Source organism: Diadema antillarum, unplaced genomic scaffold, assembly GCF_040938485.1.
Source record: "Diadema antillarum isolate AM-2024a unplaced genomic scaffold, OU_Dant_1.0 seq00000142_RagTag, whole genome shotgun sequence".
Classification (NCBI taxonomy): Eukaryota; Metazoa; Echinodermata; class Echinoidea; order Diadematoida; family Diadematidae; genus Diadema; species Diadema antillarum.
The window spans coordinates 501,944-574,032 of record NW_027271218.1 but is presented as its reverse complement, the minus strand read 5'-3'; the positions used below and the strand labels follow the sequence as shown (position 1 = coordinate 574,032).

Below are 72,089 nucleotides of genomic sequence, written 5' to 3'. Positions count from 1 at the left end.
GCGTGTACTCGTCAGCGACAATAGCAAGTGCACCTGTGTCCGATAAAACGAAAAAGGGTATGCGTTAAGTATGGTAGTATTGTGTCGTGAATTCCGCGATGGTCCAACAAACGCAAAAATGCGGTTTCTTGATATATCAAAATCAGTGACCCAAACCAACAAAGTTAAAATTGTGCAATTCTCGCACCCCTCATACGCCTTACCTCGCCAAGAATTATTGGGATTTCAGACTCACGATAGTGGCTAAGTTTAGGTCTGTTAACTCGACCCTCTACCGGTAGTGGCGAGCTAACAGACCTATTAAAACTTAGCCACTATCGTGAGTCTGAACTCCCAATAACTCTCGGCGAGGTATAAGGCGTGTGAGGGGCGCGAGACGATGAAATAGTGGATTTGCTTGAAAAGAACAGTGGCTTTATGTAAATAACTACATTCAAATTTGTCGTAGACCTCCTACAAACCTCTAATAATGCACTCCAGATTATCCAAGAAAAAAGCAAAATGAATGTCGCGCTTTTTTACGTAAGGGTCGTTGATGGCCGTTTTGATATGAATATATATATATATATATATATATATATATATATATATATATATATAATGACCGTAAATAAAGTTGATGCAGCTCGAACAAATCAATTATTGATTTTTGAAAGAAAAAAAATACAAGCGCCCTTGAATGCCTGTGAGGAGAATGATATTGAAAACGGGAAAAGTATGTACATATGAAACACATGAATTCATTTTTAAAGATATTTAGCGATGCCGTACTGAAGGAGTTGACAGTTAACACAACTCTAGCCTAAACATCGTCTAGAATCATTTTGATAAAAAGGGTTGGAATGGGTATGCCACGATTCATTGGGGAAACTTTGATATCTGCTTTAGGTTAAGAATTGAAATAATATTACTTTAAGCCCCTGTTTTACTATGCCGCTCTCATCACGATTTGATAATTTTCTCAGATCGGGAAGGATCGGGGAAGGCGTGAGCCGATCTGGACACAGTGCGATTTACAACGCTCGAATACCGCATGCTGTATACGGTTTAACCACGCTGTCAGTGCGATATTGCCAATGTCAATTATCCGATCTATTCACGCTGTATTTACGCTCAGAACAATTGACACGTTCTTATCTAGCTGTTCCCCCGTCCAGAGAGCTGAACAGTGCCCGATGTACCCCGATGTACCCCGATTAGGCTGCCGAGCCTCAGTCAGTCAACTTATTAGCATGCAGAAGCAAAGAGGGGACCTCAGAGAGACTCCTCAACTCAAGGTTCTCCAGCAGCAATTCAATAGGGAGCTTCAGATTTGCGGCGCGGACGTTTGAGATGACGCTTGAGCTGGACTTTCTCCTCTTCCCTGCGTCGTGTTGATTAGATCACGCCGAGACGCAACCACAGAACTATCATAGGAATATAATTATATATAGTTCTGTGGACGCAAAAAATAAATGGCGCCCCCATATGATCGGTGCATGAACGTAGCTGTCTACGTCGTGAATTGTGCGTATGGCCAGAAGTAGAGCGACTTTGATACGCGATTCTGTGCATGCTCAGATTAAAGTTTTCATTGTTACCTAATATTTAGTTAATTGCACTCAGTATTTAATTTGCGATCAGAGCTTCCATCATTATATTGCACTCAGCCACAACAACAGTCGTGTCGCCTTACACTTGGTGGGTTAAAATGGAATGTATTGTATTGATACAAGGTCATCCCTATTCATAGGTCGTGAACATTATCATTTCATAAGTTCATTGTTATGATTACTGATCATCGCGTGTAAATAGTCATTCCAGTCAGATTAGTATCGGCTATTTACACGCGATGAAATTACCGTCATATAATTATGTACATAATTGTACATCAATGAAAACCGCTTTTAACAAGCATTCGCTACGCTATAGCTATATACAAACCTTCAGGGGCAGTGAAATAAGCTGGCGGTGTACTGCCCAACGTTGTTGGTGTGGTGTTAACTTCGGGTGAAGTCGGAACGCTGGGTGTGGAACTTATCGACGTTGTGAGCTGTGGAGAAGGTGAAGTCGTATCCATAGCAACGCCCAGCATAGTCGGCTGCTTGTCGGCTGACGTCATCACAGTTGTTGATTGAGTTGTAGTAGGTCCATTAGTTGCTTCTGATGTCTTTATTGTTTGATGTTCAGACGTAGGTTTAGGCGAATGGCTGCCCTCTGTAGCTATGAGTTGTAGGGATTTGAGGGGGTGGTTATTATTATGCAAGCGACATAAAATCGGGAGATAAAGATGTCAGAAAATAATGTGTATCAAAATCAATCTCATATCCATGGATATAAGCTTACCCTGCCCAATTAGACAGTGTACTGCTGTATAAGATTATTCTTTCATGATATTATCTCTTCAGTTTAGGTAGTAATGTGATTGTCAATTGTAGATTTTTTTATCAAATCAATTCAGTTCTGGGTAGTATTTGAAATCTCGTTTAGAGCCTATACATGCATAAGGTGTTTCAACGTTGGACAAATCGTAGGCAAGCTTTCAGGCTGATAGGCACCGGGTTTTTCATAGAGATATGCATGAAATATTAATAACCCCCCCCCCCCCCCCGCAGCCTGGTCAATAGACTGCGATAAAAAGGTCTAGCCTAGTAGTAGACTGAAGTGTATAGTAGTGTGGACAGTATAGCATGGGATGACAATAAGAGTAATGACGAGAGTAGTGTTCTATAATACGGTGCATTCTGTTTTATCAAACCGACTACATGAACATTCAGAATTAATGTCGTTTTCTTCTTCTAAAAAATAAAAAAAAAAATCTTTCTTGCCCTTCAGACTCATTGGTGGTTTATTGACCTATATATTTTCTTATGTCAAATTACGGAAGTAATACTGTATAATTCCTGTCACGATTTCAGTATCGATACTGACATAAAGATGTTACGATATTTTTATCTTATGGTATATAATTATTGTTTATTTTGCTACGCTTGCATGACAGGCGTTTGTGGGCAAGGACGTGTGCACGGGTGCACGTCACCAGTTCGACACCCACGAATCATACAGCCCATGAGTTATACAGCCCAAGAGTCATACAGCCCATGAGTTCGACACTAAAGCAAAAAAGGCCCATGAAAACGACACAGTAAGCCCCGTTTTGTACTGTCGAACTCGTTGGCTAATAATCATTAACAAATACCTACGGTTGAACTCATGGCGGTATGACTCACGGACCTTTTCTTTTTCAATGTCGCGCTCGTGTGCTGTATGACTCGTGGATGTCAGTCTCGTCGAATGACCCCGTGTGCACACCTTGTCTTTAAGCTGTTTTGGTCATTTTGTTTAGATCTTTTCTATTTGATAATGAATATGACTCTATTGCCAGTTGCAAAATACAAGAAATAAAAGAGTCACTACTGATGCATAGATCATCGCATGGAGTCTGTGAGAGCGAAGTGAGCCAGAAATATTCACTGATCATTTAGGCTGTGTACATCGTGTGTATGCGTGTGTGTGTGCGTGTGTGTGCGTGTGTGTATGTGTGATGGTGATGCGATTGTAGCCTTTTTTAAGTGCAATGGCGCTACTTAAAAAATGAAAAAAAAAATCCATTCAAAAATTACATTGTTGCCAGAGACTTCTTGAAGCTTGAAGTAACACCTTGCGCGTTCATTTGATTTGAATAAATGATCATAATAACAGCGATTATAGATAGTAATTTATAGCAATAGTAATACACTAGTATAAAAGTAATAATAACAGTTATAACAATGCTCGGACATTTAATGATTGATAAAAATAATAAATTAGCAATACTAATGCTAAAAATTCTTTTTTCCACGCCAGTAATGGAATAAACTGGTTTGTACATTTCAGTTCAGACCAAGTTTAGAAAAATACAAAACATTACTCCCTATAAACTCTTAAGGGGGATAAAACAATGTAAAGACGTGGGAGACATACACACACACACACACACACACAACAAAATGAATGCAAAACAATATAGAGAAAAGTATTTCACAGTCAGCAAAATAAATTATGTGCATGGAACAGATTGGCTACATGCTGTAGTCAGTTTGAAATTCCGTAATTTGCTTTCTTAATACATTGTAACATGTTAAAGCCCAGTCACACAGCGCTTTACGGATTAATCACGGCCAAAACCCGTCAAAAAGTGCTCTCCCGTGAAGCAGACGATGTTTTCGCGTTGATGTCGAGTTTAAGACGAGCTATGGTCGATTTATAGACGTGGTAGGACGCGGGGAAAAATCGGAACGGCGTCGGACGCGGCAAAAAGTTTTGAACTGCTCAAAATTTTAGCCCGCGGACAACCATGGGCGGCACACGTGGTAAAAACGTGCAACACAAGTGAAACACACGTGATAATCCGTGTTCCGGCAGTGATAAAAAACTTGGGCAGACGCGGTAAGACGCGAAAGTTTAGCGGTCTGTCACGGGCTGACGGGCAGAGCACGGTCATCGGACGCGTGTTACGCGTTGGTATCACGGGAAATGGCGTGTGTTTAGCGGCTTATCACTGACAAATGGATTTTTCCGTAGCCTTACACCTGGCTGGACCAGGTTAGCCGTGCTTAGGCAGTGCTTTAGCAGTGGAACAGTCGCCGACGGCCATAATTATATACCCCGTACAAAGCACGGCCAAACCAAAATTGACCAAAAATTACCACTTACGACCACGTCCACCAGATTTTTATAACTTTTTGTACGTGATTTAGACATGGAGTGCTGTGTGACCGGGACTTTATTTGAATATATCAGTTTACTAAAGCATACAACAAAAGTCTTATACATTGTATGCAAGTCTTATATTAACAAGGGGAAGCAAAGAAAAAAAAAAACTTGTTTTAGGCTTGCCTAGATATACATTTCAATAATTGACCATTTCAACAATGTATTCAAATTCTATGCATGCTTTCTTCAAAAAGGTTAAGCTTAACAACCACACAACTAGCCGGAGGCTTGCTTTACCTACCAACAAGTAAGTGAATGCCTTCCTAAGGATTCATAAGTGGAGGGAACAGGTGAATGGCATGGTGGTTAATAGGCTGTATGAAAAGAGACATTGCAATGCATCACTGAAACGGTTTATTTTATGCATAATACTATGCATGACGTTGCCATCAATCATGTTGGGCAAGGCATTGGTGAGTTGTCGGGTGAGTAGGGAGTTTTCGCTACACGAGGGGAAGACCGAGAATACTAAGCGGAAGCAATCAGCTGTAACAGCCCCCGTACTCTGACTCCAGTCCCCATATCTCAGCAGTTTCGCTTTCCTGTATAGGACGGAGGCGTGGGGATAAGATCGCTGATTGGCTGGCTGGTTAGCTGGCTCCAACATCGGGACCGAACGATATTTTGGCGAGTACCGTACTCGTTTTCCCAATAACGGGACGCTTCTCGGATTTGATCATGCGCAGAAGCAAATTTTGCACACGGCACGCTCAACTCCCGGCCGCGTCGTGCTTGCGAAAACTCCCTATTAGGGGGAGGGTTAGCATGGAATATGATAACCTAAGTATTCTGATGCATGGTCAATACAAGTATGATCTGACATATTTATAGGGTCAACGCACCTCCGTTATACCGCGGACGACACACGACGCTCCGACGGATTCCGGAGATCCCGAACGGGAATATCATCTCTTCCCGCGGGAAAAGTTCGATCACGTTCCCATTATGTCGAATTGGGCGGCAGATTTTATCCGTGTCTCGCATGCAATTCCCCACGTTAAAATTGGCAGCTGGTGATGGTACTAGGAGAATTTTTCCAGCAACAGCTAGAATGAAATTGAATCCATGAGCGTTTTTTTTTTTTTTTTAATTTAAACTGTCCATACGTGGTTTATAGGACATTATCTAAATCTGAAAAATATTTCACCATATACAACTACAAGATGAGAAATTTTGTGAAAGCGGAGTGATACCTGACTTAGCGGTATTCTTTTATAGGTTTTATTCACCTTGGACATTGTCAGATTTTTATCTCGACCCAGGTGAAAATGGTGTGATTATCAATTCGTGGAGAGTCACAAGCAGTGAAGAACATGAATTCATACGATTACAACTTATCCATACAAAAAGGACTTCTTAATCTCCGGTGAACAGAATTACAAAAAGGGTATGGATGGGGTGCGTGCGTAGATTTTTTCACGATATATACATTGTTATTAACACGTAATTATTAACACATGAAAACATTATGATAAGTTCACCTTGTTAAACACGGTATACTGTCAAAATCTATGCGTACAACCAATGGCATCATACGCAAACACCATTTTGTTTTGTTCACCGCACCAGATTTACTCATTATTGGCAATTAGGCCATCACATCGTTAATAATACGTCTCTGGTTGAAGGCAAAACCAGAATATTTACGCAACTATTCGAAATGACTTTAGAAAATAGCATAAAATGCAATCAAACACAACAATGCAACAAGTAATATATTATGAAATCAGAAGATTCTGTTTCATACATCAGCAGTAGTCTACATCGGCCACACGCATCAGATTTACTCATTATCGGCAATGAAGCCATCACGTCATTTTATGTGATTTAGCCTACGCGATCATTATCAAGATAAGATGCATGTCATCCCGTAAGATCTCGCCCTCACCATTTTAGAATAAATATGACAGTGCATCACAAAACAAACAAGAAGTCGCAGCCCTTGATTTTACGGGAGGACTCAAAATAAAGGTGAAATGGTTCAACTGAGTCAATGTTGAGGTTTATCATATTTTCTGAAAGAGCTATCCTTCTTCTACATTATTCTTTAGTTTGGGATCATGATATGAATGGGAAAGTGTATTTTCAGCAGTTTTCTACAACCCTTTGGGGGGAGAGCAGAATGATCAGGTGTAGGCCCCTTTTCACTTCAAGTCTAATGACTTTTGAATGGATAACGCTACTGCTTTGAAAATGGGCATTTATCATGAACAAAATGGGTTAATAAAGCATGCAAATTTCAATTTAATCTAATAATTCGTTCAGTGCTATTGCTCCGGTGGTTTACATCATGTGTTTTTGTCCCTTTCATCACACAGCTAGCACGGCTAGTTTGGAATAGAATTCGTAAAGCTTTAATAAACAGCCTTAACTGTGTTATGTAATATTATTTTCTGTATATAAAACTTAAACTGACGACGTAAGATAGTAATGCATTTTGTCCAACAATGCTGTTCATTTTAACCCAAACACGTCTTAACCATTCATATCGACTAGTGAAGAAGACGTGTGTGTGTGTGTGTGTGTGTCGAATATGTGGTTTGAATAAATAGTACTGTTGGACTAAAATGCATTACAACCCTACTTCGTCATCTTTTCTATACTGGTATCAACACGCGGACTACAAATATCATATGCATATTATATTCATTTATACATAATGATTATTATCTACATTATAATCATATTATGAAATGCGTTGTGGTAATTCAAAACTTCATACATTCATACGCACCACTGCTAACAAAGAATATAAGGACAACCCGGAGGACGACGGTCGCCAAGACGGCTGTGCGGGTGCGCTGGTCCTGGTGAAAACGGATGAGGGCAAATCAAAATTTGATTTAATAGAGAATTTTTTCGGGACCTATAGGTAGGTTTAAGACGAATACTCAATTAGGCAACTGATCGACGATTTTACAAAGATGTATAGGCTCAAAACACAGGAAAAGAATAGGGAGTCAAAGTTTAACTCACCCTTTGCCTCTGCACTGCCATGGTTCAATTTTCTCCGGTGTCCTTTTTATTTGCTAAACGTATACTGGAGGCGCGGAAGGGAGAGAAAACGGGCGTTCACACTGATCGTGACTATACTGATCAGAGCATGCATCCCATCACCGACAGAATAACCGTGTCGTCTAACCGCAGCTTGTGAAAATCACTGGTTACAGTTCAGAGGTGCCGAATATACCAGGGGCGGTGCTAACACTCAAATCAAGTCGATTATCTCCCAAATAAACTGTGCTAAAATTGCAATCAATAATTCATCTTTTAAAAGAGGAAAAATAGCGTGAAATGCAATGACATTCTTCGCCAATGATGTGCACTTCAGTCCGCGGCTATTTACTTTGGTTAGTTGACGTCCATTCTATGCTATAGTATGATAATTTTCTTGAGTTTAAATTCGCATGAGTTGAGCCTTAAAATCAGTTCATAGTGTTCTCGTATTGGTGCGCACGGAAATGGTCGTCAGTAGCATTTAATGTAATTAGTTTGATTCAAGAACTCTGCAATCTGATCGAAATCTGACACAGATAATCACTGATCTTCCTGTCTGCTAGCTCTCATTTGTTGTGATGGCTTTGATATGATTCCATTCCAGCCATCTCAATCTACTGGCACGAGTGAGCAAACAGTGCTGTTAGATGTTAATCGTGTTTGAAGATGATCGGTAAGTGGTAACTCGAGGGATCTGTTGCACTCCGTTTTAAAATGTTGATTGCGGTACAAAGATTAAAAATCGTAACAAAATATACTTTGCAGCGCCCCATGGCAAACAGCGCGCATGCGCAGCACTCCAGCTGAAAGAGACCGGTGTAGTTTTCCTTGCATCAAGTGATATTTTCCTTAACTCCTTCGACACGGCATAATTCCTTCATTGTATGTATAGGTGTCTTTTGTGCACTGTAAAAAATGCGACATGCGACATGTTTATGAACTAAACACAGTGTTAAAAATTTAAACACTTTGTTTAACATCTAAACACCCGGTGTGTATAGCACGTGTAAAGTATTGAGAGTTAAAGTGTTTAGCTTGGAGTGTTTAGTTGGAGTGTTTATTCTGGTCACGTTATGTTAATCTCAATATGTCCATATATATATGGAGAAGTGTTGGAAATGGTGTGTAAATTGCAATTTCTAGTTTCCTTTTATCACGAGAAAGTGGAAACTGTTACGACATCAAGATGCACTATGAAATAATTCATGTTTTAGGCCTTTCATGGAAATGCCTAATCAATAAGGAAAAAGGATAACCTAAAAATATGTAATACAACTGTAATACATTTATATTTTGGTTTCGCATGTACAGTCCTATATTTTAACTGCTAGAAAAAAATGGGAGTTGCCTTTGTTAATGATTTCGTTCATGGTTTAAGGCATTACCCAAATGTTTGTTGGATAGGCCTAAACACTTCTACTGTCAGGATAAACAGACGCGTTTACATTTGGAACGCCTCGTAAACACGTTCTAAACACCGCACATGTTTAACATAAACACTTATTTATACTCGTACTCTACAAGTCAGCAGCGCATATGGCATGACGGTCGCGGCCACAACGCACGCAGTGGTGCCCTGTGCGTGCGCTTCTAGCGCCCACTCGTGCTATGCATGATTATGACCATAATCAATGCACAATTGGCGGGAAAGGAGATGTGCGCGCGCGTACGTACCTGTACGGATGGATCTGTCTGATTGGCTGGCTGGTGCTGCGATTGCATGCCCCAGCAGCGTGATGTGCGTAGGCCTACAGTACGTGCGCATTCGTTCTAGGCTTGGTCGTCCACACACTGCACTTACGACTCGATCGACTGCACTGACTGCATGCACTGCATACGGAGCGGATCTAGCTAAGATGGCGTCGAAGGGATAAAGTTCTAGCCTGGCCGGCCTGCATGAAAGCGGTGAGTCTGCTAAGTCTGCTAAGTCGGTGAATAACAAGATTTATTGCAAAATCGCCCTCGTTTAGTGTAAAACTCTTGTAGGCGTGGAAATAAGCTACGCCCTTAAAGATTTTGCTCGTTTGTTTTAGTTTTCTATTTCTAAATCTAACGACTAAGTTACGTTAGGACGGGGAACGCTCTAACTGTAACGTGTTTCGTGTTGTTAACGTACAATATCTAACGTTAGGCCTACACTCTGCAAATTACCGGTACCGTAGTTATGGGTAAACTCGGCCTAGCGGGTAAACTCACTGTATCTTTAATTTTACGAAGTTATGAAGTATCTTTCATGTGAATGACGATGGGAAGTGACTATATTTTGAGTGAAATTCAGTTTTATTCCCTGTAAATTCTTCACTCAACAGGTGGTGAAAATTGAATGTAAAGCCCATTAGGATGTCTTGGAAGGGGATGGCGATGGCACCAAAGTGGGTGACGATGATGTCCTGATGTGTACTGTATAAATACTGCAAGACATTACCTCTGCTGGCAGAGAACGAGGCATGGTGTAGTCAGCAGAGTAAATCGACTGGGGATAGTACATCACTGTATACTGCCCATGTGGAAAGTGGAAATCAAGTAAGTACTCAAAATTGCAGAGCCAAATCAGTGAATATTATGTACTTAAAGGGCATGTAAATGAGTTTCTATAAAATGCAGATTTTAGATGCTTTATGTTCTTCTGTTTGTGTGTGTGTGTGTGTGTGTGTGTTTGGTTTTTTTTTTTTTGGGGGGGGGGGGGGGATTACCTACTCCCGACTCCCGAATTCAATCCATTAGCTAAAATAAACATGGAAATGTATTTATTGCAAATATTGTTGAAAGTGTAAGTTACAGATGTGAAAATCTTCACCCAAGAGACAAAGGATACAGTATGGTCGTAACTCTGCTTGATAATGATGATGAATAAGAAAGAAGAAACAACAACAACAAAAAGACTTGAATTATTTCCAGAAAATTCAGCAAAGTAAGTAAAAACTGACGCAAGACACTATGTGCTAATGTGATGAATGGATTCTGTCATTCCTTTTAATTTGAACTTGCTTATGGATTCAGTCAACTTCTTTGCTATCCATTCATTTTCAGAATCTATGGGAGCAGTTAAGTCCATTGTATTGCAAAGCCAACTGATTTGTTTTCCTTGTGTAATCATTTCTTTTTACCAGCACCAGTACGTCATGGAAGTATTGATCAGGGATCACGCCAAACCTGTCTGGATTAGAATGAAAGATGCATGCGCTTACTTCTATACAACCTGTCTAAAAGTGCAAACATCTGAGGATTACAAGGACATCGCAAGATATACTGATATACAGTATATCTATAGGCATACATGCCATATGAAGGAAATGAACCATGGATAATGATTTTGAGTGTTAATAATCTTTTTCCCGCTAGCCATGTGATGTCTCACATCGTCATAATGCACTACAGACCTATTAGGAGGCATCCCACCTGTTAGAGCAACCTTTCTATTGTTTTTTATTTTCTTCACTGACAGTGTGCATCTAAACCTGTATACTAGAATAAAGTAAATCATATGGAGGTTGATAGGGTTTTGTATGCGCTGGGGCTTCAGTTCTCCGTGTGCCTGTATGCGTGTATTACATAATGACGAACCTCTAAAGAAATATGAAGGTAGGGGGCCTATATAATTCGAAGAGGAATTCAAAGCTTATTTGATGAAAATTGGTTTTGAAATGGCAGGGATATCCAAAACAAAGCGATTCTATTGTCCTCTGTGCTTACGATAATGGTCACCTGTATTCTTATTGCTCATAGATATGTGTAATTGTCTTTTTTTAACAGCTGGTACGTAAAATTGTAATGTTATCTATTATGTAAAGACACTTGCTCGAAATCGTTTTGCACTACTAAGAAAAACAGTTTTATTCACTTCATTTTATTCATCAACCAATATCCTTGTAATTCACTGTTAAGATATTACTCAAGAACTTTGTTCGATTGGCTTTCTGTTATATTCTTGTGCAAAAAGGAATATAGAAATCAAAACAAATCAAATCAAAATATCAGCCATTTCATTTTTTTCCCTCAGGTGCTTCAAATACAATCAGCAGATATTGGACGCAAATAAGAGGCCAGTAGTTGCATTTGCTTGGAATTCTTTGCAATTTTCTTGTAGACCTGATAGGAAATGCAGCATTCGGTAGTTAATATTTTCTTTCTGAGATATTCTTGAAATCGGTCACATGGAGAGAGGTATCAGAAATGTAGTACAACATGCATGGAGAATAGGGAGGAGTCTTGCAACATCTACATTCCCTGATCAGTACCAATACGACCATAGTGTTGTGCATGGTATAATTTGCCGTGAGCCTAATTTGGTTCGGGTACACCCCAAAGCACTTTGTCAATAATTGATGCAATCTTCAAGGTCGGCATCGATTTGTTCACAGACTGCAGTTATGTTCCTGGAGGTGTTACATACATGTCAAGCTTCCGAAGCATTGAGTTGCAATTCATAATCAACAAGTTTATTCGTTTGATTTACAATACTAAGAATTAGTTCTGAATACAGTAGAAAGACGGCAATTCTTGAAAGTAGGCTAAGAATTACATGTGACTGAAAAGTAATTGTTAAATGCAATATTTTTTTTTCTCCAAAATGAGTTATGTGTCATTTCCTGCAAATACAAACTCTACTGTGTGTATAGGAGAGAATTCCATTTACGTCTTCTAGTACAGGCCATTGACTCCCAGGTATCTTGCATTTAACTCAGTATGGTGTCGTATAGCAATGACATGGCAATATTTAAAGGGGAAATTCAGTCCAAATACAAGTTAGTCTGATAAGAAAGAATAAAATATTAAGAGTTCATTGGTAAAATTTTGATCGAAATCGGATGTAAAATAAGGAAGTTATGACATTTTGAAGTTTCGCTAATTTTTGAGGAAACAGTTCTTGAATGGTTGATATGAATATGCAAATGGCAACGTGGGCATATCATTCCCTCACAACTTACTTAATTTCAAGTTTTTCATTCAAACGCAATTATTCCCGAGGCTCAAGTCCTGATATATCTAACTGATCACTTTTCTGAAGTTATTCAACCTGCAATACCATAATGTTTCACATTTCATTAACATAAACATTGAATTTCATCATTTTTTTTTGGGGGGGGGGTACACGATCAATGGAAAATTGTGAGGTTATGGCATGGTCAACTCACTCATTTGCATATTCATATCCACTTTTAACTGCTTTGCAGAAATTAGCAAATCTTCACAATTTGATAACTTCCTTATTTTTCATCCGATTTCATTCAAATTTTTACTGTTAAACTGGTAAGGTTTTACTCTTTTTTATCAGACTTATTTATTGGACTCGATTTCCCCTTTAAAGGATTTTAACTTATTATTCATCAGATATTGCCCAAGCTTTGACTGATGTTTTGATAACTTGCATTTAGAGAATTGCCTTTAACTCTTGTAGCCAAAATGTTTGTGAAAGCTAACCCAGGTCTTCCCTGGTATTATGCGATGTAAGTGTGCTGATGATTTGGTACATACTGGGTAAATTCTATATAATGTTTTGCGTTTATCTTATTCCATGCAAAAAAGTAGAAACAATCCACTTTACATTAATAAATACATGGGAATTAACATGCATGATGATATGTCTCATTTAAACACGTAGAAATTAGCATGTATGAATGTATGATGTGTAAACATGTCTCATATAAACACGTGGAAATTACCATGTATGATGTGTAAACATGTCTCATATAAACACTCAGCATGTATAAGGTGTAAACATGTATCATATAAACACTGAGAAATTGCGATGTTTAATATGTAAACATGTCACATGTTTAGTGTATGCAATTTTGTGATCGATCTAAAAATCAGACATGTGTTCTGAGAATAAACACTAAAATGGCAAATAAACATGTCGCAGTGTTTTTAATCTGTCACAGCGAATAAACATGTCGCAGTGTTTACATCTTAAACAGTGCGTCATGTTTATTTTTTGGTTCAGTGTTTAGATCTTAAACATTGTGGGTGATTATGTGACTGTGCGGTGTTTAGTATTTAAACACTGTGAGTGATTACGGTGTAAACGTTTGGTGTTTAGGCTATAAACACAGCAGGTGTTTAGTTTTTAAACATCAGAACCGTTTAAAACATAAACATGTGTGTGTGATAAACACCTAGGGTGTGCTGAAAATAAACACAGCATGTGTTTAGTTCATAAACATGTTTAATATATAAACACGTCGCAGTGTTTTTAAACTGTCACAGAAAAGTGTTTAGTTAGGTGTTTAGAAACTAAACAAATTTTTTACAGTGTGAGCAGCTGGGGCAAATGACAAATTTTAGGGTACAAGCAAATGTGCTCTCATATAACTTTTTTTTTATCCTCGACAGAGGTACTTTATTCATTCATTTCAAAAGCTTTACATCAAGCGATTTGCTTTTTTTTAAACAATGAATGAGCACATACTCAAAAAGTACAGATTCTTCCAAGTAACCAAGTAAATAAATAAATCGTCTTACCGTTCTTCAGAAAAAAGCTATTCGATTGTGTACAAACTCTCGTTATCTTGCTCACACTCCTCCCCTTTTCAAAGACGTAGGTTGTTTATCCCTCAAAGATAGGATCTTTTATAGAACGAGTATTTTTATGTTTAAATATGTACATTCGATATTGCCGTGTATTTTTGATGATTATTTTAAAACGCATTCTATGAGTCATAATTTTAATACACGTTATAAACAAAACTCTGTTTTACCATTATGTCGATCTAAGATGAAATATAGGAACTCAGTGCAATATAAAGAAGCAAAAATATGGAATTCATTAGAATGTAATCTTAAGTGCATTATGAGTTTAAATCATTTTAAGTTGAAAATGAAACAATATCTTTTTGAATCTTATGATTAATTACGTTTTTATCAAGGTAATGGAACATTATATATTCATGACGTTCTGTTTTGTGTTGTATTTATGTATGTTCTGTTTGTTTTTATGTGTATTTTTGTCTATTATTGAGTATCTAGTGATTATGTAACATTTTGTATTTTGTATTTTCATGCCAATCTGTATTTTAATGTACTTCTGTATCAGGGAATCACAATCTTCAAGCCATTGGCTTTTTCGTGATCTTCCTTGCCATCTGATTATTGTACAAATATTGGCTGTATTGCTTTTATGAAATCAATAAATTGAAATTGAAAAAAAAATTTCATCATGTTTGTTACAATCTCAGAAACATTATCTAACAATCATTTCTAAAACTAATCCATATTTTCAAGCTATTATATGAATGCCCTTGAAATAAATGCATCGTGTATTGTTTATAAATTGCATACTGCGCATATATCAATATCCTATTTATATTTGTTACATTTGGACTCTTTGATTCCACTCCAATAATCAATAATTTCTCGTTTAATAAAATTGTTTCTCTAAAAGTGAACTGAATAAAATCAGTAATCTTTTTCCAAAACATAGATACTTTGGGACACCTCCAGAAGAATATGACTAAAGGTTCCTGTTTCAGAGCAAAATATACACAAATTGTCACTTACAATTTTCCATTTGAAAAGATCATATCTATAAGGTAGAATACAATGTAGTGTCTTGAAGTAGCATTGCTTAACTTTGTTGTTCCTTATAGTTTTCGAAATTGTTGTTTCAAAACAGTATTCCAATCAAAATCAGTACTCAAATCAAATCTATCTTTCCAATATAGCAGTATAGTTAGATCACTTTTCTTACTCTCACATTTTTATTTATTTATTTCCATTCACAGGGTGGATAGCCCTTTCAGCACAAGACTGATTTTCAAAGGGGTCCACGTAAAAATACAATGATTTACAGGGTAAAACAATAAATACAAATTACATAAATAACTGTATACAACAAACAAACAAGAATAAAAATAACAATACTCAACATGAAAAGTACAAGTATTCCTATTCACTTTAAAAGCATGGAAAATGTGCCTAGATGAATTGAATTTTCTGCCAGAGTATGCAAACAATCATTCGTGATATGAATATTAATCAATGTATGTATAATAACAACAAAAAAATATGTATATCTAAAACGCAGCCTCAAAACATATCATATCTTCTTATATTCCGTTTAAAAATACAGATTGTATCACTCGAACGAATATCATACGGTAGACTTTTAAACAATATTGCACTAGAATATAAAAAACTGTTCCGTTTAAAATTTGTATTTGGTTTTGGCAAAGATATTTTACATAAAGTATTACGGAGAGAATATTGCGAAGTTTGCATGCATATTCGATTGGCAAGGTATTCAGGAGCAGTATGATGGATACATTTAAACAGGAGGATAAGATTCATTTTTTTTTTCCATCTCCTTTGAAGAGGTTCAATTCCTGACTGATTGTATAATTCATCACTTCGTGCAAACATATCAGCATTTAGAATAATTCTCAAAGCTCTTTTCTGTAAAATAAAAAGTATATTCAGATGTGACTTATTAGCACTGGTCCATACAGAAGAACAATAATCAAAATGAGATTGAATAATTGTGTGATACAACATTTTTATAATAAAACATAACAAACTATGAAATTGTTTCGACGTTGTTCTAGATAATCTGATATAATCATTGTCCTTTGTTGCATATAAATCAATATCGTAATCTTTGTGCGCGTTTTCACCTTGATCTACTTCTAATATACGTTCCACCCATATCTTTGGAATTGCCTTTTTAAGTTTTGAATACTGAAAGTCCACTAATAAATTGTCACAATTGAGAGCATAAAAAATTGACTCGCGAGATTTAAAACATCCATTTTCAACTATATCATTAACTTTTTATGTGCCACGTTCGCACGTCCGGCTCAGTCGACGGCGTGCCAACTTCGCATATTCTGCTCAACAAACAAAGCCGCCAAAACCGATCGATAAATCGCTAATCACTACTAATCCCGCGGCACAATGGAAGCGTTTTTCGTGCTTTTTGTTCCTCTCTCATATACGGCTTGCATTCTATGTGGTGATTGACTGTCAAGGGGTGTTCCCAACTAGATTTGTTCGTACATTCTAAGTTTCTGTCACGGTTTTATGTGCAAAAGTCATGCCTTTACAGTAATGTAGCAACTGGTCATTCGGAAGAGAAATTTTAAATAGATTCGTCATACAATCTATATCGAAACAAAGTTTGCATTCCTCTTTAACTTTGCCTACTATGCCCATCCTAACAGAAATTTGTAGAGGTTATACAATTAAAAAAAAACCCAGAATATTTTGTCAAAGCATGACTACCTTCGTGCCTCGGAATAACGTGGCACACAGGGGTTTTCCACCATAGCACATAAAGAGTTAAGTGTCAAGATACCTTTCTTGTGCCATTCTTCAAAAAACAAAATTTTTCCATTAAAACATATAACGTTTCGTAACGACGCGGCAGTTTATCATACTCTCTACTTAATTTGTCATATTTTGTTTCATAGGCCTATCATAATTATGATCACTCTGTTCAAAAAATTCGCCCTGTTGTATTGTTTACCAGTGCTATTGTCGACATCAGAGTTGTCTTGATCGTTGTAAGTTGCAGTTATTATGAAATTATAATCATCATCAAAACATAGGCCTACCTGTGCGTTTTTGTGTGTATTTATCACCATCAAATTTGATGGTGTTTTCCACTGAAAATTTCCACGGCTGTTGCGTTATCGAAGAGCTGGAAAGATAATCTGTATAAGGGAGTGGCCCCATGAGCTAGACACCCATAAGTCATACATCCCTATAGAGCTCGTAACTAGGCAAAAATGGACCAACGACTCGACAGGCAAATAAGGCCCATGAGATCGTCGCTATGAACAAATGAGTCTCTCCATGCAGTTAGACAGTAGTCAAATGAGGCCCATAAGCTTGACACTAGGAAATGAGACAGGCACTGCGCTTATTTTGGCTCGTTGATATTACTTATTGGGCCCTTTTTGCCTATTGTTAACCTAGTGGGCCTTGTTTACTTAGCGTTGAGCTAGTGCACATGGGCTTCGTTTGCTAATGTCGAGCTCATGCATCGGCTTCATTTACCTTGAGTCGAGCCGGTGGACCGTAAAGCTCTATAGGGCTCACACCTGTAAAAAGAACGGAATGTCCCAGACCCCTTCACAAATTCGTACCAAAGATACCAAAATAAATGAAGAAAAATATTAATTAAAAATCACTAATGCAATTGGCATAAAACTGAATAGCTACAGATGTTGAGTATGAATTCCTCTACAAACTGCGTTTTGCTTTGAAGATAAAAGCTTTTTTCATGAGATTTGAAGGGACTATATTTCATTGGGTGCGTGTACGGAAAATACGTGATTTTTTTAGTGAAAAGAACTCGTAGTATGGCTTTGCGGACCCTTGGACAGAGTTTGAGCCGAAGAACCTGCCTTGTAAATTTGATGGATGACAGGGTATAGCTCACTTATCCAGGTTAGTGAAGATCTCCAAGCTATTTCACAGAATTTTTTGAAATTCGAATTTTAACACACGTCTCTATGGGGAATTATTTACCCTATGAGCCCCATGCGGTATACAGTATACTGGCCTATACATATTTCTTTACTTGATGTCGAGCTCATGGTCCCTGTTCCCTTAAGCCCAATTTCACGAAGGTGGAACAATAATATTGAAACCATGGTTTAAACCATGACCAATTTGTATGGAGCGCCGAGTGTCGCATGGCCTATTTCGTTAAGAAATCAGTCATTTCGTAACAACATTTCATCGACGAAATAACTCATTTCGCACTTAGGTCATGCGACACTTGGCGCTCCATATAAATTGTCCATGGTTTAAACCATGGTTTCAATGGTACCACCTTTGTGAATTCGGACCCTAAGGTTTTGCTCGTGGACCGTATCACTCGTGGGCAGTATGACTCGTGGGCTGTAGAACTCGTAGGCTGTATGACTCGTGGGCCGTATAAGTCGTAGGCTGTATGACTCGAGCTCGTGACGCGCACTCATCTTTAAGTTGCTGAAATCTGGCTTTGAAAAGTTTTGTTTCAGAAGATCCCACAATCTCCATCCCTTTCAAATTGTATCGCCCTCCTCGAGTGGAAATGTGCATGTTGTTATATTTTTCCATCGAAAAGGCCAGAGTTTTCAGAGGTTTGCATAAACCTGAGTTACTTAATTAATGCGTTACATCCTCACCGTTGTTGGATTTAAAAACATGGTGGATGAAAAAAAAAGTGAACATAAATGATTGTAGACAATTAATGGACGCTTCGCAGAGTGGATCTATGTGTCACTCTTTTATGGCGTTTTCGTTAAGCAAATAGCAATCGCCCATGAAAAGTAAATTTCATTAACGGCTATTGATATAAGTCGTAGAGAGAATATCCGGATCGCTCGCTAGCGATGTTTAAAAATACCAGTCCAAACATGTCACTCTGTCCATGGTTGTGAGTTACCTTGAAGCGTTGTTCAATAACGGAGTGTTATCTATACGTCAAATATCGAAGGGGCTCTATACATCGGCCTGTGATATCAATTCATTACGCTAATGATTGTACGAAGATTGAAAAGCATCCAAGGTTATGGCAGAGCGATAGAAAAAAAAACCTCTTTTACACTCTTTCGAAATCATATCCAATTAACCCTGAAAATACCTTTTTTAAGGGTATAACCTCAGCATATGCTCAAAGGACGAAAGGTCTCTATACACAAACAAAAATCAACGCCCTTCATCTTCCACCTCTTCTTTAAAAAAAAAAAATGAAATGAATAATTTTTGCACTTTATTATGTACCGTGTTACCTGAACATAAATTCATGGGGCACTGTGGTGTAGTGAATAACTCTTGGAGGTCCCGAGTTTGAACCCCGTCAAGTGTCTAGGTCCTAATTAGACAAGACGATTTATTACCCACCATGTCCCCCTCGACTCAGGTGCATTAATGGACAAGTGATAATGAACACTGGGGTAACAATAATGACGGGGCCCTTTGGTAAATCATCCGGTGCAAAAAAAAAAAAAAAACAAAGAAATTACCCTAGTGAAGATCATGGTATATTCCTTTAAAGTGGATACACCTTCCTCTTTTCTTCTCTTCCCCACTTTTAAAGTGTAACTACACAAGTCACCATTGACCAACTTAGATTTAATCTTAGAGTAGAGAAGATAAAGGGATCGTTTTCAAAATATTAATCAAAAACTTCCAAACGTTTTACAAAACACTGAATATGATTAGTACCCTCTTTCTTTTTAATTGAAACAGGAAAAAAGAGATGCACCCCAGCCAGAGAATCATTTTAGATATTATAAATAGAATATTATGTTTTTTTAATCTTTTTATTGAAAAGGAAGTTGTTCACCACTTATAGGTTATTAGCTAAAAATGTGATTTTCATATCAGTTTTGTTCGTACAAACCTATGGGACAGTTGCGAGGGGTCATTCCACAAAACCGACACCCACGAAGTCATATTATAGACCACGAGTTCGACATTGAAAGAAGGTCCATGAATCATACAGCCCACCAGTCTTACAGCCCATGAGTTTGACACTATGCATAATAAAAGGCCCATAGTTCGAAAATAGGTTTAAACAACCCAGGAGCTCAACATTGCAACACGGGGCTTAATGTGTCCGTCTAGTGGGCCTTGACTGCTTAGTGTCGAACTCAGGGGATGTATGACTCGTGGGCTGTATGACTCGTGGGCTGTATAATTCGTATAGGGGACGAACTCATGACTTGCACCGAGTTAAATGTCACCATCATCATCATTTCTAAAACATGGCATACATGGACACAGAAATGGTTATAAAACTTCAAAATTTCATTAATTTCGTATTTTGTCCCTTTCCGATGAATCTACTATCATTTATATTTATATCAGTATGTGTGTCTGATATTACTTGATGTAGTCTACTGAGTTCAAAATGAACTTGGTGCGGAAATGCACATTCAGGAAATGTTCTAAAAGAGTTAAAGTATACGTAAAGATAGGACCAATGACTGAATCGGGAGAAAACCACGGATTTGGCAAGCTTACTTCGGGTTAGATTCTATAGAATTAAGGCTCGAACTCACGTTTGCAAGTTCTATGAAAGCAGGTAACATTTTAAATAATTAGCCACGATGGTGATGAATGCCGGCTCAAAGATGTCGTCCTGGTAACATGGCAATGACATGCCTTGCGTCACAGTCCTTGCTTGTTTTGTCAGTCAACTTCATGAGCACTCTGAAAGCAATAATGCGTTATTATAGTGACCCTCAACCAAGTATTGTGTATCATGGCTATCACCTCAAAACAGGCCATTCATGACGCGAGATATTGTTCCCCTGATACAAAGGGGATGTGGTCACGTGACGAGGAAGAGTTCTGTTGAGGTTCCAAGTTATAAACATTGACTCTTGAAGGACCAGTGAGGCATTAGGCCGCCGGAACCTCCTTGGTAGGTACCCCTTTCAGACATGTCAATACCATTCGAAACTCCTTCAATATTGGTCTGCCTTACCATACATTCGTTTTGTTAGCTCTGTGGAGTTTGCTATCCCATATAGATATAAGTTCGTATATTTTAAACAAAACAATGGTTTCATTTATTGAAAAAGAGGTTGTTCACCACTTTAATATTAGGTTATCAAAAAAAAAATGTGATTTGTATATTGATTGATTGAATGACTGATTGATTAATTGATTTCAACCGGTGTTGCATCATCATGTAAAATGGGTATTTTAGAGGCTTTCTTAAAGGACAAGTTCACCTTCTAGACATGAAGATTTAGTGAATACAGCAATATGAGTAGAACACATCAGTGAGAGTTTGAGGAAAATCGGACATTCCGTTCAAAAGTTATGAATTTCTGAAGTTTCTGCACAGTCACTGCTTGATGAAAAGACTACTACAGCCTTGGATGTCACATGTTTACAACGATATAAAGAAAATAAAAATAAAAGTCACATTTTCCCTTTTCTCGCATAGTAAAAGAACGCCTGACTTGCCTCCTTCAGGAGGCAGGGGGGATGATATTACCCTTAACATAGGCCAGTGACAGGTTGAGGAAATGTGAACTTTTTTTTTCCAAAAAAAATTGTGAAATTCTTCATTTTTTCATTATATCGTTGTACGCATGTGACATCATACACTGTACTACAGTCTTCTCATCCAGCAGTGACTGCGCAAATGCTTAACAAATTCATGACTTTTGAACATATTGTACGATTTTCCAAAACTTTCACTGATGTATTCTGCTTATCTTGCTGCATTCACTCATTCCTGTGTTTATGAAGGTGGACTTATCCTTTCAAGAGCGACCTACGCTTGGAGTCTCTTATAGATTGCTGCTATGTGTCTGTGCAGAAGCCATTACTGTAGTACCTTGTCCAAGGCAAGAAATGTCAAGAGTGTTCCAATGTGGTATCGGAGAGTAAGGCAAAATTTGTCATTACTCATAATGAAATGTCTGAATATATCTATATGGATTCCGCAAGTATTTGATATTTAAATGGGAGAATGTTATGGGAGCTTGACAAATTTTTACAGGTTAAGATGACAAATATTCCCGGTTCCCGAAATTTCTCGATTTCAAAGGTCATTGCCAAGCTAACTTTATTTATTTATTTATTTATTTATTTATTTATTTATTTATTTATTTCAATATTCTTTGAGCAGGATAGCCCTTTCAGTTGATTAAATGTTCTACCAAGGGGCCCTGCTCATATTATGTACAGATAAAGATGTCATGAACATCAAAACAGAGTGCAAACAATAAAGTAGTGTACAATGTAAGAGTGTGATTTGTATGTCCCTTGTCGGTGATGTAGCGTGGTACATTCATACACTCACAACTCTTACGACGTAACTCGCGACGAAATACCAAGCACATACTTTGATATGCAGTTTAGACAAGTGCACATTTATTGGTAACTATAACGTATCAAGCGTAGAATAACAACAAATGTATATGCACGCAGGCTCCCTAATTTCGCTTGGTAGCCATATAGCTTCCCATGACAATGGTCATGGGTATGGCTGGGGAGTATCGCCCTTGGGGACTTGTCCCCAAGAGGGGAGAATCCAGAAATTAATGACCCCTCTAACCATGTGAGGGTAACATAATTATAAGAGATGAGGCTTTGATGTATACCCCCGTCATACTAATTCGGAATCAGCACGAATCAAGCAGAACTAGCCGGAATTAAGGATTTTCAAAATTCGCGCCACATTCGGGAGAAAAATTCAAATTCTATCAGGTTGGTAGGGAATGTTGTTCGAATACTTGGAATGCACTGCGAACCCTTTTTGAATCATTCCTGCACATTCCGAATGAATTAGCTCTCGAATGCTGCTAGAATGTATTTGGAACAGGGCCGGCGCAGTGTTTTCAAAAGTGTGGGGGCCCACTTCCGGGTTTCATGAGCTAACAAGCGAAAAAAAAAAGGTCCTCAGCTCATCTCTCCCCGTTCCCGTCCACTTCCGGGTTTCTTCAGCTGACAAGCAAAAAGAAAAAAAAAAGGTCCTCAGCTCATCTCTCCCCGTCTACTTCCGGGTTTCTTCAGCTAACAAGCAAAAAAATAAAAAAATAAAAGGGTCCTCAGCTCATTCTCTTCAATCCCATTTTAGTGCCACTTACGTACTTCCGGTTTGAAAAAAGTGTGGGGCCCCAAAGTGATAACACCTTATGTATTCCTTTGTACGGTGCACAAAAAGTGTGGGGGCCCGAGCCCCCACGGCCCCCACGGCTGCGCCGCCCCTGTGGAACGCTGTTGGAATATTCAGAATGCTGTTAGAATGCGGTCAGAATTTTTAGAAAGCACTTCGAATGCCGTACGAGTGCGGTTCGATTGCTGCTCGAAGCCTGATGGTCGGAAAGCGCCTCGAATGCAGTACAAACTCACTTCGAATGCGGTCAGAAAGTTCCCGGAATGGCTACCAAAACTTAATTTACTTTGAATGTTCACGAATTCAAACAGAATGCAGCCCGAAAAATTAGAATACACTTATAGAATGTACTTAGAATGCAACATGAATGTCCCGTGTGTGTCAAGAATGCCGCCGGAATGGTCTCCAATAGCGTATAAAATGGTGATTTTCACCAGTCTCAACCCGATCATCCTTCGACCATGTTGCTTTGCTACAGATTGCTGTCCTCCAGCAAGACCTCCTTGAAAGAGAGTGTCTAGGACACTTGCCCACTGGGCAATTACCCCAGACCCTTCCCGCGACCCTAACCCTACTCTTAATCCTGAACCTAATCCTAACCCTATTTAAACCCAAATTCTAACTTCAAGCCTAACCCAAACTCTAATCTTTGCTGTAACCTTTTCACCAACCAGTATTTAACTAGAGATAATTGTATGAGTATTTGAGCATTTGAGATATTTTGGCAGAATTGGACAAAGGACTGACTGTGGGAACTGTAAAGATACAGGAGTCTGAATTACTTGGGGAACAAAAGAAAGGATTAGGTATTAAGTTCATTGCGGATTACTGGAGGAATGAGTATATTGTAATAGTGGGCTTTTACATGGGGAGTTTGCTTGGGAGTTTGATGACATTGTTGATGAAATGATATAAGAACTATTAAACTGTGGAAATTGTAAACAGGGTTTGGAGCGGGCTGTATCTCTAAATGAATTAATGGGTAAGGTCCTATTTTCCATCTTGCAGTAGCTTACACTACAAATCAACCATTAATACACCAACACAAAAATACAAACAAACTCAAACACTATCACTATTACAGCTTGATAGGGCAATCAGAAAAGTATTGCTACTCTCCTACCCCTTTGCAATAGTTATTATTCAATATCTTCAGATTTTTGACTTCACTATCAGGTCATCATACAAAAAAAGAAACATAACATAATATGAACTTTAATAATCATATACACGTGTATAACACAAAATATCACAAACGCACCAATCTCAGTTGATTTTCATACATTTTCTATATCATGTATCTATAAATACAGTAAATAGATGAATATATTCATATATACCTCTATTCATGCATTCATATATAACCGTTCTTTCTCTCCCTCTGTCCCTCTTTATTAAATTGGGTTTCGCTTTCGTTTTTGATTGTGATTGTGTTGTTGTTTTTTGTTTTTTGTTTTTGTTTTTGTTTGTTTTTTGGTGGGGAGGGGGGTTGTCCTGCAAAAGAATATCAACAGATCAATGCCCACAACTGAATTGGACCCTCTGCATTCCACTGCAAATCTTATAACGCAGAAAGATCAGAAAAAAATGGTCAAACAAAATCTGTACAATATCTGACGGAACTATTAAAAAAAAAGGATATGACAGAGAGATTTTTTAATTAATTATCTAGAACATTCTAACAATTTACGAATCAATACTAAATTTTTTCACTCAGAAAGACATACAGAGGAATAGGGAGGCAACATTAAACAAGATGAGGAACAGCAAGGGATAAAGAAAGGAAAGTAGTGAAACAGCAACAGCAATCTGAGTGAGGGAGTGGGGGGGGGGGGGGTGGGCAAGCAGTGAGCCCTAACCTGGGCCCCGTTTCATAAAACTTGTTAATAGTGACAAGTTGTGTAGTTGTGACAAGCTATACTGAAATCCTTGCATCTGATTGGCCGAGAGCAAATTTGTCATAGAAATGTGGCAGTTGTCATTGATAACAAGTTTTATGAAACGGGCCCCTGGTGTACCAAGAAGAGGCAACAAAATGAAAATAAGAGTCAATCAACAAATTCAAGTTATCACTGATATCGAAGTGTAACAATTAAAGGACAAGTTCACCTTCATAGACATGTGGGTTGAGTGAATGCAGCAATATTAGTAGAACACATCAATGAGAGTTTGAGGAAAATCGGACAATCCGTTCAAAAGTTATGATTTTTTAAGTTTCTGCTGGATGAGAAGACTACTATAGCTTGTGATGTCATATGAGTACAACTATATAAAGAAAGTATGAAGAAAATTCAAGATATTCTCACTTTTCTCACATAATAAAAGAACACTCGACTTCTCTCTTTCAGAAGTCACGGGGAATAATATTACCCCTCACATGAGTCAGTAACAAGGCGAAGAAATGTGCACTTTATTCAAAAAGTCAAGTTTTGTGAAATTCCCTTTTTATTTTCCTTATATCGTTGTACGCATGTGACATCATATACTGTAGTAGTCTTCTCCTCCAGCAGTGATTGCACAGATATTACAAAAATTCATAACTTTTGAACGGATTGTCGGATTTTCCCCAAACTATCACTGAGGTGTTCTACTAATATTGTTACCTTCACTAAATCCACATGTATATGAAGGTGAACTTGCCCTTTAAGATGATATTGATAATAGATATGGTCAAGGTAATGATAATAATTATGAAAAGGGGAAAAACAAAAAATAATTGACTGTTTGCACAATCGTCATTGATTAATGTTTATTACGTACTTTTAATGTTGTAACTCCATGTTGTAACATTACAATGGAGCATCTTCCAGTAGTCAACGTCGTCTCATGAAGATGACCCCGTACACTCTTAAAACATCTGAGTCAGAACTGACTCGGAACTGCGTCCATTGAGGTCACACACCGTTCCGGGTCAGAAATGACAAGGAATGGTTTCAGATATAACCCATTCAGAGTCATGAATTGGGTCAGAGTGACCCCATTCGGGGTCTTCATGACCAAATTCCAAGTCATTTCTGACCCGGAACGGTGTGTGACCCCAACGGACCCAGTTCCGGGCCAGTTCTGACTCGGGTTTTTTTTAGAGTGTACATCAGTAATTATTTCCTCAGATCATTACTTGCAATGTTTTCCATGCTCGAGTTCCTTCAATCACAACATTCATCTATTCTTTACTTTATTATTAATATTTTAACAATACCATTTTAAGTGATGTTGTTGTTGATACCAACCACAACTGTTTATAGACGAAAGCAAAAAGCCATTGATACTGTTTGCCAAGCATTAATCGTATATTCGACAGAGAAAATGAATCGCAAAGTCAGTTGTATCAAGAACATTGAAGAAAAAAGATTAATTCGTATATTGGGAAGAAGTATTTTCAAGAAACCTAGCACAGGTAAAAAGAAAACACACTAAAGCAATCTAATTTTAAGATGTTGAATTATCTTTTGCCGGTTTAACGAAAACTAATTGTTTGGTAACAGACAGTGACAAGCAGATAATAATATGTAATGTTTGTGATTATATATAGGGAAGACATCCAACATACTTTCCTGTATTGTAAGATGAACATACATATACTTTTTTTTGTTCAGTAGGTATAAGTAAACTGTGTTTGTGAAGTTTATTTAGCAGTTAGAGATTGATGTTCATTAAAGTTTGAAAAAATATAGGAATATGGATGATTTGTTAAATTTGGCATTTGTAGTAATATTGTTCATTCTGAGGAACAAAACAGGAAAGGACAAAAGAAACATACATGTAAATATTAATTTATGGTGTGTTCATTGCGGGAAACCAAAAGTCGCTTGTATATTGATAACATGTTTGACTCCGTATAGACAATAATTCTGATTTGAGATAAATGTTGTAACATTTTACTTTCAAATAAATGCTTATAAAAGCAAAAGAAAAAATACACAGAATGTATAATGATAAGGCAAACACTTTGTTTAAATTGTAACAGTGTATTGAAATGGAATACAAAATCAAAACTGAACTCATCTGTACTAGAAAGATGCTTAAAGCGTTTCGTGGTTTTATACACGAACGTTAAGAACAGTTAATGTAAAGAAACTGGCGACAGATTCTTCATCAGGTATGAAGACAGGATTTAACTTGCCTGCATTATAATCTGTAGGCCTATGTGCATATTCCGCTTAATACTACAAACAGCATAAAATTCTTTTTTTTCATTCACACTAGACACATTTTTTTCTCTCCTTTTTCGACTAATATTGACACGATAAATATTATTGTTTAACTTAAAGATAGCTCCGCTTAGGGCTGAACAGTGGAGTTCTTTCTTTCAAATATCTACACTGCGATCACCGGTACAATAATGCCCCCCCCCCCCCCCCCCCAAAAAAAAAAAAAAGTGTTGTTACCGTTCGAACATATATATATATATATATTCATCTTTAACCCACAACAGCATTACTGCATCAGACAAATGTCAGATAACATACATTCACTGGAGAATCGATGTCGATAAGTTAATTGTTAAACCAGGTTTCCAGTCTAAAAGAAATCTGAGCTGTGTAGTGTCATTGCTGACAGTGTCTCTATAGCATTGCAATGAGACCTACTGCAGGATGCATATAAAAAGAGGGTTTCAAAAGTGATAAACTATACCTACATAACCCCCTTCAAAAACAAAAACAAATCTGATCAAAAAAAAAAAACGGATACTGTTAATGAGATATTTCTTTTATAACACTTTTGAAAGTGACAATAAGTTCGGTTATTTTGATATTAAGTCTCCGGCCACCAATAACAAATGCAATTTCTCTTTGTCTCCCTCTACTTTATTATTTTTGGGGGTAATTACTGGAGTAATTACCTCCAAATCTTGTTTTCATTTCCATTATTATCATTATGCATATCATACACGTAAATGCATAATCGTATATTATACATATTATATAATATGAAGAGGTCGCTTCCAAAAGGCGCTAAATCCAACATTATCAATGGATTTAACGCTTTTTGGTTGAAACTCTTCATGATATATATAATGATATATAATGACACATATATATATATATATATGTATGTATATACATAATAATCAGAAGAAGCCATGCATGGATTATACACAGGTGAACTTGCAAGCTATCAGTATTGCAATGGGAATTTTATTTCTGAAATATGTGAGGCTCCCATGTCATCATCATTGTTCGGTGTAATTTGTTTAAGGTTTTTCAAAGTATTGTTTCGCTGCTCAAGGACCACAATAAATTCCACAAATCTACACATGGAGCTGTCGATTTATGTACTATAATAGATGTGAAATTATGAAAATCGTCTGGAATGCCCCTTTAATGTCAAGGGCACGATGAGAACGCGCTATCGGATGGTATTCAATTCTCCGATTCAGTCTTTGTCACGTAATGAAGCGCCACTGGATTCCGCGGACCATCAAACGCCATTAACTCAAAGGAAGGAGCGAGGACACCATGAAGACCGCCCTCAAACGTCATCACACCAATGAAATTCCCCAGAAGCCAGTAAAAGGAACCAGCGAAAAACTGCACGCTCGACAGCTTCGTGACTTCATCCGGGTACGTGAGAGACGTGGAGATGTCTTGCTTCTCCCAGGAGGTGCCAATGTCACGTAATGCGAATACATTACCGGAGTGCGAGTAGAACACCAACAATTTCTCTAAAAGATTTAAAGCAAAAAATGCAAATACCAAAAACAAACAATGAAACAAACAAACAAAAAAGGTGCATAAAATAAAGTGCTTGGAGGTAGGGGCAATTGATGATAAGACATCATTATCATGAAATGTATTGTAAACCATTAGTCGAAAGCATGGAGAAGCGGGGAAATACAAAGTGATAACCGCACTAGCCAATTCAATGTATAGCAAATATTATCTTCCATATGCCTGTTATAAAAGGTAGTACAAGACCCGTTGTTTTAACGTCGATTTATTTTGTCTTTGTATTTCTTGCTTCTGTTTGTAATTGTTTCTTTTTTTTATTTTGACAGGTTGAATAAGTAAATGTCTGATAGGTATACAGTGTCTGGCCACATACATGTATTATGTATTCAGCAGCGCGTCCATCTTTTTTTAAGCTTTACAGCCTGCGGTACTAGGGTAATAATTCCTATCGCAATGACCACGGATACTTTACTAGATTATCAAAATATAAAGAATTATATTGCCAAACGAGTTATCTCTGTTCTTATTTGCTGTGAAAACTGACGAAAACAAAGAAAATAAGAAAATACGGGATATTATTCTTCATAAATTCAACAATACTCCCAACTACATATATAGCAAGTCAGTTAAAGGCCTATCTGATTTTGTTCTATCTGATGACGGACTTCGTTTAAAATGTTTCAAAATGGCGTTCTGCCAACAAAATCTTCATAGATCTTAAGTTTTGAAGGCAGCATCAATGTTTCAATCACCTGTAGGGTCAATACTTATTCCTTCCAGGAGACCAGAAGTTCCAGAAGTCAAAAGTTCGACGTCTTCGTCACCATCAAGTCTCCTTCGCTCCACCCCTCCAGACTTCGTCCAGTACAAGTACCTGGTCAAAATGGAAGGGGGAAAATTTTGCAACGTTATATATCCCCCTTAAAATGTAATAACAACAGTAAATGTAATATCAATTGATTTGAATTGAATTGAATTGAATTGAATTGAATTGAATTGAATTGAATTGAATTGAAATGAAATGAAATGAAATGAAATGAAATGAAATGAATTGAATTGAATTACATAAACTGCACTGGTCTTACACTCGAGACACAGTGAACGGTTCCAGCTGTTTATTTTCATATTTCACTTCAGATCTCTACACGTACTTAACAAACAAGAAACAAAAATAAAATCAAGCAATCAAGCAATTAGCAAAATAAAACTAATACAGTTCAAAGTTGGTCATGACAAGAAAGTGTGTCTGCATAAAGAACATAAAATAAAATTTTCTATAACATGTGAAATACGAAGGAACCGTAAAATCAAAGCGCGTGTTCCAGTTGTAAATTTTAAATCCCTTAACACCCCTGAACACAATAACTTCTGACCTTTAAACTAAATGTAATAACTTATAACTCCTAAAATAGAATTTAGTGAGACAATAATTATTCTAAGATTGATAACTTTTGACCCTAAATGTACTATCGAAACTAATGTGAAAATTATGTCATGGGTCTTCACACTACAAAGCATTCTGTGTCTTTTATATTTTGCTCTTCATATACATGAATATCAACATTGATCAAAGAGCGTGCGACAATCAGAGGTTTTAAAGAAAAAAAGAAAAACGGAGGTCGAGTAGAGAGATAGAGCAGAGTACTGTATACCTTTCTATCGGATCCAATGTGAGAGCAAGCGGATTGTGTGACACGGACGCAAAAGTGGACTCTTGAGGCGTTTCGTCGAGTTGTATGGATGCAATGAAGTGGTTGGCGTTGTACGAGTAAAAGAGCGAGTTACTCTCTTCGTCCAAGGCGATCCCGTAGGGTTCTGACGAGGAAATAAATGATTTGGTAGAGAGACCAGTCAACAGAAGTCTTCCAAAGTTCCATCGTGGATACATTTAGTATGAGCTCCCTCGTGGAGATATTCATTATGAGCTTCCACGTGGAGACACCATATTGCATATCTAAAAATGCTTGATTTTTAATAGATTTACTGTGGTCTGATTGTATGTCAGTATTGTCTTGGACAAACTATTGGGTCTCAGTTTCTTCCTCTTTTCTTTTCCCATCCAAGAAAAAGAAAAAAACTCTTTCAGTCTTAACATTGATCCTCGATGTTTATACTACATGTACCATTGGAAAGATCCTTTATATTACCACGTTCATAACGTATACTTTCATATTACAAAATATTGTTAGTAATGTAATATTTTGTTGCTATGAATATAACAATATCTAAGTTGGACACTTGGAAAATATTCCGTGTGTCATCTCGCTAAATGAACATCAGAACGAAAAGACAAACTGAGAAATGATAACATGAATGGTTTACGTCGACTTGATACTTTTAGTAGAAGAAGGATCATCATTGGGTTCTTTACAATGTAAAAAAGGACAACTTACGTTTGTCTCTACAGTCGAAAATCATCTCTGCGCTGTCAAAATTTTCAATATCAGCTCTCCAAATGCTGTAACTTGGGGAATGGGTTGTCCAGTAGACCTTCTGTCCATTGTTGTCAAACGTCAAATCATATGGACAGTCTGCCAGTAGAATTTCACTGACAGAAGAATCTATCTTTAAGATCCTGTTCTCATTACACACCGCAACCAAAGCCAGAACACCTTTGTAAAACAAGAGAAGGGAATGAATGGATTTTTCATTACAATAACTGTACGGCAACATTCATCTAATCGACTTCAAATATTGTCTTTTCAGTGAGGAGCTGCCAGATGTCTGAGTCATTCACAGAAATTCACCGCTTCGAATGCAAAGAAGGTCCTTGATCAGCTTAAATCTGACACGAGTGTACATGTCGTCATCGGCCATTCACACAAGGCAATTTAAAGAAAAGTGTACAAAATATGCCATCAGAAGAACACGAAATCAGAGCTTCCAAGTGTCTTTCTTGGGTTAACATATCCAAATAACAACATAAAACATTCTGCGAATAGAATTTTAGGTCAACAGGGGTTTAATTTTAAGAACTTTCAGTTTGCCCCTGAAGAAAAGTCACATGACAAAATGGGGTTGAAAGCTCTTCCTCCTTAGTTTGACTCTTCGTCTAATGGTTTGTGTTTTACTGGATAGAGCTAAAATGTTATATTTTAAGACCCTGAAGTAGCATTTTAAAAAATTCATCATATTGGGCATTATCAATGCGAAAATCTGGTTGTAATTTTTTGGGGGACATACTGCAGTAAGCCGCCCAAAAAATTACAACCAAATTTTCGAATTGATAACACCTACGCTAGATAATGTGATCAACCTGTCTACGTGCCACTTCGGGGTCTTAAAATATAACATCTTACTCTATTTTGCAGAAATCCCAATTCGATTTGGTTAAGCGGTCACAGAGAAATGTGGATTGTTGTAAAGCATGTCATGAATCGAATTCTTCCGAGTTTAGCATTTCGATGATCTTGTGTGTGAATAATAGACAGAACTTGGACAGAAGAGATTCCCGACATCCTCTACAAAATTCCGTATTTCTCTTTGACCACTGAAGCAAATTGAGTGGGGTTTTCTGCAAGATGTGGGCAATGAGTTATAGTTTCATACCCTAAATTTGTATTTAGATTGATTCACTATTTTTAAAGATATCATTGCGGAGGGCCCCGTTGTATTTTTTTTTGGGGACGTACTGTACTGTGTGATATAATAATAATGAGTAATAGTGCATATTATATTGCATAACAAACAGCGCATGATGTCCCTATGCGCTCAAAAAGTGGAAAGATATTCAAAATTACGCAATTCCAAATTCAATGATGGTACCGAGTGTCCTGTTTGCTTACACTGTAAACATTTTTTTTTTGATGCGTTTTTAAAGTAGACTTGAATCTATGATCACTATCAGTGACTTGTCTTAGATTCTGGGATAAAACATGAAGTAGTGGCGTAATAAGAAGGGTTCGTTCTCCGTAAGATATGATTCTTCTGTTCGGAATAACAATGTATGATATGTATAACAATGTATTTTATGTATAAAAATGACAATGTATGTTGTATAAAATAAAACCAAGATTTTAACCTTCAGGAGGGGAGTAGAGTGTTCCTGTTGTAGCTGCTCTTGACTCTGTTGTAGCTGATGAACTCGTCGACGGCAACACACCACTTGTAGGGTCTGTTGTGTACGTTGTTGCCGAGTTCGACGGTTGCAGTGATGTCACAGAGTTGGTAGAGATGCTGGTGGCATGTTGCATTGCCTGTTGCTGTGGTGTTGTTTGCAGTGTTGTCGGGCTTGTTTGCGATGTTGATGTGTCTCGTTGTTTCTGTGAATTTACAGTCGTTTCTGACAGTGCCAAGGTTTGTGGTTGGTGTCTTGCATCAGGTGATGTGTGTATGAAAGATTGCAGTGTGGTCTCTAGTTGTGAATGGTCTGTCATGTCCCGTATTTTTGCTGTTGTGTTTATGGCAGCCGTTGTCACCTCTCCTTCAATCAAGCTTTGATTCGATATGGCTTCAGACGAATCGTCAATTCCTGTTAACGCTGCGTAGTAACAAGATGATCAGTATAGGCATATGTTGAGGCGCACAAAGTATGCTTCGTTGGTTTTGCCGTTTTCTCAACAGTAGTCATCATACAACATCTATGACTATGACTGATTTGTTCTGTTAAACTCTTATCAAAAGTTGTGTTCATGCAAATCTTTAGATGTGTGACGCGAACGCTAAGACGATGCAGCATCCGGGTTGGACAATGGAAACAGCTGTCTTGCGCATGTGCGGAAGACCATTTTTGACTTGATTAGCGTCGTTTAGCGTTTGCATCGCAGATCTATGAGCTCGCTAGTAAATAAGCTATACCCATAGAGATATATATTAATACATCTCTATGGCTATACCCAACTACTCCCTCTAAAGAGACGGAGGAAAAAAACATTGGTATTGCTTAGTTTTTGGCTACAATTATTTGAAGCAATTCTAAAGGATACAAACTATTTCTATTGGTTTCTTGTAAAAAAAAAAATAAGCAAACATACACATACAAACACACACACACACACACACACATTATCGTGAACAGGTCAATGGGAGATTTGTGGAGTTATACATGTATAACATGACATTTCATGTATTATAAAATGTCTCCTCCACTTTGCACAGTTTGTGTCGTTCAGACTACCCATCACGGTTGCATGAAAACACGTGAACAAAAATTCCTCACAGTTTGTACTTCCAGTTCTTGTTAAACCTCGATCTTATTTCATTCTAATTGCACTCAATACAATGAATCCAACCGGTACATACCGATGGACTTTAAAATATAGTTATATGTGAAAGAAAAGAGGAGAGTTTAGTGCACCATATGCAACACTCTTGGAACGAATACTGTGGTACAATACATGCTCTCTCGTTACAACGAACGTGGTTATATCAAAATTCTGGTTACAACTAAGTACACACATTAATGTCCCAACGTTTTCGGTTATTTATCTTTCGGCTGTAAAGGGTTTCTCATATAAAGAAACACTGATGCCAAGGACTTCGTTTAAACGGTAGTAGACTGTATATGAATATAAAGGAAAAGGTCGTTAATCATTCCATGCAGGTAGTAGTACAGTATTATAGGCTTGAATCATGCATATCATGACATATTGTGTCAGCACACTTTCACATGATCGTTCTTCATGTGTTTATGACCAAGATTTATGGACAGGAAAATGAGGACCTGAATATAAGAACGACCCAAGTCCAATTTTTGGCCAAATTTAGTTTGACATGGAAAATTGTAGCTTATGCATGGACTCATCTTGTGTGTATAAATGAAAAATCCTAATTACCCCCGGAAGTGCCTGAAATAAATGAGTTAAATCTTATATGAATGTAAACATGAAGGACTTGGGTCGTTCTTACATTCATATTATAGCGCCCTCTCTCGTCCTTCTCCCATCTCTATAGCAGAATATCATGTACATGAATCAAAGAACGACCCAAGTCCATCACACAAAATGGCCTCTCCACAATTAATGTAAATGTTAATTGTCATAATAATATATGTTCTAAATTGTATATTCAATGTTGCTTCCCCATCACAGTTAAATAGAATATTATTGGACAAATAAAAAAAAATATGAAGTTTTTTTAAGTTTACTCGAAATGGTCATCCATGGACTTGGGTCGTTCTTATATTCATATACTCAAATGTACGTTTATTTGAAAATTAGCAGCACTTGCAGTAAATCCAGAAATACCCATGGTATTAAAATCTCCTCATCACCTTTGTCACTATGAAAGTTCAGCACTATATATAAGAACACAAACAACTTTCTCGCTTGATATAACCTTCCAAATTTACTCACGTACCATCAGGGAGGTTCCTTGGACGGCAGAAGAAGTTTCTCCAGTGATGGCGGACTGGGAGGTCAAAGGGCAGCGCTCTTTCTTGAGGGAAAAGCTCGAGCACCAACCCGTTGGGGAGTCGGATCGGGCGACAAGAAAACTTGAGACTGATGGCGGTCTCTTGGATCTCTTGTGGCGCCATCTTCCCGGTCACTTTACTAATAATAACTTTGACATTTTAAATGATTGGAGAAAAGGACGATTATGAGAGTGCGTAAGTCGAGCACTGTGACAGCTGCATTTTCAATTCAATATCGACTAGATAAAGATGTCACGTTTTAATCAAGTAAACAAGAGTGCGTGTCGACTTGAGAAGGGGTAAACCTTTGATGGAAGCATTAAAATGAAATGCACGAATACGCAGGAAACACATTTGAAAACTGGGTGCACTTTTTAGCGGTAGGCTCTATATTTGTGGAATCATGTCACTTCAAGGAGCCAATATTCAATTGCATTATCTTCTCCATCAGGTCTACTGTCATTCTGTACCTCTTTCAGCGAAGTGATGAGCTATGGTGAGTGATTATCATTGGATTTTGCATATTTTTATCTGACTGCATAATTCTGTTTACCATAGAATATCGCATGTAATTGCATTGCATAATAGTGAGTGTATATATGTGGGTGGTGTGGGATTCAGTGTGTGTGGTGGTGTGTGTCATAAAACTTGGTTTAAGGTATTGTTTACCGCTGAGAGCCATGATTTTAAAATTTTTCAAGTTATCATATTTGATGCATATTTGCAGGTCAGCTGTCTCACAAAACATCCCATAACATCAAAATATTCGCAAAAAAAAACAGCTGAAATATAAGGAGATATCTCTGTTTTGTCAATAAAATATAACTGTAGACTGTTTATTCTAGAAATTATTTTATTCAAAATACTGTTCACATTTTGTATATCTACCAATACTTAACATTTATTACACTGATTAACATTTTTACTTTAGTCGTTTCTATCCCTAGCCCACATTTTAGAACGTTGATTTTGAAGCACTAAAGCTGGGTTTTTGTTTCATCTGCAATGGTAAATGATGTCTTTAATCCTATAAAGCAAAAGCTATTTTGACCCCCTCCAGGCCTAAAAGGGGGGGGGGCACATTGTGCCTCCCTATATAACTTCTTTATTGTAACACCGGCGTATCTGGCACATGGGTAAAGCAACTCATGCTCTACATAACCCAATATTACAATTTCTCAAGATCACCTATATTGAGGGCACTATTTTACCAAAATATAAAGAAATACATAGGAAATATGCTATGTCATGTTTTTATTCAAATTTCTTTATCCAAGTATATATGTATGTATATATATATATATATATATATATATATATATATATACACATATGTATATCATTTTCATCTGTGCCACTAAGGAAACCTAAGTCAACCTTCACTTTTTTATGGTTGAAATTTCTCAAGCTCAACATGTAGTGGCGCTATTCATTATAATTAAAAGACATTTATGAGACCTATGATGTATTGCTTAGGTAGGTACATAATATTGGCATCACATTTCATATTTCCATAATATTGAAATTGTGAGTTTGCAGATTGATAATACATAATTATGTATGATAAGTAAAATGTGAAAGTGTGAAAATGACACAATATAGAATTGTAGTCTTTGAATAATTGTATATATTCGATTATTCCTATAACTATTTCTATTTTCTTGATACCTTTTTTGTCATATAAAGGAAATGAAAGATCATTTAAGGGTAATTCACAACCACAAATAATTCACATTTTGGTCCTTCAGCAAATTACAGTCAAGAAAATCCCCATTTATTGTCAACTAAAATTGGGACCAAAAAAATCTGACGAACATGGTTGTCAGTTTATGGTTGCCATGGTAACCAGCAATATCGCACATAACTATTGAATTATATCAAAATGTTGGCAATAAGATTTTAGGAAAAGTCACCAAATTTGGTTGAAATCGGGTAAAGGGTGTAGGAGTGACAAACAAAAATATATGGGGGGCACAATGTGCCCCCCCCCCCCATGGGCTTTATAGGGTTGAGACAAGGAATATCACTGCTTCGTTAATATCTTGCTATTAATAGCGATAATTCCCTAAGATACTATACGAACTAAATTTCTTTGTAAAACACACGAGTTCCCTTGGAGATTGTAATGGCGCATTTTGATCATCATTATTTTGACATTTTGATTATCTGCAACGTGCCCTATAGCTTCAGTTAAAGGGATAGTACAGTATTGGTGGAGATGAGAATTGGCTTTTAAATTTTTGCGAGATACCAAGAAAACACTTATGATATAGCACAGAGCATACCATTTTAAAAGGAATTCAAAGTTTATTTGATGAAAATCGGGTTTGGAATAACTGAAACATCCAAAAACAAAGTAAAACAAAGCGATCGTTACAAAGTGTGGGTCCCACACTTTATTAAAATCGCTCTTTTTGGGGGATCTCTCAGCCATTTCAAAACCAATTTTTATCAAATAAACGTTGAATTCCTCATAGAATTACATGCTCTTTCATATTTCATGAGATTTTTTATTATCTCATCTAAAAATGCTAGAAACCTGAAATAAGGTCTCAACCAGAACTGTACGACCCTTTAAACGGTGTTTGACGTCTCAATTACTCACTCGTTATGACAACGACAAAAACTGCCAAAAGAGAGGACATGTTTGGACCATCAGCAATGATAAACTTTGTTGAATTATTGCCAAATCCTGAAAATGAAAGGGAGAAACAAATTAAACACATTTTCCTGCATAAACTAGTGTTAAACGATGCATTTTCCTGTATAAACAAATGTAAAGTGTAATATCAGCTGCACAGCGAATTAGTTACATTTTAGTCTAGTTCAAAACAACTGCACAAAACCTTTAGGTCATAGTATTGACTTGTGTGTCTCTTGACTTTGATAAGGCTGATCTTGAAGTGATGGGGCGGAAGGTAGCCGACTGTACCGTATGTCCCTCCCCCACCCCCACCCCCCCCCCCAAAAAAAAAATACAACGGGACCCTCCGTAACGATACCCTTAAAGATAATGAATCAATTCAAATACAATTTTAGATTATTAAACCATAACTTATTATCCGCATCTTACAGAAAACCCCATGCAAATTGCTTCAGTGGTCAAAGAGAAAAAAGCATCTTTCAGAGCACGTCAGGAATCCCTTCCCTCCAAGTTCTGTCCACTGTGTTCACACGTCACATACCATGCAGTTCCACATTATTTTAAGAGCATCCAAGTGCTTAACTTGGAAGAAACAGACCCATGACATGCTTTACAACAATCCACAATTCTCTGAGACTACTTACAAATTGAATGAGGTTCTATTCAAAATATAAGTAAGATTTGATTTTTATTCATTTTAGCCCATGAAATAGCATTCAGGCAGTCACAATTTATTGAAAGTTGTCCATGCGGATATCCGATTGTAATTTTCTTCGACGTATTGCATGTATCCACTATCTATTTGATTTTATTATGTTACTCACTTGTACTTGTTCGATTCCCCTTCACATCCTGTTTTCGCCTTCTGCTCTCGGTCTTCCCATTCTCAATTCTACCTTCCGAACTGCCCAACATTAAAAACCACATTCACAAATATATAGATATACCACCGGGAAAAGTATTCAGTCAATACTGAATCCAATATTGGAGTCAGCGAGAGGGATAACAAACACCCTCCACGCAATCAGTATGACTTTGAGCCTGTAATGCTTTTTCAAAAGCCCTCTTGGCAGTTGCGAGAATACCGGGATTGTTTCACTGATTTTCACCCTGATACCGGTCGTCATCGTTGCCAGGCAACCATAACTATGTTCTTCATCAGAAAGGCATGAAGCTTCAATCAAGCATTGAATTAACGGGTATCATTCTCTTTCGGCTCTAATAAGTCCTTGCTTTTCACTTTCCGTCAGCCTCTTTTGTCATGATTTCATTTCATAGGCCTAAATGTTTAATGATATCCGTCGACAGTTCTCTTTGACACGATTACAATCATTTCCTTGCATGGTGAGGCTTGATATGGGGTCTAGTTACACCGTCGTTTTTTGTTTTCTTATTTCTCTCTCTCTCTCTCTCTCTCTCTCTCTCTCTCTCTCTCTTGTTAAAATAATAGCCTTCACTGTAGGCGTGTGTTTTCAAAGTATTAGGTGAGCCGCGTGCAAATGCCATGTATTATTTATTCATGCATCGCGCCATAGTTGACGTTTTTGTTGGCTACATGAGGTGAAAACAAAAGCATATAGCTCATAAAGTTGCAATTAGCGCCTTGGATAAGCATTCTCGTGATGCACGCTTTCATCGCCTTCGCAAGAGTTGTTAATGCAAGCGTTTGACTCAGTCTTACAGTAGGCGGTGATGGCCCTGAAACGAATGTACGTGTTCATTAAGATCCCAAGCTTGTGCGTAACAAGGGAAACGTGTTCCATTGTAACATTTCTTTTTGAAAGATGTGGGCCTGTAGACCTACACATTAATTATGCACAAATGCCTCATATGAATGTTGACATGGTTAAGACTGGAACCTTCGCAATCTAAAAGATGTTGGCCTGCAGCTTGAATTTTAGTTTTGCCTTCATCATTTGTTAGCACTGAAGAAAGTTATTGTTTTTGCAACTGTCAAGAAATATATTAGGCCACACTGAACTTTTATCAGAAGAAAAAAAAAAGAAAAAAAAGTCGCATGCTCCCCCCCCCTCCCCCATTTACGGAATTCTTTCGATCCGCCCCTGATTTTACCGTTAGCATTGTGCAAGGTTAGGCCCTACTTCAATTAACTCGTACTCTCGCTGTCTCGTGAAGAAAATAGCTATGCGATGTGTCATCTATTTTTGAACAGATCATTAGCATCCAGAAACGTGCAGTTTAGAAATGTTAGTAAGAAGTCCCCCCACCCCACATGTTTTTGCCCTCACAAACGCATCAAAATTCTTTCGAAATAGATATTCAAATAGGTGATTTATTTTTGTATAACATTGGCGTGTAACTTATGCAAAATTCTCCACAGACAATCTCTCTGGTGAATTCTATTCCATTCTTATCTAACCCGATCAAAGTCATTCTTTTCACTCGCCACTAATAACAACATTCAGTGGCAGAATCATAATCACGTACAACGGACCTAAACCCTAGAATGACCTCCGTTATGAAGTAATTATTTGCCCCTTTTCATGTTTCTTTTTAAGCGGATTAAATCTTTATTGTTGAAGGGATTGTGTAGTTATGGTTGAGATGGTGATTTAGGTTTTAAGTTTTTGCGAATTAATTAGGTGTGTGATGTAATATTAACGAGCATACAATTCTAAGATGAATTTAAAGTTTTGATGAAAATTGGTTTTGAAATGGCTGAAATATCAACAACAAAAAAACAGTAAAAGTGTTCCTAATACATAAAAGGTGGGTCCTGCCTTTAATCAGAACATCTCTGTTTTTAGATATCTCAGCCACTACAAAAACCAATTTTCATCAAATAAACTTTTAATTTCTCGTTGAATTGTTTACTTTTATTTCATATCTGTTGTTTCTAATTATCTTGCTAAAAGTTAAAACCTAAATCCTCATCTCAACCAAAACGATCCCAGCTATAGATTGAGAATATTTGACGTGTTTATTCAATTTCTTTAACCCTTGATTAAAAGATGCTTACTATGGCAAAGTTTACATGGCATTTTTTCCTTACCTTTTGCCATTTGTACTACAACAGTCCGTTGTGTTCAATGTGTATTTTTACCGTTTTAGAAAACTATCACTTGCAAAGATATAGTCATCTTTATACACAATATCATTTTCATTAAATGTCATTTATTTCATTTTAAAAATGTAATTCCTAATAAGTATTTGAAGTTAATCCAAAATTAATACATTAGCGAAAAAAAAGTTTCAACTCAAATTTAATACTTAGTAAATGGTGTAACCTTTGCGATACTAATGCCAAATCAAATTACACACAGTTATAAGTCATGCATGGACTTAAAAACCAATGATATATTGGTACTGTCGTTCGTTTATAATAGCCTTGTGTTAATTATATGAAGGGTTTGTTTGCAAAAACCGATAAGTCCATATTTGCCAAATGGAGATATTTGCGATTAAAGGTCAAGAAAAATAAAGAGAATAATAAGAAAATTTTTGCTTCTTTTGACCATAACTTCAAAAGTGTGCCTTTATAATAGTGACCAATATATAATTTAAAAGGTAATATTTTGTACTTTATGACAGAGACCGTACTTCAAAATCTTCAAAAATGGACTTATCGGTTTTTGCAAACAAACTCTTCATATATTCATGCATACTAATAGGCCTACCTTTTTTATTGTATTTTCATGGTTATATGATTTTTAGTGGTATGTGTTGCACTTAATTGTTGTGAATTATAAGAATGAATTAAATTGAACAGCTCCATAAGCAACCCAGGTCCAACATCTTAAAGACGGGGTCATCCCACGAGACCGACACCTTTTAACTCTCATGTATAACTCATTTACTCAAAATTAGCAATGGCTACTAGTATACTTTTGTTTTTCTCTTTAAGAAAATAAAGATGTAATTATATACATTTATATTATGTATAATAGAATGAAAGAAAAAAATACATATATATTATATATACATATAATCATATATGTATACATATATATATATAACAGGTGCTACGGTTTATTGCTATAGTAGACTCCATCGAAGCAGCAACCTTGAGATTGCATTGGAATAAAAGTCAACACTTCTCATTATGCACCAAAGGGGGCGCTGTGGCACAGTGGATAAGACTCCCGACTCCCGAACGGAGGACCCGAGTTCGAATCCCGTTCTGTGCTTACGTCCTTGGACAAGATGTTTTTACCCACTATGTCCCTCTCGACCCAGGTGTATGAATGGGTACCTGGCCACGCTGGGGTAATAATAATGGCAGTGCCCTCTGGTAGAGCAGTGGCAACACTGAAGAGGCTACCCTGGGTAAATAAGACCTTATTATTATCATTAAAGATCCTTTGTATGCACTATACGTAATATGTATCAATGCTCAAACCAAAGAATCTGATGAGATATCTATTTTCATGTACAGATTCTATGTCTAAAAAACTTTAATTTCCTTCGAAAAATAAATCAATAACTTATGCGTTTTGGCGTTGTAATGGTAATGGTAATGGTTCATTGAATAAAATTCATTTGCAGCCAATAAGAAGGCTGAATTGCAGAATTTTGTACACTGATTTTGCAAGAACATAATCATACAAATATTCTTCGATCAAAATGTAAAACTACACAAATATTATAGGACTGACACCTGATGAACAAAATTTTAGAATTAATCAAATACTCTTGTACATACACGTTAAATAAAAATTCTATTTACAGAAAATTGAACACAACCATCATTAGATTTTCACTATCATTATGTACACACAAACTTATATAAACAGAAACATATTAAATATACAGAAGTCATTATACTTCCTCAGCAAAACTTTCAAATTGTGTTTAGACTGAAAAAAAAGGAAAAGGGGCCATCAGGCATTGACCACATGGGAGATATTATACACTTGTGTATAGAGACGGAGAGAAAAAGACAGAAGGGACAGGAAGGAGGTAGTAAGAGAGATTGAAAGAGACAGAAGAGAATATGCAAACAGGTGTAACATATCTATTTCTTTACCATCTTATATTTCTATCCTAATAAATCATGTTTTTGATCCATATAATAATTTCACATTATCATCTTTTTTTTCCACTATTTACCTATATTTATCATTAATAATCATCATTGTGTAAATACCGAAATACATGATTGTATAGGCCTAGGGGGCCTACCCAAGCACATGCAATAACCATACAAACATAACAATATTCATTATATGTCATAAATCACATATCAATTCGTTCGTCTTATGAAAAGGACCAGTGTGGAGGTTGTCCTTGTCAAAAACACAGACAAACAAATTTGTCGATTGCCAGAACCGTCACCGCACAGGAACTGAAATGTACAATGTAAACAAGTAAGGTCACATGTGCAAACAAGTTCATTGGCTATACCGGAAGCGCGCGTACCGGAAGCCCCATTGTCAGCTGAGCTCTGTGATCACCTGTCAAAATATTGTCACGTGCCTATGCGTAGATTGCTAGAGACAGCTAGGTGAAACTGTGTACTGGCGAGTGTATCGACAGTTTGCAGAGGAACCAGAGCTCGCATCAGCGCAAGATACTCATCGTCTATCTTTGTTGAATTCTTTGTTCTTCACATGGATATCACAGTAAAACCAGAGGTAATAGAGAGGAAGAGAGTTTTCAGGTACCAGGAGATGACAACAGTAGGGCATTAGATGTCGCGCACGACGGTAAGTTGTGGTGGTGTCTAACGACGGAGACCTATCGTAGTAGTCCCATTAATTGTCATTTGTGTTTGGGATGATTGATATAAATGACACTGGTTGAGATAAGAACCTTTTTAACACTGCACTGTAAACAATGTGAACTCTAGCTCTATTTTAAGACTATTTATAAAGAAGGCGTAACCATTGGTAACGGTGACCCTGCGGCTTCCTTGTAATGTTACTGCATTGTTTTCATTTGTATGTAGAACCTGACCTGTCTAGACTCTGTTCGTATTTAGACTCTACATTGCATTTAAGTTCTCTACTTCAACAACTTAGATTATAGCATTATTTACTTGTATTAAAGTTACAAAGTTGTAGATTCTAAATTCATACTTGATGAGTGATATCTACTCTGTCTGTTGTTGTCGTTCTTCGTAGATGCCACCTTTGTCTGCTCATCCAGCCCACCGGAAATAACCACAGCCCCTCTGACACACAGCCATGGGTCCATCACCTCTCAGAGCCAGGATGAAACGGGGACCACGGTCCGTCATCGCACGCTCCTCAGGACGAGGTCACGCTCCAGGAATGCCATGATTGTCGAGGATGAGGAGTTTGTGATTCTAGATAATCCAGAGAATGAGATCGAAGCGAACAGGATTGAACAGAATTACATGGTGAGGAGTAATTATATTTCATGCCAGATTTACGTAGGCCTGTCTGCGAATAGTCACTTCTAGGCCAAGTTTTGTAACCAACCATATCCATGATGGACAATCAATTTATGAAAAGTTATGACTTTTCCTGTTTGAAAACTGCTTTGTGCTGGTCTGCAATTGCATCAAATTTGGTTTTTAGGAGAAAAAATATTCTCTCTACTAGAAACACAAGAAAAGGTAAGAAGTCCATTGCCAACAAATTTAGATCAGTGATCATGGGAAGTACATCTTGCCAGATATTGTTAAATCATTCCAGTTTGTGAATAGACTGTAGTAAATTCTTGGTGATGATATTCTTTTGGGGTAGGGAGCACTTGTTTCAACCTACCAAAAGTCTGACTGTTTTTTTTACTACAGGAATGGTTTGTTTTTTTAGAAGGGGATTTTTTTTTGTGTGTGTGTGTGTGTGTGTGTGTGTTTGTTTGTTTGTGTGCCCTTTTGATTATTTTTTGTGTGTTATTTTTTCTGGTAATATTCAGTTCTATTGTTGTTGTTTCTTTGTTTAGTTTGGATTCAAAAAATGGAAGAGTCATCTGACAAAACGACCACTTCAGGAACGGTCATCCGTCGTCCAGGAGCTGTACAAGTATCCAAAGGAGATCAAGCCAGTCTCATGTGAGTTTAGAATTCAGTATGTCAGTGGAAGGAGTTTCTATTCCTCTGCTCCAAAGGGTGGTGGAGGCATTATCATTCTTATTTAAACTACTACCAGTACAATGTAGTTTGTTTTTTTATCTGTTTGTTTGTTTGTTGGTGTTTTTTGTTGTTTTTGTTTGTGTGTGTGTTTTGCAATGATATGTATTCTTATTATAGGATTTGGGTCTTGCTAGATGTTTCTGGTACTTCCACTAACTTTACTTGCTTCAAACAACTGATTTTTGACAAAATACGACTATGACATACAATACATTGTAGCATTTTGTAATGAATATGAGTATTTATTTGGGTTTATGAAATAAAGAGGTAGGAATGGAATTGAGAGGGGGTGTCTTAGAGTCAAAGAAAAACATCCAAACTTTGGAATTTAATGAAAGAAAGATATACAGAATATCAGATTGCAAAATTCCAGAATTTATGGACAAAATTCTATGGACCAAGCAAGATGTTCAATCAAAGTACACTTGTACATTGATGTAGTATTCTCTATTTTTTGTCCAAATAGATTCATATAAATATGTAACTACGCCACTTTTCTTGGAAGCATAATAACTTACAGGCAGAGTCTGAATTTACATGCAATAATGATGATCCAAGTATTGACGAAGATTCTGATAATGACAATAATCGTAATTATATTTCTTTATTTTCACTTTTATATTGTTTTTGTGTGTTTGTTTTTGTTTCTTTTTTCCCCCTTCAGATCCCACCCTGACCGTGTGTAATGTCCTGTACACTCTGTTTGTGGGTTGGCTGATGGCTTTGGTCTACTGCTTAGTTGGTCTTCTGATGTTTCTCACTGTAGTGGCATGGAAGCAGGGTAAGTCCCTGGGAATGTACATTAACCTGTTGAGAACCAGTCCCAAGTATACTCCGGCAATGGTCTTTTGGAAATGCATGCTGTAGCAAAATTGAACCGTCCTCAAGGGGTTAAAGGATTGATATATTAGATTATTATTATATGGATAGAATTATGTATACTGTATTTAAAGCAAGATATTTTCGCAGCGTTGAATTTTGTCAAAGTGGAGCCGACCGCCTTTTCCCCGGCATGACAATTTCGTGAATTGCCTCCCACATTCAATACATAATATTGTAGACAAGAACTTTTGTGTACATTTTAATTTTGTGAATTTTGGCTCTTGTTAAATTTGAGAAATTAAAATGCATACCAACATTTGTGGTTTTACGGTACTATAAGGTGTAGAATTTTCAATTCAGACTTGTGTACATAGACCTGAAAAGGTCTATTTCATTAAAATGACAGAAGGGTAGAAGAAGCTTCCCCTCTTTCTTCACAGTCAGTTTAAGGGATAGTATAGTATTGGTTAAGGTAAGGATTCGGCTTTTAACTTTTTGGAAGATAATTAGAAACCTCTCATAAAATGTGGATCAAGAGCATATAATTCTAAGAGGAATCCCAAGTTTATTTGATGGGAATTGGTTTTTAAATGGCTGAGATATCCAAAAACAAGGTAAAACGAGGTGATCCTAATTAGAGGTGGGTCCCACCTTTTACCTTTTATTAAGATCGCTTTGTATAGGATAGAATTCGTAAGAAGTGTCTCTGTGTCTAAAAAAAAAAAATCATCATCAAAAAGCATTGGAAATCCAAAGCCCCATCTCAATGGAAACTGTACCATCCTTTAATAGTTACAACATTTCTCAAGAAAGAATAACCTCAAGTCTGTACTGACTACTTCTTCTTCTACCTCTTCTTATCCCCTATCCCCCTACTCTCCCTTTCCTCTACCAAACATACTTTAGCTTCTTCACATCTTCCTCTGCTCCTTCTTTCCACTCCTCTTCTAACTCTGTTCTTCTCTCTCTCTCTTTCCCTCTCTTCTCTCCATGTTTTTATCTCCTTTTACCTTTCTAATTACGGCGCTTCTCTTCTCTATACTCAAGAGATTTTTCAAGTCTGTTCGCATGGTGGCCCATAGATTCTATATCTCCTCTTGAATTGGTTAAGATGTGATCACTGATGGTAGTATGAGACTTGACCCACATCTCCCAACCCTTACCTTTTAATATTTTTTAGTGGCATGGCTTGCTACGTCATTTCCTACTGGTGAGAAGAAACAAGAGGGACAACCAAAGATCTGTCTGTTTTGGCTTTTGAGGAATATCTAGACAACTACAAAAATGAATGCAGTTTAAATTGCTCTCACTTTTCCTTACCAAACTGAGATATTTACTGCAATCCCTTTCGGAGAATAGAGACAGAATTAAGTAAAGTTTTTAATTTATTTTACTTGTCCTTTTCTCATTAAAGCTGGTTATATGTAGAAGTATATATGTAGAAGTATGACAACAAAAGCAACAATGGAACAACAAATAGGACTACTGCATCATCTGTCTCCATATTTTCAGGATAAATTCCATTTTGGCAAAACTCCTAGGTACTTATGTTTGTCTGCATGCAATCCACAGGTGTGTTCTGTTTGAAGCTGGCTCGGTATTTCTTCTGGCCCTTCGGATACTTTGTGCAAGAGGTGAGATATCTTTACCATGCCATACCTTTAGTCCTGATGTTTAGTATAATCTTAACCCATTGAGGACGAGTCCCGAGTTTTATGTTTTGTGGGGTAGTTAGATGCTTATGGATTCATGAGAATAGTGGAAGCATGACTGCTTGGCTCTGGAGTCAAAATGCAAGTGTTCTTTATTCATTGTTCTCCAGTATATTATCCAACACATTTACATTTGATACATCACTGTACATCATGTTTACAAAACATGTCCCAGTGACTTTCCTTTCTTTTCTTTTCTTTTTTTGAGTCTAATAATAATATGACAATGCACGAATGCAATTTATGTCATACGAGCGATGTAATATGAGTTTCATTTCAACTTACAAGCATGTAGACAGAGATCTTTATGAGTTGTCCAAACTTATTCTGTGAATACACATCTTAAAGGTTAAGGGAAGGGATATTGTGTCTGTACGAGAAGTATTATGTCTATCTATGGTGTAGCAGTGAACAGCATGTCTCATTCATCCCATACTCAAACATCTCACCGCCACCCTTCCACAGTCAAGTTCTTATCATTCTCTGGTTTCTTTCTCTCATCAATATTTTCTGATATGCCGACAGCCACTTTCTATTCCCACTTCCTTTCCGCTCCCCCTGTCATATATCTTCACCTCATCTCACGATATCAGCGATGTAAATGTAAACAACACCGGAAAGTCACCAGGACATGTTTTGTAAACATGATGTACAGTGATGTATCAAATGTAAATGTGTTGGATTAATACACTGGAGAACAGTGAATAAAGAACACTTGCATTCTGACTCCAGAGCCAAGCAGTCATGCCTCCGTTATTCTCCTGAGTCCATAAGCATCCAACTTCCTCCCACAAACATAAAACCGAGTATACTAGGGAAGGGGTCTATGGGAAATGCGTATTGTAGCAAAATCAGTCCATCCTCAACGGGTTAAACTGAATATGGCTGCTATGTGATCAAACCTCGGACTACTATAAACTGGATTTTTTTTTTCAATTATAATACAGACTGAGTGATGAAGAATCTACCCCAAAGTGTAGGATGTTATGTAGATATACAATTCTAACAATCAGGACATATTGAGCAGAAGTATAAAAATGCAAGCAGAGTGGAGTATCATAATACTGGTTGGTTCCATGGCATTTGCTCCTGTGACATTTTGCTCCCATGAAAGATCTGTATGTTATTAACAACAAACATAAAACCTACCCACAAACATAACCCTAACTCTAACCCTGATCCGCACATCAAACTCAACCTTAAACCCTGTCACAGCACTTAACGTAACCCTAAGTTTCATTGAGAAGATAAGACTAGAGCAATTTTCTCAGGAGCAAATGCTGTGTCACCATGTACACGTAGGTATTTCTAATTCACTCTCTAGGATTAATACATAACTTCCTTTTCTTTTTATTCCAAAGTAAGAACTTAAGTCCATTAATGTCATATTTTCCACAGGAAATATTTTTGTCAGGTTTCAAGATTTATATTCCGAGGCATCTTCAAGATGCAAGCCATTCAATTAATTAAGACTTTATCTGCAAAACTCTTGTTTTTGTTAAAGTCCTACAGAGGCAAACAAGGTCTATGGTGTAAAATGGGTTTTTGTTTTACAATATGTCTATAAACATATTTTCTAGTGTTGCAGTATGCCTGTGATTGGAGTTGTTCACCCATTCAAATGTTCCTTCTGTGTAGCCTGACCTTTTTGGCAAAGTATATCCATGATTGATTTCTTATTCATCTGTGATGTTCAACTGAGTAGCAGTGAATCAATGTGATATGCCTGTTTGAGGAAATCTTGTCATACCCAATCAAGTTATCTCATTCATTGTGGCATACAATGAACAGGGAGGAAAGAAAATTACCTCATTTATTTCTGCCACAAACGCAAGTATTGTGAGTTTGCATTTGATGATCTTCATCTGAGAATAACTGTAACTAGAGAAGCACTCTGAGAGCGCAGACCTCCACCAAGCATGCAGCTCATTTCCATCACTGATCTTGTTCTTCCATAGAGATATCAGTGATTTCCACCCATACGTATTTATACTTCATGCTGAAAGTGTTTATAATAGTGTGCTGAAAGTCTCCCGATTTCCCAATATAGAAGCCTTTGTTACGTCATAAACCCTCAACGGCACAGCGCGCCTCACCCTACAGGTAGCAGAAACTTGTAGAGCACGCACTTTAGTGCGCGCATGCAAACCTCAAATACGGGCAGCCTGAACTCCCAAGTTCATTGACCCTACCTGCCAAAATATCAAAAATCCTTCATAAATTCCTCAAAATTCTCAGATCACTACCAAAAGTTAATCGTTTGTTACTTGTGTCATTCTCAACCTTTCCTGCAAGTTTCATCCCAATCCGTTATCTACTTTTTGAGTTATCTTGCGCACAGACGAACGAACGAACCAACCAACCAACCAACGGTAACGAAAACATAACCTCCTCCCTTGGCGGAGGTAAAAATGTAACCAATGAAGAGGATTTGCACTTTCAAGAGGGAGAGTCAACAGTAAATTCTTGTAATCCACAATGTAGCTCGATGCTTCCAATTTCTTTTTCTCCAACAGACAGAGTACCGAACTGATCTGGTCAAGACCGTTTCGCAGAGTTGTGTGGAGAAGGTGATCAACCCCCGTCCCTGTCCCAACGGCAGTCATGATGACATTACTCTACTGTCTACGGAGGAATCTGGCGAAAACCTCCTAACTTTTCAGGGAGTAAAGACAAGCAGTTACTGGGTGAGCTGAAATGATTGTAGAACGTTTTCAGTGCAGAATTTGTAGTTGTAGTTGTAGTTGTAGTTGTGGTTGTAGTTTTAGTTTTAGTTTTAGTTTTAGTTGTACAAATTGCAGTTATAGTTGTAGTTGCAGTTGCAGTTGCAGTTGTAGGTGTAGTTGTAGTTGTAATGCCTGAAAGTATCACTGAACCTCGATCCTGACTTGAGTTTATTTTCCTTTTTTCCCCCATGTGAATTCACATCCTCATGAAGTCGTTCTGGAAGTTTCAACGTGGGCAGAGTTGACTGTTGTATTGGAGTGTTTGTAAAGTTACATGAAACAAGGAGGTAGCAAGATACGGAGAACTCATTTGATTTTTTATCAGAAGTTTTCTCTTGAGGCACAATCACAAACAGAGGAGCCAGGAGATCAAACTATTTTATTTTTTAGCCACAAGTCAAAGGTTAGGAACGTTCACGATAAGGATAAAATGATAGAGTCCTAGTCAGGTAGTCAAAACAGTATCTGTGCTATGCCAAACATTTCCACGTACATACTTGATCAGTGATGCTGCAGTGTAGTAAATAGTTTGACTCTACAGAGTTTTATCACCATCTGCACTCAATCTTATAATGATAGCAGGGCCCTCTGATAGAACGGTACAACACTGAAGAGGTTACTCTGTATAATAAGGAAGATTCTTCTTCTTCTTCTTCTTCTTCTTCTTCTTCTTCTTCTCATTGTCATCATTTATTATTATTATCTTTGCCAGGGAAGGAAGAAATTATGTGATCATCAGCATTGGCTTGTCTGTTTGCAAAATAACTCAAAAAGTTGTGAACGGATTTAAATTAAACTTGCCAGAAAAGTTGATATTGACACAGGGAACAGATCATTCTGATATGTTGGTTGTGATTCCAGAATTTTTTGTGGATTTTTGAAAATCATTTGATCTTTTGGCAGATACAATGAACTTTGGGGTTCAACCTGCACAAATTCAAGGCTTGCATACACTATGTGCACTAAAGGGCATGCTCTGCTTGGGTTAGGAGCCACGAAGCTGGAAGCTGATGATGTAAACAATTTTAGCCTTCTACATTTTATATGGGGAAATAAGAGCCATCTTCAGTATGCATGCGTAATCGGTGGAAATGAGCTGCTGTTTGAGATCTGCGCTCTACGAGAACTGTTTCTAGTTATTATTGTTATCGATGTTATTATCATTATTGTAGTATTGTTGCTATTATTGTTATTATTGGTGTTATTATTGCTGTTGTGGGTATATGTTATCATTATCTTCATCATCATCATCATTACTAATTGTAATATATACCAAATTTCCCCTGTTACTGTGTGTGATCTTTTTTGGGTGAGTTCATGGACACCTCACTCAGACTCACAACGATCACATCACATTACATTATCACGCTGAGACAGCATCAATAATTCATCAAGATGACAATCGAAGTGCATGAGAAGGAGAAACTTTATTACCACACTTGCAAATCCAGAGAGTTTGTCTGCACTTTGCACGGTGTTTAACTGTTATCACCCCATGAACGGCAATACACACAGCATAAACAAGACTTTAGCATACAATACACTACAAAACACCGAGGAGACACCACGGACACGTCCGCCCCCGACGAGTGTCAGCTCACCACCCCTCGCTCCTACATCCCGAGCGAGAGTATACCCATGTGTGACCTGTGACCCCCACCGAAACTCATACGGCCATAGGGTCACTGCACGCCCCCATGCCCTAACCAAACATACAGAGACACCAACTCCAGTGCTCTAAACCCATTTCATTGCACTATTTTTATCTATTCTCTTGTTGCAGAAGAGGCCTTCTACCTACATCTGGCTGGTGTTGGCTGTTCCCATTCTCTTCCTCCTCCATGCCCTGGTTCTCTTTGTTTCTTGGATGTTGGTAGTCTTCTTGCCAGTCGCCAAGGTATTTTCTTTCTGTCCTCTGCAAACTGATTGTTAAGGGAGCATAAATACACCTCCGTTTGGGATATTCACTAACTCAAGTTTCCCCTCTGTTTGTCATTGGAACACCTAGTGTGGCATTTCAAAGAAACATTAGATTGATCGATGTTATTGTTTATAGTCTGATAAGGAAGATGAAAGCCATTGTTTGTGAGATCAGGTAAAACTTAAAGGCTTATATCCGTGAAAAGGGAATAGGATTCCTTAAGATTACTGTATTCATTATATTATGCAGGGTGTTGTATTCTCTTGAATGTCACTAGTAAGCTGATATTTACACAAATCTGCAGAAATACAATTTTGGGGTCTTGATGGGTTTTCAAGAGGGCTGTGAAATCAATGAGGGTACTTTCAATGCATATTGTGAGGGACAAATTGTAACAAATTTTGTATGTCGAGGAATGGAATTCTGGAAAAATCCCCTAATTGTGATGTCATCCCTGTTGCCATGGCAGCTGAACATGATAGCCATCAGGAGGCTCCTCCTACTCCCGCCAGAGAAACTGAAAGTGAGCCGCACAACGGTTGTCAAGGTAAGTTTACACTAAAATCATGGCCCCATGTCAACTGACTGCTGGAAGAACTTCAGAAAAAGGAACATAGCCCAAACCATAATATTTTTCCTTCGCTTTGGAGGCACAGGGGAAATCTTGTTATAACAAATGATTACTATTATGTTGTTTTATCAGGTTTCTCATCATAACAGGGTACAGAAACAGAGAACTAGAAAGAGTTGGGAGAGGCAAAAATCCCTTAGGGTTTTGTTCTGGTTTACTCTTTATGCCAAAGTTCTTTTGTATTACAAAGGTGTGATCTTAGAGCTGTACCATGTAACATGTTGTCTATTAAACTCAATGACTTATATCCCATTTATACTGCAGCCAAAATTTGGAGCCACCTCGAGCCATTTCAAGAACCTTTTGAAACCTACCTTTAAGAATTGAACGGTTGATTGGTTTGATATACTGCTTTCGCTGCCCACTCAGGTTATTGTTCATGTTTTGTATGACATGTGTTTAATATTAAAGTCACTGCTAGGTTCATACCATTTCATAAATCTCATATCATTCATATGTTTCAAATATTTTTATGTATTCATACATTGTATGTTCCATGTATATGTTTTTTATATTCATATGTTTTGTGTGCGTTCCCTACATTGGGCTGATACCATTTCATACATTCTTTATCATTTACATGTCTCATATATTTTCATGTTTTCATACTTTTCATGTACAGTCAACCTCGCGTAAGTCGACATTATCGGGACTGAGAAAAAACACGTCGACTTACGCGAAAGTCGACTTACGCGTAAGTCGACATTTTGTCGACTTATAAATGAAAACTAATTTCCCCTATACAGAGTAAGATGACGATGCGGATCGCTACCCAAATCTTACTCCTTTTGCCGCCAAAGCATACCTACTGAAATTAGCAACAATTATGTTTCAGTTCATGCATAAATCTCGCGCGGATTAGCAACGGCAACGCGCAATTCCCAAATCTCTAGAGATATTTTGAGAGAGCGGGATCGGAAACCTGGTCCCGTTTTTACACACTGTACGTTTTAAATTTGATTCGAAAAATCAAACGCATATTCCCTAAATTTCATGCAGCTTTGCGATTTAAATTCAAGTGCATTGCTGCGAAGATATGCGTGTGAATTCGTATAGATAGATGTATAAAAATAGATTTTTATGCGTTTAAACGCAGTTTTTAGTTTTGTACAAAAACTGCAAGTCTTTTCTGCAACGCTCTTGCGTTTTAAATACAGCGTTGCTTGTGATTTGATGGACTTGCATTGGATCTTTAGAATTGCGTTCAAACGCAACTGAGTTATAGTTTCTTACAATTTTCTAGTTTCGGATGATTATCAAACGCAAGTCTTTTTAGCGTTCCGTGTGATTTGATGGACTGAGAAACTGAAAGTGAGCCGCACAACGGTTGTCAAGGTAAGTTTACACTAAAATCATGGCCCCATGTCAACTGACTGCTGGAAGAACTTCAGAAAAAGGAACATAGCCCAAACCATAATATTTTTCCTTCGCTTTGGAGGCACAGGGGAAATCTTGTTATAACAAACGATTACTATTATGTTGTTTTATCAGGTTTCTCATCATAACAGGGTACAGAAACAGAGAACTAGAAAGAGTTGGGAGAGGCAAAAATCCCTTAGGGTTTTGTTCTGGTTTACTCTTTATGCCGAAGTTCTTTTGTATTACAAAGGTGTGATCTTAGAGCTGTACCATGTAACATGTTGTCTATTAAACTCAATGACTTATATCCCATTTATACTGCAGCCAAAATTTGGAGCCACCTCGAGCCATTTCAAGAACCTTTTGAAACCTACCTTTAAGAATTGAACGGTTGATTGGTTTGATATACTGCTTTCGCTGCCCACTCAGGTTATTGTTCATGTTTTGTATGACATGTGTTTAATATTAAAGTCACTGCTAGGTTCATACCATTTCATAAATCTCATATCATTCATATGTTTCAAATATTTTTATGTATTCATACATTGTATGTTCCATGTATATGTTTTTTATATTCATATGTTTTGTGTGCGTTCCCTACATTGGGCTGATACCATTTCATACATTCTTTATCATTTACATGTCTCATATATTTTCATGTTTTCATACTTTTCATGTATATTATATTTATATGTTCATATGTTTCATGTATGTTCCCTACCTCCTGGTTTGGCTGATGCCATTTCATATGTTCCATATCATTCATATGTTTCATGTATATGTTTATTATATTCATATGTTTCATGTATATGTTTATACATGTATATTCATATGTTTCATGTTTGTTTCGTCTTCGCAATCTGCCTGTCTGCCCAGCCTGGTGAGCAGGCTCGTGAGGTCATCATGTGTTCCTACCAAGCCGCAAACTTCTACTCCTACAAGTACACCCTGGATGGCATGAATATCTTTTATGTCAGTATCCTTTTTGTAAACAGACCACTGCATCTGAACTCGTGAATATGTCAGATATTTATTTTATATCACCATGCAATATTATACCTATATTGCCCCTCTAGAGGTATAATTTTCACTTTACATCCCCACAAGAGATTACAGGCAAAATAATGTCTGGAGCAGAAAATATAATTTCCAAAGGACTGTCGAGTGTTACAGTAGGTTACAATAGACAAGGCAATGTTTATTGTTTAATAATAAGTCCTCATAGTACACATCATTTCATTTTAGCCCTGTAGTCTACCAGTCAAATTCTAAAATTATGTTACCTGATGTGATATCACGGTAGGCAATATAAGGATTTGATACTCATTACAATAATCGTGTGATTGTATTATGACCAATCACTGACCAATATCTACAAACTTCAAGACCACTTGATATACATGTATGTTTTTATAAGACATATTCAACAAAGTGGATAAACAATTACTAATAATTAGCATAAATCTAAAGTGTAAGAAAATATACATGTATAGCACAAATGTTATGTATATATATCATAAATCTTGTTTCTGTTTGAAGCTGACAAGAGTTCTTACTTTGTAGTGGATAAGATTCTTGGGCCTGTTTTGTAAAGGCATCATTTTGTGATAGCTGCAGTGACAATATTGGCTGTGTTCAGGCTGCTGACGTGGGATCATTAAATTTTACAATGATTACATGATTGCTTGTGACCTTTGTAGAAATAGATGTTTTGGTGGGAATAAATTACAAAGTCAGGGAATACTGTGAGTTCTAACTTTTTCAGCCAAGTGACCATTATTATGCAGTTATCTCACCCTATTATCTGTAGTGTTTTCAGGGTATCTATGCAAATTTTAAAAGTACATCTGTGTGCTGAATGAGACGTGTTGTGACTGATTATAGGCTGGTTTGTTGATGTGTCCCCAAGTGTTATGAAGTGAAGTGAAATGCATTTTTCTGTTGAAGGAGGAAGAAGCTTTTACAATATCAAATCATCAATAAAAAGTTACTCTTTAGTCGCATTTGACGTGAATTTGGTCTGTCCCATTGCTTGAATCAGCAGTTTTCCTGAGCGATTTCATTTCTGTCCAGACATGCTGTTTTTTGTCATCGTTGCTGTGGTGATAGGATTTGCAGATCAGGGCAACAGATTCACCTCTGCCACTGGGGTGAGTCGAAGTGTATCATGTACATTTTTTTTTTTATCTTTTTTTTTTTTAAAGCTCACAGTGCGGCTTTGTAGGCACAGAAGCGAATGTCCTCTTAAAGATCAAACAAGTAGTGCGCCTCCAATAAGCATGGTAATCTTGTTTCACGCTTGGATATCTTTTACTTTAAAAAAACACAAAAACACACAAAAAGAAAAGATGCATTGGCTCCACAAACTTTCTCAGTATCACAAGTAATTGGTTGGTAGTGGTCACTGCATGCAAGCATCACCAATATTTTTAAGATTATTTCGCCCAACACTTTCTGATTTTGATATCCAAATGAAATGAAGCATTTTTATGCAATAAGTCACAATGTCCACTCACTCTTCTAGACATTGTAGTGAAAATAATCAAATGTTTTTCCTTTGTCCCTTTCCCCCAGTAACAAATCAAGCAGATCAAATGATGGCCTTATTATATTGCCTTCCACAGAGAATTGAGTGTATACGCCACTAATCTCTTATATTGCACTACGACTAGGGAATGAAATTGTATATGCACAATACCACTGAGCTAGAATGCTCATAGTTGTTAAGAGATATTTCCAGAATAGGTTTACAATGGTATTTGTTCAACAAAAAATTTATATGGTGATGTGGTCTTTATTAGTGGTTTTTGTTTTTGTTTTGTTTTGTTTTTGTACCATGATTATAACATTCCTTTTCCAAATGGACAAATGAAATCTCTGGAGCCTTCTCTTATTTTTTTGTGTTTTATAGTTTTCACATCAATTTTGATGATAATGATAAATGCAGTGTGGAAGAATGATGAATTTTCATTCCTTTCAGGCTGTTAAACATTTCTTCTGCATGCCTTCTAACATTCTTTCCTGCATGCTTGATGATTTATTTTTCACCACTTGTCACTGATAATTTTTTGTGTCTGCCTGCAATGGCATTATGCTGCCACCTACGCTTGTTTGCACCAGAGATTCATCATGGGACTGTTAGCTATTATTCCGCTGGCTCACTACATCGGGATGGCAATATCCAGGTGAGTCAGGTCATCTTAACCCGTTGAGGACGAGCTTATTTCGCATTACTATGCATTTTCCTTAGACACCTTCTCAAGTATATTTGGGACTTGGTTGAAACCTTCAGATTCCTAACATTTTTTGATGAGATAATGAGAAACCTCTTATGAAATATGAAAGAACATGTAATTCCATGAAGAATTCAATGTTTATTTGATGAAAATTGGTTTTGATATGGCTGAGATATCCAAAGCGGAGTGATTCTAATAAAGTGCGGGACCCACCTTTTATTACGATGGCTTTGTTTTACTCTGTTTCTGGACGTTTCGGTCATTCCAAACCCGATTTTCATCAAATAATAAACTTTGAATTCCTCTTTATGTTCTGTACTATTTCATAAGTGTTTTCTTTTGCAAAAAGTTAAAAGCTTAATTCTCATCTCCACCAATACTGTACCATCCCTTTAATATATGATTGATGAAGAGGAAAGTTTCAGTAATAGTAGTCTCTAGTTAAAAGTTCATGAATTCAGTCATATTTGTGATATTGGTGCGTGAGCATGAGATGAATCCAGCAATCCCTTCTGTACCAAGGACTTCAGACAAGTGTGTACAATGCTATTGTTTGTTTGTTTGTTTGTTTGATATTTTTGTCACAGTTGGCACTCAAATCACGCAAAGGGTTAACTTGGCAATATGTGAAAGCTACACAGACATCGCGCATATGTACCATTTGCGACAAACATGCAGGGAAAGCCTTGTAGTAAGATCGGGATTGATGGGAATGCGTTCCACCTATTCATTGGTAGTTATTTGTACAACTTTCCTGCTAGTCACCAGAAGGAATACATCAATGGATGATGTCAGTTGACCAAAAAATTTGAGGTGACCTGTGGTGATAGTCTTGGTACTGAAACCTGGTAACCAGCAGTTGGTGGACTCTGTAAAAGTGGAACTTTTGGCCCAACTAATTCTTCACACTGGGCCGGGTAAGATGAGTTTTGAGCGCTTTTAATTCCGCGGAATGAAGACATCAAATACCGGAACATAAATAGCAAGCAAAAATATTTGCATGCTTTTATTTTTGCACTAGTTTCTGGTGGCGCGAAATGTGAGAAAATTTCAACACTGCAAAAATTTCCACTTTTACAGTATGGGGTTCAGAGCTCAGGGGTTTTCTTCTGATGTACATTTTTATAGAGATTGATCAAGGGAATCTTACATGGAGAGTTTGAGCAAAACGTGCAATTTTCAGAGGCTTTCCTTTTTGTTTTTCCAGCATCTCGGCTCAGAGCAATCATGTGGTGGGCGCGGTCCTCAACGCGACCTTTGGCTCCATCGTGGAGATCATCCTCTACATCTCCTCCCTCCTCAAGCAGCAGGGACAGGGCAGGGGTGAGGGTGCTGTTTGCTACTCAGAGATCGTCAAGTCGGCCCTGACTGGCACACTCCTCGTCACCATGCTCTTCATTCCTGTGAGTTACCGGAAGATCTTATTCCATTCCATTTCATTCATTCATTTTCTTCCACTACCTAAGAGTGTGACGTAAGGGGCACTCTCGTTCAAAGTTAGGGTGGAGGTTGCCAAGCATCTTTATCAAATTCCACTGAAAACTTTGCTCTGAAATTTGCAAGTCAGAGCACAAAGTTTCTAACTTTGAACAAGACTCTGCAAGGTGTTTTGTAATGAGAATTCACACACCAAAATATCATGAAGCTTCTTGAGTGATTTCCACATCCACTCCCTCTCTTTTTCTGCGCTGAATGAGTTAACTGAGCGTGCGCAGTTCTTCAAGAAACTTTTTGTCGGAGCTAAATTTGCGAATTTTTGGAGTAATGGAAATGTGCAGTGTAAAAATTCTTCAATTTTCTTTTAGCAGTTTTATAATGAACAGATAACTCCCATTTTAACAAATTCTTTGGGACCAGCAGTTTTCTTTCATCATATCAACATTTTATGACCAAACAAATTCAGTATGTAAAAATGTATAAATAATGATTTTAAGACCTGAATTTTTTACTCAGTTGTAACAGAAACTTTTGTTATAATCATGTTCATTATAGTGGGAGTGCGCTGTAATGTACCAAATGTAAACAGCAGAGAAGAAAACTTGCAAAAAATGTGTCAACCGCCGTTTCTTTTCCGACAGGGGATATGTATGATGGTTGGAGGACTGAAGCACAAGGAGCAGACATTCAACGTCCGGTCCATGTCGGTCACCTCAACCCTCCTCTTCATCTCAGTGGCTGGCACGTTCACACCTACCATCTTCACCATCACCCTGGGCGGGTTTGAGTGCTCTGTGAGTGTGAACATGACCGTTGCCCCTCTTGGGAGACTCTGCTTGCCATAATTGTCAACGTTGACTAAAGAGTGCCCTTACAATCCTTTACATTTCCCTTCGTGCCGTTTGCTGATTGCTTGACTTATATTTTAAATCATTACTATCTTCTTTTTTTTCTCTTTAAAAGGGAAATATTTTTTTGTAAAGTTAAAGCTACATTCAGCCCTTTGTGTGCTGAAGCAATTGGCTGACTACCAGTTGAGGACAGTGTGATTCTCCTACAGCACGCATATGCAGCATTTCCCATAGACACCTGCCAGAGTATGCTTAGGACACATCCTCAGCGGGTTTATATGCCGAGATTTTTCGCAAGCAGTTGTTGATCCATCCAAACTTACCCTAGTTGTAAAATTAGCCAGCCCACTCAGTCTAACAGAAGGCCATGGTGACACAATGGATATTAACTCGTTGATGACGGGTCCTGAGTATACTCGGGCAAGTGTCTATGGGAAATGCGTGTTGTAGCAAAATCAAACCATCCTCAATGGGTTAATAAGTTAAGTCAATCTGTTCCAATCTGCAAAGAAATTATAGTAAGGGTTTAGAAAAATCAAACCGTCCTCGACGGGTTAATAAGTTAAGTCAATCTGTTCCAATCTACAAAGAAAATATAGTAAGGGTTTAGAAATAATGAGGTTTGGTAGGAATCATTTTTCAGGGAATTTGAGGCAAACTTATGGCTCAATGGGGACCTGGGGGCATTTCATGAAGCGTTTCGTCCGGCAAACTTGTCGGATAGATTTGCTCTCTGCCAGTCAGATGCAAGGATTTCAGTAGCTTATAACCGTTTGTCAGAAAAATTATTTGACAAAATGCTTCATGAAATGCCCTGGTCATTATAGATGAAACAACTGATAGAAGAGAGTGTTAGTAGTATGAGCATAGCTGTTCTTTTCAAATGCTGAAGATGGAATATTGTGCATTGTTGGAATTCTATGAACATACAAATGTATATTAACAAAACACTCACCATCAAAATGATTAAAGGAGAAGTCCGGACGATTTTGATTAAATTTCACCATAACCTACATAAATCAAGGACCAAGATGACTAAGTTTCATTAAAAAACTCGTCACAATCGATTTTTTAGCATCACTAATTTTGAATCGTAACTGTTCACTTTCTGTACGCCGGCTAGAAAGATCACGTGACGGCGTAACGTATTAGCCCCACATTGCTCTGTGTTTGGAGCGTCAGCTGGCTCGGGGAGCCCTGCATGAGCATCGGCGATACGGGTCGAGCAAGCGGTAGCGTACCGCGTTGGTTCCGGCCATGCAGCAGATCCGCGGATGCATGCAGCATGATCTATGTCATTGCTTCACTTCGCACGCGAAAATGCCAATGTGTCGAGCGTTTGGCCAGAAGAAGAGTTTCTTTGCCATTCCGAACCCAGAAAATGAGCGGGAAAGGTGCGCCAGATGGCTCTCCAATATTAGAATTGACTAGTTTGACGTCAAAACTTACAAAAACTACTCGATGCAGCCTCATCATACTCCCCACCGGTGGCGGTACTGTGATGAAGCTGGCAGCCTGGCGCTGACGTTTCTTCCGCTGTTCAAAGTTATACGGTCGTAATTAACCACCGTCAGACATACTCAACAGTCTCGGACAACAAGAGAGGCACTCATTCTAAAATTGACAGCCTGAACTCAGATTGTTCACACTCAGAAGTCGAAACGATTGCGGATTGTGATAGCATTTGGCAGCAGCAGACGTACTTCTGTAAATGTATGCCTGATCACTCTGATGGCATAGCCGATGAATGTACATGTAAATGATGGGATGGACACAAATAAGTACGGCAATATTACAATACATATAACATTTCAATAAAATGAAAATGTCATAAGATTGCGACTATTTTACATTAATCTTTGACGGATTTTAAATATATATATATTTAAGATGATTTGAATAAAGGAATACAGTGTTTGGCAACATTACTCCTAAATGGTGTACGGACTCCTGCGGTAGCGCCAACTAGGCAGCCCTTGGCAGGCATGCAGATACCGCGCCGCACTCAGCAGTGCAATGGGAGATCGATGCGTATCTGGGCTGCGCTCGCGGTGCTCTCAGCTGAGGAAACTGAGCCTGATACTTCACGCGCAATGCATCCTGGGACAGATAGTACGAAGGGCTGCTCGCGACGGACTCGAACACGAAGAATTACCTTATTTTTTTAAAAAATCATAGTAAATGTATCTGATGGTCTTTTCTCATCGGGAAAAAGGTAATGGGTTCATGAAATATTGTTCTTTACATGGGAAACAGCTGATAATCGTCCGGACTTCTCCTTTAATTATAAGGAAGGTCTACTTGAATCTGCCAAGCAAGAAAGAGAAAAACTGCGTGAAAGAATCTTCTTTTTAAATAGTGAATATATCATGAGATGTTTTGAATAAATCCATCTCATAGGGACTTTGGACATGGTGTAGTCTTTCTAAACACTTGTACAACCTCTAAGATCAGATACATGCACAAAGTTTACATCATTTGTATAATTCTTGTCCTTTCAGCAATGTCTGAACAGCACCAACACAAGCACCTTGGAATGCATCGGATGTGCCTATGTCTACAAACTTGTAAGCATAACTCCTTGATGCATGTTTTGCCTTTTTCTTTGCATGAATATCACAAACATGGGTATTGTCAAAATATAGTTCAAACATGTCAAATTGCATCACTTCGTAATCTTGTGATTGATCTGTACATTATGATACACAAAATCATCATGCAGCTACTTGCAGAATATTTCTTCCCATCATCCTTTTGATGTACCTGTTGTTATTATAATTCTTATTACCAGCATTACATTTTAATTGTTATTTCTGTCATTGTTTCTACCACTCCATCTGTTACTACGATTACTGTTATCACCATTATTTATTTGATCAAGAAAAAGTCTATTTCTACTCTTGCTACTTCTGCTCCTGCTTTTATTATCATATTGTTTGTAGCATTAGTTCTATTAAAGGCATTATTACAAGTTGTAGAATAATTCACCACTCCATTCTCCATTCTCCCGTTGCCAGGGCGATGACTCCAACTTCCTCTACCACCGACTCCGCCCGTTGGTCTACGTCTGTGTGTCCCTCCTCTTCCTGGCCTATGTCATTGGTCTCATCTTCTCTCTCAAGACCCACACTCATCTCATCCAAGAATCCAGTGGTCAGGTGCACCATGGTAAGGCTACTCTACCAGGACCAAAGAGCTTATAATGAGTGGGTGCCAGAGTGAGGAGTATGTATATGCTGTGTACATTTGTTTTGTGAGCACACAGGGACCACAGGGAGATGTGAGGCGGTAGACTCACCCCTCTTTCCTCATGACACAGGGCAGTGGTAGTGTACATGTATACACTGACATTTTTTGAGATGGTCTAATTTTAGCAAATTTGGTGAATAGGCTCTTGCTTGTGAAACATATTACCAAAAAGCGAAAGCAAAAATTTACCCCAAACGCATTATATCCTAGGCCAACACAGTGGCGTTGCAATATCAAGTGACTGTTTGAGCCCCTATGCCCTGCTCTGAAGAACCCCTTCTCTTATCCTTGAATACTAGGTCTTTTTTTTTCTGATTCTACACGTAAGAGCTTCGATCTTTGATATTTCAAGTGATGCTTTAACAAAATGGCTTGTTTGTGAAGTCAGACTTTCTTCTGAATGTTTGCATTATTTTGCTTTTTGGTAATTATCATGATGAGAAACCCTAAGAATGCAAAATGAAGAATCTGCAAAAATATCTAATTAACTGCCATTCGAGAAGATACCTGTATCTGTTCATGAAAATAGAAGCATGTGCAGCATACGTGTGACGTATCATGACGAAAGTGCAATGAAGTCAGATTGTGATAATCTTAACCTGTACTGTGCTTTATTTGCCAATTTGCATTCTCACTGGAGCATTTTGTGTGTTAGCTCTCTTTGAAGGCGGAAAAGGAACATCCATGAATTTTCATACCAAATACACCATATATTAATAGTTATATTATTCAATTTTTTCACTAATTAGAACTTCTTGACAATTTTTGTGAGTGATTGAATTCATGATTGTGGAGAACGTACGGAACAGAGAAATGTCTGTGTACATGTCACATTAATGTCGGGATTAGATTTTATATCTTTGCATGCATGTAAATTGGCTAGTAGCACCTGACTACTGAAATTCATGAAAATTTAAACTTTGTGAAATATTCAGCATAAAAAGTACATCACAGAAACGGTCTGTTGGTCGTAAATGGTGTATCGGGTCTGTTGGTCATAAATGGTGTATCGGGTCTGTTGGTCATAAATGGTGTATCAGGGCAGTTACCCCCGAGGGCAATTACCCCCTAGCTGAATGCTGGTTAGTATTAAATATGGTTAGAGTAAAGATTAGGTTTAAGGTTAGGTTTAGGGATAGAATTTGGATTAGGGCTAGGTTTAGGTTCAGGATTAGGGTTAGGGTCAGGGAAAGGGTCTGGGGTAATTGCCCAGGGGGTAATTGCCCTAGACCCCATAAATATATGTCTGTTTCTATGCATTCTCCCCCAAGAAGACAGACATAGCAAGCCAGAGGTCCACTGGGGGCGACTCAAGAGCACCATCATTCTCCTATTGGCCGTCGTGTTGATGTCACTGAGTGCAGAGGTTGTTGTAAAGAATCTTGACCAGGTCCTGGCCACCTCAACGGTCATCAAACCGGTGAGACGGTGGCGCGATTTCTTCGGAGGAAAAAAGAAGTACCACCTTTAATGTGGAAATTGTTTTGACAGTATCAAATCACATTGATCAATATTCAGATGTTAGGCAGTAGTTTTAGAAGTATTTTCTGATACCGTAAAACAAGGAATGTTCGCGTGCATTTCAATTTACGAATTTCTTGAGCGCCAAGATTCGCGAAAAAAAAATGCACGCCAAAGTTCTTGTCTACACTGTATGCATTGCATGCCAGTGGCAATGAGTGATAATTTCATGCCACAAAAGAGGCTGTCGCCTCCAATTCGCAAAAAAAAATCATGCCGCAAATATATCATGTTTTACAGTATGTGAATAGTTGACAGTTAGCAAAATGACCTGATTTGACTTTTTACACATCAACCAATCATGAAAGAAAATTTCTCAAGTGCCCTTGTTGTGATCACCTGTGCTTATGCTCATTTTTGCAAACCCCCAAATTGACTGGTTATTGTTAATCATTTTTGTTAGCCTTCCCTTACTCCTTAAACCTTTAACGTCCTGGACATCATATGTGACCCTGCACCACAAAACAAACAAAAAGTTGCCAGATATGAATTTTTTGTTAAGGGCAGATTCTGAAAGAGCAGACTCTAAGCTTTAAAATGGTGTAGTACTCAATTCAAATGGACTCTCCTAACCTATCTAGATTATGGAAAGAAAGCACACACTCTGGAAAAGTGTGAACTGAGAAAAGAGGCTCTCAAGTACAGGGTCTATTCAAGCGCTTAATTTTCACCAAGCTGTCTTCGCTGTGTGTTGAATGGAACAAAAAACAGGATGTAAACCATGGGAGCAACAACAATGAAGGGATTATCAGATTAAGCTAAAATTGAGCATGTTCTATCAACACATTCTGTCCATGATTACTGTTAACTTTCAATGGTACCATTATCCTTTTACAAGTTATTAGACTTTGAAATGAAGAGTGTGCAAAGGATTTCAAGAAATGAAAAGGGGCCTCTGAGACTGAAACATACCTGATCATTCTACTCTCCCCACCAAAAATGGTTGTAGAAAAACTGGTGAAAACACACTTTCCCATTCAGGTTATGTTCCCAAACTAAAGAATAATGTAGAAGGAGGAAAGCTCTTTCAGAAAACATGAAAAACTCAAGATTGACTGGGTTGACCCATTTCACCTTTTTTGAGTCCCCATGTAAAATCAAGGAGTGCGACTTTGTGTTTGTTTTGAGATGCACGGTCACATATTGTTTTAGTTTTATGCTGTATCATTTTCTTGTGAGTTTTTAATGAATCGGTGTCAAATTTCATAAGGTATAGTGAAAGTTTTTTATTTAATTTATCCTCGTTTGTTGTCCTTTTAATTGTTTTTGTTGAAGAACTTGTAAGGTCTCTTGATTTGCTAACTATATGTGACCCGCTACAACAAAATGATCCTAAAGTAGGGCGAGGTCGATTATTTGAAAATTACATGACACAATTCCCTAATCTTTCTGCTTTAAATTGATATATAACACATCTTATAAAGATAAACGGCTGCGGAGATATCGATGTTTAAAAGAGAGCATGTCGAGACATCTAGGAAATCACTGTTTCGAGAAAAGTGCCCTAAAAGTTCTCCTTGCGACGCAATCACGATCAAGGGACACGCAAGTCAGTATTCACCTCCGGACAATAGAAGGTAAGCCCTAGCAACCCCCGAAATGCTCATTCAAACACAACGTCGGCGGTCTCCTCACCGACCAATCGGTGACCAGAATGCCAGAAGAAGCGGCTGGGCATAGCACACCCCGCCAGCACGCTCCAGTCGACTGGGCAGTGTGCGAGCTTCACGCTTCGCGGCAAGCAGCAAACTGACCAATGAGGACACTCTGGTCGTTGTTAGGGGTGGAGCCTATGTGTGGCGCTCAATCCAAATGTTCGAACCAGTTTCTGCTTCGTTGAAACGCCAAAAAACATAGCCCAGAAAAACGCTATTTTTTGGTCTTTCCTTTCATCATTTTGCTTCAAAATTTTGACAGATGATAGAAGACATGTCAGACTCCAATAATATGTCAAATTCAGAAAATCGTAAGTTTTTACCAATTTTGATGCTCTGACTTCAAACTCGATTTTCACGGCTTCGACCGTGCGTGACTTTAGGACCATTTTGTTGTAGCGGGTCACATATGCAATTTTTTTGGTGAATCATTGTCAGTCTTGCATAAAGTAGTGTATGTGTTTCATTAATTGTATCCTATTGTTCTTTTTATTGCGTATTTTTGTTGTAGACATTGTATAAGGTCTCTTGATTTGCTAAATGTATGACTGGTTCTTAAATTTGTAATATATTTTGGAAGTTTGTAGTCCATCTTTATTGCTTAAATTGGCAACTTTTTGCAAAATTTCTTTCTGAATTAGCAGATTTAATGAAATAAAACAATTAACCTGATATTTCTGCATACTGTGTGATATGCAGTGAAATTTAGAGGTGTCAATTTAATGCTGGCAATGTGATAATTCTGCCGCAAATTCTTCCAGAACTGTAGGAGTAATGGTTGATGGTTAATACCAGATGCTGTTCCTTTCTCTTCCATCCCACCCCCAGGTTTTCATGGGTGTCAGTGTCCTGGCGGTAGTTCCAGATCTACCTGAGATCATTAATGGCATCCAGTTTGCCCTCAAGAACAACATCAACCTCAGGTAAGGAATTCAATTCAATTCACTCAAGTTTGATTTATTCTCGAGCAGGGAATTCATTTCACCCCAAATCTTACACATAAAGCATTAAAAACAATTTTTACATCTTATATCCTGCTACAACATATTGTACTATGTGTTTAAAGTTCAAACATCTAACCAAAATCTGACTCTTCACTGATTCACTGATTATATTGCACATCTCACAATACCACTCAAAAAAATTGTGAAATGATTGCTGAGATAATTTATGAAATTGTGTACAATAATGGAATACACAAAAGCATGTTACCAACGAAAATCACTTACATGTACTTCTAAATTTTTCAATAATACACTTCCATATCACATTTGAATAAAATACATATAAAAGAAGTGGAGCCTCTAGGCCACACACAAGACACAGAACATGGTCTGACCTTTCCCCTCTAAAAGTCATCTTTCTTTGTGCTGCCTTGTTTTTTCTTTTCCCTCCATATTTTGTATGAATCACATTGCAACGTTATGTATTTTGACTAGATATTTGCTATTTCTTATGAATATATATACATTTATATATGTTATGGTATTATCTATTTGACTTTCCATTTTTGATTTTTTTTAAATCTATCTCCCCTCTTCGTCTGCCCTTTGGATAACTCCAATGGTCCCAATGGTCACATCTCAGCCTTGAGATAGGATGTTCTGTTGCCGTCCAGGTTTGCCTCCTGCAAATACCAGTCCTAGTCGTAGTCGACGCTATCGTGGTAAGTTTAAAGGAATGGTGTAGTTTTGGTTGAGACCGGCTTCAGGTTTCTGACTTTTCATGGTGAGATAATAGAAAGCCTCTTATGAAATATGATAGACATGTAATTCCAAGAGGAATTTAACATTTATTTGATGAAAATTGATTTTGAAATGGCTGAGTTATCCAAAACAAGCGATACCAATAAAATGTGGGTCCCACCTTTTATTGAAATATCTTTGTTTTACTCTGTTTTTTGATATCTCAGACATTTCAAAACCGATTTTCATTATGTAGACTTTAAATTCCTCTTAAAATGATATGCTCTGTAACATTTTGTAAGTGGTTTCTCAGTATTTTGCAAAGAGTTAAAAGCTCAATTCTCATCCCAACTGATACTTGACCAGCCCTTTAAAGTCGTCGCTGTCAACGACCTCACCTTTAAAGAACTCCTCTTTTTCCATCAGTTTTTAACAAAGTAGTTCAGATTTTACTTACGTTGTGGTGGTGCCACTAGCTTGATTTCATTTTTGTGAATTCACAGCCGACTATCAGCATGTCACAATAGGCTGCACCAGAAATTTTATGCAGTTGCTTCGTAAGAATACCTCAGTATATCAGATGGTTAATTATAGACAGAGCCATGTATAGGGAAAATTATCATGTTCAAAATTTTACATCTTACAAAAAAAGAAAAAGAAAAAAATGATATGGGAAATTGTGTGACCACATAACTGACATGTTTTTAGGATGAGTGGCAAGTGCTTTTCTATAAAGGCATTTATTGTAGTTAGGAGGTTAGTAAAAAACAAAAAACAAAAACAAAACAAAACAAAAAGATATATATATATACCAGTACTTATCACAAGGATGTGAAGCAATGGTATGTGTTTCATCAAACTCTGAACTTCAGATGTCTGGATTTGTTTTAGGGGGATAATTTTATTCAATTTTTAGAATTAAACCTGTTGCAGCAGAAATGGCCCTCAGATGCCAAAATAAAAATGTGTCCATTCCAGACAGTTAAACTTTGTTGGAGTCTTTGTATGAGACGAAGGAATATTTCCTTCTCTCAAGTATCACCATTGTACACTGTTGCAGGTTTTGCTCCAGAAATCGAGCTAAATGTGTACCCTCTCCGTCTTGAAAATATTGCTTGATAGCTAAATCTGCATGTAGAGTGTCAAGTGTCCTGCAGTGAAGTTATTACCTAATTATACTCTCTTGATGATTCCAAACATATTCTCTTCTTCTATTATTCTCAATAATTGAACTGATTTTCTCTATCAGCCAAATTTTCTGCAAAGTTCCTGTAAGTTTAATCAAATCTGTTTGATAGCTGGAATTTGATTTAGCTGGCTGTTTCTGCTTTTTGTTGGTCTTTGTTAAATTTTGTTGTTGTTGTTGTTGAACTCTCTCAGCCAGAGCTGCACTTCAACTTAGTCTTCAACGACCTCCACCTGTGGTCAGTAATCATCAGCGTCATCATCATCAACTACATCTTCGTTGACGAGAAGTCCGATTACTTTCAAGGTAAATCTACCTCTACTCAGTGTACTAATTAGATACAGGGGCAGATCCAGGGAGGACCGCAACCGGCGCACGCCCCCCCCCCCCTTTATTTTTTGTTGAAACAAAAGAAATAAAAAGAAAAAAATGGGGGATGGGTGCGTGCGCCCCCCTTTAATTTTGTAAACACGCCCCCTCTTTACGGAATTCCTGGATCCGCCCCTGAGATATAATGTACAATCATCAAGCCTTTTTAAATGAATACTGTAACATAATTATGGTTTTCCTCCACGAATATTTGGAGGGAAAATACAAACGTGTAAACCAGTTGAAGTAGGAGAAGTCCTGCTTCTGTTGTGGTCATTTCCATCATAGTCTGTCAGACTTCACATTGTACGGGGATTACAAGACATTCAAAGTCAAAATGATAGTAGCAGTGATGATGAAAAGATGATGATCATGATAAATGATGGCGGTGAAGGCCTACTAGTCACCACCTAATACACATGGGTCATGAGGCTAAAAAAAAGAGGGGGGGGGGGAAGTCATCTTGTTAATGGAAATTGAGACTTTGCAAAATTCACAGTCAGGATGACTATTTGAAATACCTCGTTTTGACGCATACTTCTTTTTAAATGTATTAAAAAATATACCACCTACATAAATTAATGGAAAATTGGGACCACCGAATTCATCTCGCTATTCTAAAAGCGGTACCTTGTTGTTAATGAGCTCGTTGTAAGGAGGTTGCCATGTACTGCAGATAGATTGCAAGTGTCTGCCGAAAAGAAATCTTATACCAGAGCTAGCATGAATCATATCGTCGCTGGGGCGACAAGACCTCGTATCTACAAAATGTCAAATGTTGAGGAGAGCCAAAAAACATGGCGGCCAAAGCACTGCGGTGAATGGGATAGCCTTTCCTTTGACATGCCATGATGGCTTCATTTTTGGAGTAAGACAGTTGGGATTTGGATAGGACATCACTTAAATGACTATCTGACCATTAATAAAAAAAAGTCACTTTCACCAAAATTGCAGATACAAGGTCTTGTCACCCCAGCGACGATATATGCTTTCATTCCATAGTGTATGCTACTCATTGATGTTACTGTGCCTTTCAAGACCTTCATGTCACATTTTTCAGCAGCTTTGATGCAGACTAACTCAAAAATATTGAAATTTTTTTGTATATGGTCAGGATAGCTTTTTTATTGAAACTCGTTGTGCATTCTCTTTTCATTCCCTGCAGGCTGTATGCTGCTGATCGTGTATTTCATTCTCCTTGCAATGTTTTTCTTTGCCGGTGATTCAACCAAGACAGACTGCAGTATTCTTCAATAATGACATCACATGATGCAAATTAAAACTGAAATATGTTGGGTTTTTTTGTCTTGTGAGTATCTTAATTTAGAGCTATATGTTGCGACAAAGTCAGCATGTGTGATTAATTATTATTTATAATGTTAAGCAAGAAGGGGTGTATTTGACTCTCAATAATGATAATAATGATAATAAAAATGGTCTCATATAAAGCGCCCAAGTCTGTCAAAATTGATGCTCATGGCGCTGTTACATAACCAATGAGAACTTTACATTGTACAGCCAATAAGAAGATTAGATTCAATATTGGAACAAATGAAAATACAAAAATACATCAAATACTTATACATTGAAAAAAAGAAATCATTTCAGAACTTCAGAAATTGTATCATTTAGTAATAATACAATAATGGGTACAAAACAAATTCAATTAAAAATGGTAATCAAATTTTGTTTTACTGTTAGAAATTGAACAGATATGTTTTATAAGGAGTTGCTTAAAGTGTGTGATGTTTGTCAATTCTAGAGAGCTCAGCTCTTAAGAGTGTTGTTATAGTTTTATGTTTTAATACAAAATTTGAAATATATTATAGTTGATTCACGATAGTCAGTTTGTATACATGTATGTCGTGTTCAAATTGACTTCAGTAGAAGAGTAGGTCAAACAAAAAGAGTGTTACAATTTTATTACAATGGCACTGAAAATGAGAGGGATATGATATCTTTAAATATCATATCATTCTTCTGTAAATATAAATATGAATTTATTTGAGTGACAATTGGCATATGCAAATCAGATGTGGCCATGATGTCATGGCTTCACAAGTGCCATATTTGTTTTATAATAAATGTTACAAGAAATGACAATCTCTTATTTATTATTCAGCAAATACCAAATTTCCTTTCCTGGAAGAGCTTATCATTGCCAAGTGCTGACATCTTGAGATTTATTTGGTGGAGAAGTTTTCATGTTTTGCTGTTCTTGTTTCTTTGTGGTAAACTCCTCTCAAAATGGGGCATTCAACAAAAAATTGGGGAGTAACTCAGTGGTAGAATCATAAAGTCATAAGCGCCTCATCAGATTTGTATGTGTGACTGTGATCAAAACTCAGGATTTTGTGAAGACAGGAATCTCGGAAACACTTCATGGTTATGATTCTTTGTGTGGTGGTTTGGGTTTTGCTTTTGTTATTTTTGAGGGATGGGCTGACTTAAAGGAGAATTCTACCATTTTGTTTCTTTGATTTGACTTTATCATGGCCAACTTCCACTAGGAATCTGGATTAGCTGCTGTTTAAATGTGTGACAAGCCTCGACAATTATATGTAACATCATTATTTCCTGAAAAAAGGACTGCTTGCATTCTTATACTCCTTTTATACTGGGGGTTAGCTCGCTTCAGGTTCGGACCTGAAGCGAGCTAACCCCCAGTATAAAGGGTCAAAAAATAGTTAGTCCAGATAGCT

The 72,089-nt window shown here is 37.4% G+C and overlaps 1 protein-coding gene across 1 annotated transcript; it reads left to right on the top strand.

The window, feature by feature from the left end:
• The first annotated feature begins 35,486 nt into the window (after positions 1-35,486).
• LOC139727681 (uncharacterized) lies at positions 35,487-71,025 on the top strand. Its single transcript, XM_071638660.1, has 22 exons — positions 35,487-35,518; positions 43,551-43,633; positions 44,051-44,289; positions 44,838-44,946; positions 45,692-45,808; positions 47,422-47,483; positions 50,078-50,248; positions 52,071-52,184; positions 52,678-52,755; positions 55,075-55,174; positions 56,272-56,348; positions 57,319-57,383; positions 58,642-58,837; positions 59,513-59,665; positions 62,224-62,289; positions 62,740-62,872; positions 63,182-63,208; positions 64,246-64,391; positions 66,976-67,070; positions 67,735-67,810; positions 69,213-69,324; positions 70,553-71,025. The coding sequence occupies exons 1-22, from the start codon at positions 35,487-35,489 to the stop codon at positions 70,642-70,644; spliced, it is 2,343 nt and encodes a 780-aa protein (XP_071494761.1). The 3' UTR covers positions 70,645-71,025.
• Positions 71,026-72,089: the final 1,064 nt, after the last annotated feature.

Bases quoted from the DNA above. Each gene is read 5' to 3' on its own strand.
- LOC139727681 (XM_071638660.1), top strand. From the start codon at position 35,487: ATGATTGGAGAAAAGGACGATTATGAGAGTGC. The intron at 63,209-64,245 runs GTGACTGTTTGA...TCCCCCAAGAAG, and splicing joins CAGTGGCGTTGCAATATCAA to ACAGACATAGCAAGCCAGAG. The intron at 64,392-66,975 runs GTGAGACGGTGG...TCCCACCCCCAG, and splicing joins CCTCAACGGTCATCAAACCG to GTTTTCATGGGTGTCAGTGT.